We start from the raw sequence: 72,089 nt of genomic DNA, 5'->3' as shown, positions 1-72,089 counted from the left end.
AATTGCATCATGGCCTCTCCGTGTTCTTGGTAATTCCGATACAAAATTCATGGTGATATTCTCCCATTTCCACTCAGGTATTTCTAGAGGTTGCAAAAGTCCTGATGGTTTCTGATGTTCGGCTTTAACCTGTTGACAAATTAAGCATGTTTGGACAAATTTAGCAATCTCCTTTTTCATTTTCTCCCACCAGTACAGACTCTTTAAGTTCTGGTACATTTTATTCCCTCCTGGATGTACCGTAAATTTTGATCGGTGTACCGCTTGTAAAATTTTCTTTTTAAGCTCTTCATCCTTTGGCACAACTACCAGATTCCGAAATCTCAATACACCATTCGATCCCAAGTTAAAGTCCGACTTGTCTCCCTTTTTAACTTTTTCCAACCACTTCTGCACTTCAGTGTCCTTTCCTTGAGATTCCTTGATACGTTCCATCAAAGTGAAATTCAATACAATATTCCCCAAAATTACTTTCCTCGGTTCCAGTCGAGAATTCCAGTAACTAACTTCTTTCAACAATTCAAATTCCTTAATCATCAATCCAGTCATCTGTACTTGACGACTCAAAGCATCAGCCACTACATTAGCTTTCCCTGGATGGTACTTAATCGTATAGTCATAGTCTTCCAGAAATTCCATCCATCTACGTTGCCTCAAATTCAGCTCCTTTGGAGAAAATAAGTACTTTAAGGCTTTTGTGGTCTGTAAAAACCTCAAATGTCACCCCGTACAGATAATGTCTCCATTTCTTCAAAACAAAGACCACAGCTGCTAATTCCAAATCATGAGTTAGGTAATTCCCTTCATGCGGTTTCAATTTCCTAGAGGCATACGCTATCACTCTGTCATTTTGCATTAAAACACATCCCAATCCTTCTTTAGATGCATCTGTGTAAACTACAAAACTGTCCTTTCCGTTTGGCAAAGCTAACACAGGCGCTCTTGTCAACCGTCTTTTCAACTCCTGAAAACTTTCTTCACACTTAAAACTCCATAGAAACTTCCCATTCTTCTTGGTCAATTCAGACATGGGTCCAGCAATTTTCGAAAAATCCTGGATGAATCTCAGGTAATACCTTGCTAATCCTATAAAACTTTGAACTTCCGTTGGATTTTCCAGTCTTTTCCATTTTGAAACAGCTTCAACTTTAGCTGGATCCACTTTAATCCCATCCTTAAAAATTATGTGTCCCAAGAAAGTCACTTTTTTTAACCAGAACTCACACTTGCTAAACTTAGCATATAATTGATGTTCCCTCAAAATTTGCAAAACGATTCTCATATGCTTCTCATGATCCTTCACATTCTTAGAATACACCAATATGTCATCAATAAAGACCACCACAAATTGATCTAGATAAGATTTAAAGACCCTATGCATTAAATCCATAAAAGCAGCAGGTGCATTCGTTAACCCAAACGGCATCACGGCAAATTCAAAATGTCCATATCTCAAGTTAAAAGCAGTCTTGGGTATGTCCTTTACCAAAATTCTCAACTGATAATAACCCTGTCTCAAATCCAACTTCGAGAATACTACAGCCCCTTGCAATTGATCAAATAATTCATCAATGTGGGGCAAAGGGTACTTATTCTTAATTGTAACATCATTCAAGCCTCAGTAGTCTATACACAGTCTCAGACTCCCGTCCTTCTTCTTAACAAACAAAACTAGGGCTCGCCACGGTGAATCACTTTCCCGTATAAAATCCCGTGCTAACAAGTCTTGTAGTTGCAATTTCAACTCCTTCAATTCGGCTGGGGCCATTCGATATGGCGTCCTAGAAATAAGGGCTACTCCCGGAGTTACATCGATTTTAAAGGCTATTTCCCGTTCCGAGGGTAGGGACTCCAATTCTTCAGGAAAAATATCAGGAAAGTCTCTCACTACAGGCATGTCTTCCAAATTCACCTTATCACTAGGGGTGTTGATAAGGAAAGCCAAATATCCTTGACCTCCTTTACTTAACAACTTTCTAGCCCGAATTCCTGATATAAGTGCATACGAAACTAATTTACCCCTTACATCCAGTTTCAAGGTTGTTTCTCCTGGAAGACGCAAGTCTACAATCTTCGTCCTACAGTTTAACTGAGCATTATAACAGGCTAACCAATCCATCCCCAAGATTACATCGTATCCCTTAATCGTCAATCCCATCAAATCAGCCAATAATTTTCGTTCCCCAATCCAGACTTCATAATCTTGATACACCAAGTTAGCAATTAGACTTTGATCCCTAGTAGGCGTTTTAACCTCTAGATCATATGGTAACTTAATTGACTCAAGTCTATCCCACTTATGAAGTTAGGGTTTACAAAAGAATGTGTAGCACCTGGATCAATTAAAACCCTAGCTAAACGGTGAAAGATTGGGATTGTACCTTCTACCACCTCAGTTGCCTTAGGAGCTTGTTGATAATCCAGTGTATAAACCCTGGCCGGTACTTTCGGTCGGCTCCCTCCAGCACTGGTTTGTTTAAAGGCTGACTTTTTTGGTCTTTGGGTATCATCTCCCGTCTTCATTTTGTTTGGACAGTTCGCGAGCTAATGCTCGGTACTACCGCAGGCCAAGCACTTCCCAGACTTCCCCCAATAGTCATTTTCAGAATGGTTGGGTTTTTCGCAGTACCCACACGTAACTTGAGGGGCACCGCTGAACCACTAGAAGACGCTCTCCTAGCTTGTGTCAGTTCACTATGGCCTTCTCTAGATAAAGCACCTCTCGAAGCTCCAGTAGTCCTTGGTTCTCTCGCTCCTCTTCCCATTTTGGAAGGCTGTGCACTTTTACTAGCTGGTCCAGAGGTATGGCTAGAAAAGCTTCTTTTTCTATTGTGAAAGTCTCTCACTTGCAATCTTGCACTCTCAACCCTTTGTGCCTTCTCTAAAACTTCAGCAAATGTAGAGATTTGGGCTGCTGCCAAGCCCTCTTGTATCTCCACATTAAGTCCCTGAACAAACCGTCTAATTATTTTCCGCTCATTGGTCACCAGTTCGGGAGCGTAGTTTGAAAGCTTAGTAAATTTTCCTTCATACTCAGCTACACTAAGAGTTCCTTGTTTCAGCTTGATAAATTCATTCTCCCTCTTCTCTTGGATTAAGGGCGGAAGAAACTTTTCATTAAATTCCCTTGTGAAATTCTCCCAAGTCCAAGGGGTTTGAGTTCTCTCCCATTTTCCTTTTATCAAATCCCACCAATCACGGGCTACTCCCTCAAATTGAAAAGCAGCGAAATTCACTCGCCTATCTTTAGTGTAGTCTAAAGCAATGAATATGTTGGTCATCCTTTTTAACCAATTCTCCGCTACCTCAAGATCAGGTTCGCCAAGGAACTTAGGCGGGTTAAATTTCAAGAACCTCTCTAAGGCTCTATCCTCTCCTCTTTCTTAACCCCCAAGTTGGTTGAACGGTTCAGATCCTTGTCTATCAGCTAAGCGCTCTAGGATATCAGTCATCCTATTAATGGCAGTAGCCACTTGATTAACGTCAATATTTTCCTGACCTTGGGTCGGTCCAGTTGCCGATCCCTGGTCGTCTCTTTGAGATTGGGTCTGTCTAGTTTCTCGCCCACGACCTCGACCACTTCTTAGTCCTTCCATAATCTAGGCGTGCCTAGCGCAAGAAATAAATAATAAATTATGCGGTGCAAAGTAGAGAGCAGGAACCAATCAAGAAAACATCGGAAATAACAATAATTTACATTCATTAGCATATCAATTCCATACAATTAGCAAGTCATGGGGTAGTTACAAAAATATAGCACACAGGTACCACAAGAGTACTTTTAGTCACAGAAGACTAAAATAAGAGCAAATGCTTCAAAAACAAGCCACACAGTCATGCAAAATACAATGGCCTCAGCACTTAGCGTCACCCTAACTAATACTAGCTGTACTAGTCAAAAGAGTCAAAAGAGAGGTCAAACTGCCTAGACCTAATCCACAGTAGGACTATCAGGAGGAACCTCCTCCTCAGAGTCCTGGGCTACACCCATTGCCTCATCCACTAGCCCAGTGGCATCAGTTAGGATCCCAGAAGCCCTATCACGGACCTCCTCCCTCAACCTAGTAAACTGAGCCCTAGTGTTCCGAAACTCCTCATTAACAATAGCAGATGTAGCTACCTCGCCCTCAATCACCTCCTCGAGCTCGGCGATCCTCTCGCCCTGAGCGCTAACCATCTGTCTAAACTCGTCCACCTCAACCTGTAAGCCCAAGTTGGCATTCACCAACTGACGACGCTCATCGTCCAAGGCCAGTACAACATGGTTTGGGTAAACAAATGTCACCCTACAAGCACATCGGGGATATCTGTCAGGTGGGGAATAGCGTACTCGAGCTCCTCCAACTAGAGCTCGGTAATAGATAGGTTTAGGGGGCACTATATGACCATTCGCATGGCCATTCCCGTCAGCTGCCGGAACTCCATTTTCGTTTTCCAACCCTGCAAAATAATAGCACTTTTCGGGTTAGAAATTTAAATCACTATCTAGTTCGGATATCGTTTATGCATGCCTAACCCAATCACTAGTATGCACCAAATACTTCTTAAGGTATAACTTAATTATCCGGTCTCAAGTCTTAAGGGTAGAGTATCTAATATGTCTCCCATATAGATCTCTAACCTAGCGCTAACCTAGCGCTCTGATACCAACTGTGACGCCCCCACTTCTCCCTAAGGTGAACCAAAGAGTATCCGCGGGACGGCTGCCTAACTCTCGCCAGGACTCAAGCAATTCTATTCAAGCTTATTATCGAACTACACAACACAAGTAAATAACTTAAGTACAGTAAATGCGGAAGCGTTCAAGCTTAACAATAGTTATCCATTATCCAACACGCACGTCGAGTGTTCAATGTACATCATGAATTCTAAATATACATCACGCCCCAAAAGTTACATTTCAATTCCAAAAGTACAATCCAAAAATCAAGGCATAGCCAAAATATAATAGAAATCCTAAACAAAAGCACATCAGGAGAGTTTCTGTAGTACACCTCCGAGTTCAAATCTGTTAAGGAAAACAAATCTACAGGGTGAGCAAAACGCTCGTGAGGCCAAGAACACACATGCAGGCACATAGTTCAGGTAACAAACCCAAGTAACAGTTCAAATGATAACTTGCAAGTAATTAATAATGCCAACAAAATGTAAACAGAAACAATTCAAGGATATGGTAGCTCTCAGGAGCTAAGTTCCACTTGCTTTGCCAGTTCATTCGTATATCTTCCCGCGATGACTCTCCTTCAACCGGGTTGATATTTCCAAACCGTAGATCACCACTTACTTCTCATCCGTCCACCTTACACCACTTCGGGCCCACACGACATTTATAAGGCGATACTCCACGAGTATGTCAAGCAAGATCTCTCAATAGATCAAACTTATCTTGTGAATCTCATGGTTCACCGAGGTTCCCAGCCAAGCCCATGCCGGCTCGAGTTCCAAGGTCGGCCTATGAGTTTGGGCATCCCCCATGTATCATGTAAGTGTCGAGGAGATCCACTCCAACGACGTATGCAGCCATAGCATACCATGTCATGTATTCAAGCATTTGACAGGTTTAAGCATGTATTTCAGGTCATGTAAACCAGGCAAACCATGTTAAGCATGAGTCATTTGTTTCAAATGAGAACGAGTGCGATAAAGTACACACTCGACTCCATTTTTAAAAACCAAGTAGGCTAAGCATGTAATCAGGTAAGCCAAGCATGAATCAAGTCCATAGAGTTCAAGTAGTCATACACTTGACACTCACCGAGCAAATCAAGAAGAAATATTTTCTGGAAGTTCAAGTGTTCACTGTAGGATCCTCTTGAAGGTTCTCGTGTGCGCCTGAGCAAATAATAATGTATTATCATTCACGTGCCCCAATTATCAAGGAACATTGTATGTTAGTATAATCTAAGAAAATTTCACGAAAACGAAACTCAATTACTCGTAAATCGAGGTTCAACTACAGTTTCTTAAAGTACAAGAGCGATCAAGTTTTTCATTTTGGAAAATCAAGTATAAAACGTTCAAGTAATATCGAAGGAAGAAGGAGTGCTTGAAAACTCCCTTCCTTTGGAATTCGAAAAATTTTCAGTTTTGATACGATATTTTGAAAAATCGTATCTCACATTCTACATGTCAAAAATTGGAAAACTTGGTACCGTTGGAAACCTCTTTGAAAGTACTAAAAGTTATTAGAAGACACTTTTCCATGATTCTAAATGGAAAATATTCAAAAATGGGCTCAAATTTACTGTTTCAGAGTACTTAAGGTTGTGTTGGGGTTGATTTTTCGCTAACTTTGAAAATTCGGAAAACTTCACACGTTGCGAGTTAGCCTTTGAAATTTGTAACACAATTAGAGTTGCAAGTAAGATTTATAATAGAAAAATTGGATCAAGAATCGGAGTTTTGAGCACCGAGATACGGTAGCTCAAAGTTTGGAAAAAATTCAAAACTGGTGAACAAATTTCCAGATTTGAGCTTCCAACTTTGGAACTTTAGTTAGGTATCGAAATGAACTTGGATTGGTACAAAATTTGTCAGTATAATACTCCTATATAAAGAGTATCCCTCTGTCAAATTTCATGGAAAAATACCTTCGGGAAGGTAGTCAATCAAACAACCAAAGTTTCAAAAATTCCAAGACAAAACTGCCTTGAGCCTTTTGTTTTCCATTCCAAACATTTGGTCAAGGAAAAATTCCTCAAACATGGCCCATTAGTGCAGGCAAAGCCTAAGGAACATTCATGGTACATTTTGTAAGTGTTTAGCACCAAAATATTCAGTTAGCAAGTCTACACCAAGCCTTGCATCAAATCTGTCCAAAAGTTAGGGTTTTTAAGAGCAGGGCAGGTTCCGTATTTTAATCACAAATCACTCAACTTAACTCAGAATTGGGCATAGTTTATGGCGTTGGATAACACATTCATATAGCTATAATTTCACAGAAAAAATCATTTTGAAATTCGGCACACAACTAGCTCGAATTCGAGCCAAAAGTTGCAGCCTCAGCATTTCATTCCAGGTAAACAGAGAAACAGAGCAGCCGACTTTAAATGGTTGGTTCGGCTCACATACATAGAACCAGAACGTACATTTTATACCGTCGGAAAGGTGGGAATATCTAGTTTCAAATGCCACTGACAGCACTTGATTTCGACATCGGAGTACAGAGTTATGGTCCAAACACGAAAACTGGTCAGAGCATTACGGGAACAGTTCCAGATTTACTAGCTTTGTGAAATCAATTCATTTGACCCACCAAACCTCAATATTTTTCAATGAAATTTTATACACCACCTATACAACATATAAACATCATATATAAGTCATTACAACCCCAAAATTCCGCAGATATAGGTACGTTCAAAGCAAGGGCAAAATTGGAACTTTTTCCCTCATGCATTTCTTGAAGTTCATACTACTAATACACCATTAATCTACCATTTTGAGCACTAAACCAACATTAAACCCATCATTAATTATCACATCAGCCATCATCCAAGAGTGGGAGTTCATAGAGCCCACATTCAAAATTTTCCAACAATAACAACCACCCATATGAATATCCAAGCTTAGAAGTGTAAATCAACTCACATAAACCAAGTTTCCAAAGGTGGATCGTTACTTACTCTAGTTGAAGACCAAGGCAGTGATTTTCGATCCCCTTTGCTCCAGAAAAATCATGAGTTTTAGCTCCTTTTTGCAGCTCAAAGTAGTGTCCAAGAGTAGATCTAAGTGTGTATGAAATTTGGTAGGATTTGGGTGATGATTGTGAGGTTTTTGTGAGAAGAAATTTTGAAACTTGGAGGTTGAGGGAGAGAGAGGGCTGGCCAGCTATCTTTAGAGAGGAGAGAGAGTGTGGGTTGATCTAATTTGGCTTCCAAGAGAAGCTTCATTTGTGTGGCCCATAATTGTGCAAAAGTCAACTCTCACTAGTGCGCGTACGCGCGCGGTTTGGGCTCGATTCCTTTCGAGTTTATTTTACTAGTGCACTAAACCTCTAATACACTTATATTCATATAAATATTATTCACTCTTAATTGTCCCAAAATAATGGTCTAAAGTCCCTCAATTAAGCGCACGCATGAAACGCGTATTTCCAATTTAGGCGCGATAAAATGAAACCTTCAAGAAATTCTTATAACGATCGTACCACTAACTATCACTTGAGTACTTAAAACTAAAATTACCTATTTTAGGACCATTGTACATGTCACCAAATTTTCGAGCTTATTGTACTCCAAATTGGCTAAAGTTTTCAGACACGTTTTCACTATTTACATTAATCGAGCTTCCAAAAAATTAATTTTTATAACGAGTAACTTTAAAAATATAATGAAGTCATAACTCCATGTATTTAAGTTGAATAAGGCTAGAAAATAATAATTGAAGCAAATATTTGAATAAATAATTAAATATGCAAAAATAGGAGTCGAAAATAATAATTTTTACGAGTCCTCACATTCATCCTTAAAGCTGGAAATTTGGAGCTAAGGCTAGAAATTTCTTTAGGCAAGTCCATCTAGCACATAATACACTAATTTATCATATAATTAATGGCTAATCATTAAGCTTCATATGAGGGCAGAATATTCACCAATAAACTGAAAATTTCCATAAGACCGCTTCAAACCATCATGTGTCTCACAAAACTGCATATTCAACAACCTTAAATCACTAATATGCAATTATTGGAAGTAAAGATGGATTTCTAGGAAAAATTACCTTGTAACCTCAAGAAAAATGGTGGCTTAGTATTTCTTCCTCCAAAATAACTCCACTAAGGCCTTTAATATCCCTTAGAGAGCAACTTCTATGGAGTAGTTTAAAATTCTAACGGTTGAAACTCAAGATTTGGACAAGAAAAGATAGTGCAAGATGAAGTTCTCTTCCTCTCTTTTTTTTTTGTTCTAAACAGCCGGCCAAGAGAGGAAAAATAAAGAAAATTATGGTCAAAATTAGTTTTAGTAAAGTCAAGAAAATTGGGTCAAAGTCCAAGTACGAATCGAATCGCGACACTTGGCACTTAAAGGGTTTGATCTAATCCTTTTGGCTTCCAATGGTTAATCTATCCAGTTAACCTCTAATTATTTCCTAGCACCTTGTAAAATAATATCCTTTAGTACAAAACTCCAATGAGTTGTCAAAAATATATCGCATTTACTGCACTAGCGAGTCCCACGTCCATAATACGTTCCAAATTAAACTTGACATGAACTAATTTATACTAGGAATAAAAATATCTAGAAAATTAATATAATAAAGTAAAGTAAAGAAAATGCACGCAAAGACAGGGAATAAATATAACCTAGTTTTCTAGGTTCTCACCATTTATAAGGTTGACTCTTTCTTTTCAAGTGTCAGGTTTGTTGAAATTGATGTGGATGAGATAAAACTGGCTAAAACAAAACTAAGTGTTCACCATTTTTAATCTTGTAATGAGTTATAGTATAAGGATGGGAATTATCTATTTGACATAAAAAAAAAAATTTTAGTCTCATTTGTTTTGTTGATGTTGAATAATATAAATTAATATATTATAACTTCAACTTTGGATGTTTTCTTATTATGTTATTCAATTAGCCTTTTTTGATATTTCCTTTTATGTTCTTGATTAACATATGTAGAGAAACACTATGTGCACGTAAAAATTAACTTTATTTTTTGTGGGGTGTGAAAAGATTTGTTTTTGGGTAATTCTATTTTAACTGATATGATACTTACTTTATATACATGTTTTTTTTAAATAACTTATATCTGTAATACTTTTTGCTTTCTCAATTTTATTGTTTTTTTCGTAAAAATTATGTAAAAAATTTTAAATAGAGGCACCCAACACGCGCGAGCTTTCATCCCCTTGTATACGGATATAAACCACCGAGTTTGAAAATCACCGAAATTGAACAATAGCTTATCATTTGCAATATCAAAGTGTATATACACCTATAAACCTAAACTTTTTGGGTCAAAGTTTTTTTTGTTTTTTTTTTTGGAAAGTTAGGTCCAAGTTCAAAATATATCCATGCTATGATTGAAAACCACCGAGTTTGAACATTTAGATAATATTTAAGATAATTAAACCAAATTCCAAATTTAATAATTTAGAGCTGAACAATGTCTTAAGTTGGATGTTGGTAAAATCTTGATCAAGTATTGCTTGATTGATAATTAATCTTAATCCATATATAATATTTTGTTTTTTTTTAAGTAATGCAACTAAACTTGTTGGCATTGATTAAGCTTATATATATATATATATATATAGACCAGCGCATACACAGTAGTAGTTATTGCCGAAAGGTGTAGAGAGACTGCAAGCAAATTCCTATTCTTTATTTCTTTTTTTTTTATCAAGAGAAAGGAAGAAAGAAGGTGGATATATGTAATGTTTTCAATTTGAAAAGTTTCTTCTACTCGAAATACAAATTTAGTTGTCTCTTCATTTTTGTTTTTGCAATATCCTCATCAAGCCTAATGTAGTAGAAAAGCCAAGTAACTTCAAATGACAACAATACAACGGTTATTACCATATTAGATTTAGTAAAGGCAATAATATGACAAGGAGGTTATTACCATGTGAAGTAAAGGCAATAATATGACAAGGAGTGTAGACACCAAATTTTTGGTGTAATTTCTTTTACTTTTTATTCTTATTTGTCATGGTTGCTTTTTAGATTTTTTTAGTTTCTAGTTTTTATTTTATTTTTAAGTTTTAGCGTAGAAAAATCATGAAAAAGAAAAAAAAGAAGAAGAAAAATCATGAAAAAGAAAAAAAAGGAAAAAATCATGAAAAAAGAGAAAAAAAAAGAAGAAGGAAAATTGTTCACAAAAATACGTTCAAATTCAATCTTTTGGCATTTTGGTTTATTTTTGTTAATTTATTTTGAAAAAAAAAAGGAAAAGGAAGGAAAAAAGAAAAATGATGAAAAATGGAAAAATGAAAGAAAAAGATTGAAAATGGTAACTTTGTTATTTTTTAGTTTGTTTATTTTGATTAAAATTGTTGTTTTATTATTATTTAGTTTTACTATTATTTTTGTTAAATTATTAAGTTGAAAAAAAAAAGAAAAAAAAACAAACAAAAAAAAAGAAACTAAAAAAAAACTACAACAGTCGCGGCATGCAAGCTGCATTTTTTGCAGCTTTGCAAGGAAGGACTCGGGGAGCCCTTAGCTGCAATATGGAGAGGATGGCTGAGTTGTTTTAGGGCTAGAGGGCTAATATAAATAGCAAAAAGAAGGGCAGCCGCAGGGGAGGAAGGGATAGTCGACTGAAAAAAAAAGGGAGAGAGGTTGACAGCTAGAATCTGGGGTTGAGGGTTTGGAAAAGAAAAAACCGACAGAAGAAAAATCTGAGAAAAGTCTGTGACTTGAGAGGAGAGGAACGGCTGAGAAGAGGAGAGATAGAGAGAGAGGGCGACGGAAAAAGAAATAAAAAACACAGAGAGAGGGAGGACGGCTGAGTGAGAGCAGGGGAGAGCCGAGAGTTTTTGGAGAGGTTCTGGGGGGTAGTCGGCGGCTAGGTTCTGAAAAGAAAAGAGGAAACAGAGAGAAACTAAGGGCAATGGCGGCTGATGGGCCAGAAAACTGAAGGGAAAGGAGTGAACGAGAGGGAATAGAGTGATTGTCGACTGAGGAGGCAAAACGGAGAGAGGAAGGCACCAAAAAAAAGAGAGAGGCTGAGTGACAAGACAAACCGAGTAACCAGAAAAATAAGAAGAAGGAGAATGCTAATGGCAAAAAAGGCTAGGCAAGATCAGAGATTCGAGAAAGAGTAAGCGGAAAAGGAGATCCAAGGCGGAAAACCCAGAGTCAGGTTTGGTCGTTGATATCTTCATCGAGCCTAGGCAATGAACAGGATAAATGAGCCATTTTTCTTTCATTTGGGCACCATTCCAAGGGAGGTACACTCTACCCTTTTATTTGCACTTCATTTGACCCTACGTGCTCCTACGTGTTATGTGAATATGCATGTCTATTTCGCTTTCCTTGCTGTTCCTTAATTCCTTGCATTTATTTCATTTATTTTTACTTTTTATTTAAGTTATTCATTATGGGGTATGTGTACACCTCTTGGCTTGTAATAGTTAGGGATTTAATTATTTTATTTCCTTTCCCCCTTTTAGATTGTAGTAGGGTCTCCCTAATGTAATAGATAGGGCTTGGAGGAGCATTCGATGAAGACCTATTGAAGACGTGTGCCTAGCTAGCAAATGTAATAGGTCCATTAGTTTAGGTTGCTTGCTATGTGATTATGTGTTACTTGCTTTATTAGGTTCTTGCATCTAGTCGAGCATGCTAAGTGTTATGTGCTATGTGTTTATGAGTGTTTGGCATATCTAGTTGCTTTCCATAGCCATGAATGAATGTGATGGATGAATGTACGTTTCCACTAGTCCAACACTAGTAGAAATTTATAGAATGGGCTAGTCCAATGCTAGACCCTTAGGGATTTCCCCCGAGAATCTATACTTGCATGTGCCACTTCATTTCATGCATTTTTTCTTAGTTTTTATCATATTGGCATGCTCCTCTAACCCTTTCCCTCGCATTTTAGGCTTTGCATCTCATGCTAGTTATAGGGACATTAGCTTGACGAGTCCCCTTCCGATAAGGGAAACGAGCGAGTGTGGCTTCAAAATAGCCTTAGCACGCTAGTTCTCCCTTCTAATCAAAGGGAAAATTGAGTCACGATGTAGGTCTCCCCGTGCCCAATATGCATACACTCCCTAGGTTCATGCATTCCAAATCCACTCTACCATTTTATACCCTCATCACACTTTCATTTGTTCCTCCATTTTGCACACGTGCACCTTTATGTTTCTTCACTTGCACACGAACACTCTTATCATCACTTGCACACATGCACTTCATATTATCATTTCACATACCGTACCTTGCCCACTCACGTGCACATTTTCACTTACATATTATTGTCTTTTATTACTTTTTTTCAAACTCATGTCCTCACATTGCATACATGCATTCCATTCATTTACATCCCACTCGCATTATTCGTGACTTCTTCAAAGGATCGTTATTGGGCTTCACAATTAATGTGATTGGTACCACTCAACCTTTGAAGAGAAATTTCCCCCAATACCCCTAGGTCTAGGGTTTGCATTCATGTAGTGCATCCAAATGTAATAAATTCTTTGATTAAAACAAGAAAATCTTTGATTAAATCATGCAACTAGCCTTGGTTAGGTCAAAGGGGTGCCTTGGATTTTATCCTTGCCTTCCCCTTTGTCAAATGTGACTCCCGAACCTTTTTCTTTGGTTTACGTGGACTAGGAGTCGTTTAAAAGGGGTTTCTTACTACTTTTTCCTATTTTTTAAAATTCATTTTTTGGTGACTTGGTTCACCTTAACTCATTACCAAGTGGCGACTCCAATTTTCATCTCAAAAAACCCTTTTTAAACTATAATTTTGGGTCAAATCGTCGCATTCTCAACCCCCCATTTAGACCCATTTTTCTTTTAAATCACAATTCATTTTTCAATCACAAAAATACACATTTTAAACCATTTATTTATTTATTCAAAAAATGGGGCGCGACAGTTGGCGACTCCACTGGGGAAGTTCGAGAGTCCGAGCAAATTTGATTTAATCAATCTTTTTCTTCTTTTAATCTTTTCATATATCACATTTGGGTGTTTAGGATTGCATTTTTCCTTTTATTAGGATTTTTGCATTTCACGCGTATCCAACTACTCCCTCGCTCACGAATGTATGATTGGTTGATTGGATGTATGTTTACTTGCTTACCTCACGCTCGCATTGCATTTGGGGGGAGTGTGTCACCTTAGAGCCTCGCGTTGGTTCTTGATCCCTCCCCTCCAAACGAGCACTAGCATACGCGCATACGCTTTAATTATTTTTACCCCTCATTTATTTTTCTTTTAGTGGCTTGTCACGCCACTCCACCCTATTAGGATTTTAGGCGACCCACTTGGATATGTGATCGTATCACGACGTGCGCATAGCATGATCCGAGGGGTCACTCGATCTTCCGCTTTAAACTTTAGGTTGATGACCTATTAGTTTTTAGTCGAAGGTTGAGGATTTTTTTTAGATTCGCCCAGACGGGTAGCCGTAACACGACGTGTGCGTAGCAACGTTTGGGGAATCGCTCGAGCCACCGACAAGGAACCTTGGGAGTGATGACCCTTGGTTTCCAAGTCTGAAGGCTCGGGGACCTATGACTTATCGAGTCTAGATGCATTAGTGAACCCTAACCTCATGCATCCATTTTAGCTTGCCTAGGGTAGAGTCGACCTTACCCTATTAGGGACACAATTCACGAGGGGAGGGGTCCAACCCCTTTCTTCTTTTTATTGCTTTATTTCCTTGTGTTGATTTCGTTGCTACAATGTGTTATGTGTATTTATCGGACTGAGCTAACTTTTCTTGGTTTTGTGTCCCAATTGCATTCACAAACCCTAGCAAATAAGAGGTCTGGCATGACTTTTTTTTTTAGAAACCTACCCTTGTAGATAGGCTATTGCACGTGTGAAAATTGTGGTATATTGTGTTCATAAATTAATAATGCCATACCATTTTAGGCCTACCCTGGCAAATAAAGGGTTCCTTAGGTCACGTTTCATTTCGAATTGCATATTTACATCGCTTTAATAAATGGCATCATGCATTAAACCTTAGAAAGGGAATGCCATTTAGGGGATCCTGTGTTAGGAATAAAACCACCTTGTGTCTCGGATACTTAATCCAAGGAGACTTGCACGTTTACATTTTTGTACCATCCAAAAGGGTTAGTGCACAAGGTAAGGTAGGATCCGATCGTCTTTGTGACAGCCCCACGTTCCCCTAAGGCGAACCAAAGGGGTTAGCGGACTGCCTGCCCAGCTCTCGCCAGGACTAACGGTACGGTTTACGTCAATCTAAAACGTTCCGGAACATAACATCGCGCGCAAACAAGTCAAAACACAAAATAAAATAAAATAAAATAAAATAAAACGAAAACCGAAGCCGAAATTTATCTAAACCATAGCCAAGCATATATGTACAACGAAAATCAACATTTACAACCATAATGGCATGCCAAAACTATTCATTAAGGAGTACACATTCGATTTGCCTATCAAAAGGAAATGAACCCGTTATACATTAGGGTTTCACTTCAAGAGCTATACAAAAGACATTTACAAGCTCAGTATGGCAATTGACTATCCAGTCCATTTTCAAAAGCAATTATATCCCTGTAAGGAAAACAAATAACACGGAATGAGCCAAAGCCCAGTGGTATACCACCCAATAAGCAATCAAAGTCATATAAGAATGAACCTTCATTTAAAGTGCACAATTAAGCAATGAAGCAAAACGGTAAAAGGATACGGTCGGCTCTCAAGAGCCCATTTCCACGCTTGCAATCTTGAACCAACCTCATTGACTCTCCGTCAATGTTAAAATACCAAACCGTAGACAACTCTTTACTTCCATTCCTTCCACCTATCATACCCCAACCGGGCCCGCACTCTATTCAGTAATATTTTTGGTAATACTCGAGTTTACCGGAACCAAGGGTCTCATTACCACAAGGTTCCCCAGTACAGTCCCCGTGGCATGATAATTTTCACGACCAAGCCCTCGCCGGCTCGATCCAATTAACTACCATACGGGGTTGAGCTCATAAATGCAGTAAAGCCATTGGATACTCGTCCAACGACACCAAATCAGTTTCCATGAATGGAATGCAGTATTTCATATATCCAGTGCAGTATTTCAGTAAAACAATCAATAGCCACGAATAAAGTCATGAGGGGTGAGGGCGATCAAGGACACCCTCACCTCAATCATTTCCAATAACCAAATAAGCCTTCAAGGCATCAAATACACATAGCACAAAGCCACATTATAACAAGTAAGTGAGTAGTATACTCACCAAGCAAGTAAGTGGTATTTCATGTACCACGATCACCAAGCCGTCGTGCACTACCTTCAAGCCCTAGAACATATAACACATACAATGAGACTCGATAACGAGTCATATAGCAATGCTAAACACAACCCCAATAGGGTTTCATATGCATAAATGAGCATAATAGCAAACCAGAAATTAGAAAATGGCCTTAGTCTTGGCCCCAAATAGAAAACTGTTTTACACTCATTATGCGGTAATGGTACAACTCTCACTACAAATATCGGTTGGGGGTGTAAGACCCACTGTTTCGAAGCTATGGAACAGGGCTACAATAATGTAGAAGACCACTCAATCCAGTTCCTAGCTTAACTAGGTCGAAAATGCCAAATACTAACCCAGAATTCCTAAAACAGGTTCGCAAAACACAAAAAACTGTAATCAGTATATCTCAGTCCTTACAAGTCCAAATGCCGAAATTCCAAAGGCATATGTTAGCTAAGTCATCCAAATACATTTCATCAGAAGACACCAACTTCAAAATCCAAACCAATTCCAGTCAAAATGGCCAATTACTATCGCAGTTTTCGCATTCTACTCAAAGCAGAACAGCTACGGTAATTTCGTCATAACTCATTCTACATTAATCCAAATGACCTGAAATTTTACAGGCACATCAACCTCATCAATACCTACAACTTTCATGTTTTGAGCAAAGTCAAATTCGGCCTCTAACACAGTGATCTAAAACCGGACAGAATTGGGGATTCAAGAACCCTAACTTTTCAAATTTCACACCAAATCCAAAATTGATTGCATTTAACCATAATTCACACTCACTAGAGTCATTTCCAACCATTACAATTCATCATACAAGCCCCCAACATCAAGATCATATTAAACCAGAAAAAATCCCAATAAAATAAAAACTTCACCATAATAAGCCAAATCAAGAAACAAATCACATATTACTCCTCTCATGCCTCCATTAAGCACCAAATAAGCATCATTAGAGATAGTAGGGTGTTTCAAGCTTCACTTACCAAGAACCAAGAGAGAGGATGATGTGGAGCACCTTAGGCCTTCAAACAAATCTCACCAAACTACTTACTAACACTAGAAGGAAAGTTTTTATGGAGTGAAATCAACTCTAGGCTTTGGTTTGTGGTAGATTGGACCAAGTGGAAGCTTGAAAAATGGAGAAGTTCCCTTCCTTCTTGAGCTAAGGAGAGCCGGCCAACAAGAGAAGAAAAATGATGATTTTTGGTGAATTTTTGGATATTTACTTAGTTGGGTCAAAAGTCAAAAAAAATGTCAAAAGGTGAATAGTGATTCATAAAAGGTATCCAATAAGAAAGTGACATGTGTCACTCTATTAAATGCAATCTTATCATTCTTTTCTCTCTCACATCAATCACTTCACACACACTACTTATCACTTAACACCCGATAAATTTTACACAGTATCCGAAACTTAACCTTATTGGCCGAATTTTTCCGAACTTATCGCACCAGTGGGTCCCACCACGTCCATTATTTATCCTTAATTTTCTAAAAACTCTCCAATACTAGAAAAATCATCTTAAAACTATAATTGCTCATAAAATCCACTAAGAAAATATTTTTAAGCCAGAAAATGCAAAAAATTACGCAATTAAAGGGGAAATAAACCCTAGGAAAATATTAGGGTTTTTACGGGTTCTCACAGTCTTCATAAGAGCGATCTTTGGAATATGAGCATCTAATAATCACTTTTTGGCCATTTTATCAAAATTGGTAAAATTTCCTTGCGTAAAAGGACATTAATTTGAAGAAAATTTCCAAATGATTCCTTCTACTGAGACGATAAATAAATTGGGGCCAAAATTTGATTTTAGAAGGCTCATAGGCTAATGCATCGCAATAAAAATTAGAAACTACCAATGGGTAGACAATTCAACCCATATTTGAATAAACCATCAATTCCATTCAATTCATTTGATCAAGTTATTTATCAATTTCATCCAACCTGTTCTGTCATTTTTTAATCATCAATTTCATTCAATTCATTTGACCAATTTACCCTTTTTAGGGTCATCCGGTCGATTTTTGAATAAATCATCAATTCATTTGACCAATTTACCCCTTTTAGGGTCATTCGGTCGATTTTTGAATAAATCTTCATTTCATTTGGCTAATTCACCCATTTTTAGGGCAACCTAGTCGATTTTGAATTCATTTGACTAGTTTATCCATTTTAGGGCAATCTAGTCGATTTTTTAAATAAATCACCGATTTCATTCAATTCATTTGATTAGTTAGGGTAATTTTGTCGATTTTCGATAAATCATCAATTTCGTCCGATTCATTTGACCAATTTACCCTTTTAGGGCGATCCGGTCCATTTTGCATAAAATTCTCAATTTCATTCAATCAAATTCCTTTTTTAGGATGATTCGGTCATTTTAAGTAAATTTTTAAATTTCACTCAAATCATTTGACCCGTTTCCCTTTTTAGGGTAATTCGGTCGATTTTAAATAAATTGTTAATTTCATTCAACCCATTTGCCCAATTAGGGTTTTCAATGACGAATTTCAAATTGGGAAATCTAGTCGATTTTTGAGAAAACCATCCATTGCATCCAGCCATTTGATCAGTTGGGATTTTGACCCGTGCTTCATTGACAAAATTTGTTAACGAATTCCAGTCTCTTCGATAGGAAGTTCGTCAAGGTCAAACCCATGCGTCTTGCAAATCAAAAGTGATCAATCTATTCGGGCGTTGTCCTCATTTTGACAAATCTCTCGTCACTCCAATTGACCAAATTTTTCAAAATTATTTTTCCACTCAATGAGTTGATCAGATCCATCAGGTATGGTATAGTGCCTACCTCAGAGGATTGCATTTTCATGCTAGGCCTACCCTTGGCACAAAAAGGGTTCCCCCATAAGACATGCATCTGAATTTTCTGGATATCTACTAACTCTTGCCTTTTTCTTTTTCTTTTCTTTTCATTATTTTTATTATAACTAAGCGAGGGTTAAATCTAAAGGTAATCTTTCAAAAATTCTCAGGTAATATTTAAACATAGCTTCTCGTCGAAGCCCCATCATAACGCGATCCCGTAGTAAAGCCCAAAAGAATCGTGTAGACATGAGTACTAGGCCAGGATCGTCTGATAAGACCGCTGCAACTACCCAGCCGGAAGCCACAAGTCCCGGGGTTCAGTTGACTGAATTACTCGCCAAATTTGGGGAAATGTCATCTGAAATGGCAACCCAAAGGAAGTTGATTGATGAGTTAATCAGCAGCGGAGTTCAACCTGAACCTGTACCTGACAGGCAGCCAGAGCCAGAGCCATTTGTCATCCCTTCAACTCAAGTCACTGATACTCCATCTTTCTCTATTCCACCCGAAGGAACTTTCACATATCCCACCATACATTTGCCATACACTTACCCTCCTGGTCCTTCATTTTTCCCTGCTCACATGCAAGGCCCACAACCCTAAGTTACTTTAAACATACCACCTGAGCCACATACCTTTTATCACACTACTGCTGAGCCATTCCTACCAGACCATACTATTCAAACCAAGCCAGAAATTGGGGAATCTTCCGCTCCCGTTGATATAAAGCTTCTCAAACGCCTGGACCGTTTCGATGAGTTTATAAAGAAAAGTCAGGGGTTGAACAAACAAAGAGTCTTGGATTACGATGAGCTTTGCCTTTTCCCGAATGTGCAATTGCCTGAGGGGTTCAAAACTCCGAAGTTTAACAAGTATGATGGGACGGGCAATCCCAAGACACACCTCAGATTGTTCGCCAACAAGTTGGGTAGGCCAACAGATGATGAAAATCTGCCTTTGAGGCTATTCCCAGAAAGTCTGGAGGGGGATGTACTCGACTGGTATTCCAAGCTGAAACCCGAAGAAGCGAAGACCTGGCTTGACTTGTCCAACGCTTTTGTAAGGCAGTACGAGTATAATTGCGAGCTGGCTCCGACGCGAACCACGTTGGAAGGAACAAAAAGAAAACCCTCTGAGGACCACAAGACATATGTCAAAAGGTGGAGGAAAATAGCTGCAAAAGTCGAGCCACCAATGACTGAGGACGAAATCATACGCGCTTTCATTAAGGCACATGATCCACCGTACTTTGAAGAAATTTTCCGCATGACTGGATGCTCATTTACCGCAATTGTTAATAAGCTTGAGGAATTTGATGATTTCGTGAAGGCTGGGAAGATTGTTAATGTCTCTGCCCTCAAATCCCAGTTGGATGCCTTGCAAAGCCAAGGTAGTAATTGGAAGAAGCAACAATTCCAAAAGAAAGAGGGGGAAATCGCTTTTGCCTGGGATCGAAACCCTGTCTCAAAGCCCAGATCTCGACAATACCCTACCTATTCCAACCCTTACCCTTACTATCCAAACCTTCATCCTGTTTGTCACACCAACACCAATCATCCTCGACCTCGCCCTAACTACACCAACTCGCCTTTAGCCCCTTTTCAAATTTCTCAACCAAATCCTCACCAAAATTGGCATCGGCCTCCATTCAATCCAAGAATGCCTCCGCCAAGCAGACCCGTTTACAGCTATCCTCAACCCCCTAAAAGCAACAATCCGGGATGTAACCGTACATTCACCAATCTCGACAGGCCTTTGGATCAATTATATGATCAATTGAAGGCTGCCGGGAAAATAGGTGTCATTCCCCCTCCAACCTATCCGTATGGCATACTGGTTGGGTACAACCCACAAGCTGTCTGTGCTTATCATTCAGGGGCACCCGGCCATCCGGTTGCTGAGTGTAAAGCACTCAAGCATAAAATTCAAGATATGATTGAAGCTGGAGAGATTGTAATTAGAAGAAAAGAGGCACAAGCGCCAAATGTGGATAAAAACCCCCTGCCAGAGTACGATAACACCATTGGGGTTATTATGGACAATACGGAATTTAAGGAGCCTGTTAAAAACTCGTCAAGTGAGGCTGAGGTGTTTGTAAATTGGACAGCCAAATTTCTACCCATTCAGAAGGAGTTCCGGTAAACCAAGGGGTTTGTCATTTATGCGAATTCATGAAAAATACTTTTGCATCTGTAATTAGCTAATGAAGGCATCTTTACTTTTGACTAAAATTTGCGCATGTAAATATTTTATTTCATTTCCATTTACTTTCAGTCAAAGGTTTTATGAAAATGCACAAGTCATTCTTGTCAGGTTATTTTGTTTATTCATTTGTTTATATTTCGGTCATATTGCTTGTTTGTTGTATACTTGTTTGCTTATTATTCCAAATTCGTTAATTCTTTCAAATGGCCAAAGATGAAATTATTTGACCCTTTGAATATTATTTTTCTGGAATTCAATAATGGCAATCTCTATCTCACTCACAACTTGAGAATTTTGGAACCCAGATTTCAAAGCGAGAGTGATAAAGAGAAAGTATTTGATTCTTTTTCAAAAATCTTAAACAAAATGAGGAGAAATTCGAACCAAACCTAGAAGCCATAACAATTGTTCACATTGGCACTGAGAATGAGGTCAAAAGGCCATAAATCAGCATTCACGTTTGGACAAAAGCAGAAAAGGAGATGATTAAGAGTTTGACTATGTGTCAAGGTGTACAGATGGTTGGAGGCAGTCTCGTTTGCAGTAGCAGAAATTCAATCTTTGCACACTCTAATGGGAGTGCAGCCAAGAATGCCGTTTGTCATGAAATGTTACAAACATGCCTGGCCTGAGCCTATGACAAGAAGTTTCATCAGCATAGAGTTTGAGGAAGGCGACAAAGCACTCAAGCGAACTTTGCTAATACAAGACGAAGGCAGAGACAAATTCGCTCAAAATCAGAAAGGGCCGTTCGTTGTCCAAAAGGTATTACCTGGCGGAACACTCATTTTGACGGAAATGGATGGTCAAACATTCCCTCGACCTATCAAATCAGACATGCGCAAGAAGATTTTCATTTGATCATGCAAATTTTCCTTAGAAATTCATGCAAATGACAAAATGCAAGTCAGGCCCTCTTCTTTTACATTTAAAGCATTTTATCCCTACTTGTCCCCTTTGAGCCATCAGAATTGACAAATTTTCGTTTGGCAGCCCCTGAGAATTGTAAACCCCACACTGGGGCAAATTCATTTTAAAAAAAGATGATCGGAAAGAAAAGGAAAACCTCACACTGGGGCAAATTTATCTTTGAAAGAAAGATGGAAAAAGAAAGAACCCCACACTGGGGCAAATTTAGTTTTTGAAGGAAAATGCAAAAGTGAGGAAATGCAATGAAAAATGCAAAGAGAAGAATTCAATCAAACTGGGGCAAATCTTCCTCGGTTTCGTTCAAAAATTGGAGATAGTCTCAAGATGATGCAATCTCAGGTTATTTCACACCTTTCAGAAATTTTGCTTTCAAGCCTCAACTTTCTTTGAAAAGCACCCCACCTGACCTCATTACAAGAGCCCAAAGTCCTAGCTTTCGTCACTTGTTGTATTTTTGTTGGGATTTTTGCTAATCAACTGGCAAGTGATGTCCATAATGCCCTCGCCTAATCTTACAAAGGAAGTGCATTTTGCTGATGCCAGCAATCTTCAACTTACATTTCTGAGTCGATTATGGTCGAGCTCTTCCATTGCTTACTTAGGTGAAAACCCGAAAGGGCATTTCAAAAGAAAAGCAAAAAAAAAAACAAAACAAAAAAAAACAAAAACAAAAACACAACAAAAACAAAAACAAAAACAAACAAAACAAACAAAACAAAAACAAAAAGGGTGGGGGCAACCTTGGTGAAAACCAGAAAGGGCGCCAAGGCAGGTTTTTGCAACGAGCAAGCACGAGGAGGAACAGCTGGTGACTTGGTTCATTTGGATTTCTTCTCATTTTTGTCATACTTCTGCCAATATTAAATTCCAGAACAAAGATATCCAGAGATTTGAATATGACATCTGTTGGTCAAAACTGTGTTGCTTTGTAAAAATATTCTTTTCCAAATACATCTTTTCTCATGTGCTTGTATTCATGGCATTTTATAGGATTAAGCATAGTTGGATGTGTTTTACATTCTTTGACATATTCATTCCATGCAGAACATAGGAAATCATCTTGCATATATTTTGATTTTTCATGCATCATTCTTTTACCATTGGATTTGGATGAATGATAAACCCTAAGGTTTGTGCAAGAATATGGGATTCAATCATCTATTAAAGTGAGTAAAATGCAACCAAGCTGCTACATGGATTTGGTGACATGGTAAATGCGCACTTTATTGGTCTCCGGAATCGAAAGGTTTCAAAATTACAAATTCAACCAAGGCAGATGCCGCAGCAAAAGTTGGCAAAGGCATCAAAAGACTCATGTTTACACGATTCTCAAGGCAAGCCAGATCGAATGATGGTGGCAAGTCCATTATTTCTTCTTTTCTTGCAGGAACGTTGCATTTACAAACACAAACAACCACACTTCTTTTCGCACCCAAATCGACGTCAGAAAAAGCTTCCCAGTAAGCAAAGACGAAATGATAATTTGGCAAAGGTTGGGTCATAAGGAACAACATCAGCTATCGTTCTAGCCATAAAGATCCAAATGTCCCTCTTGGTACAAAAGTTTGAACTACTCTCAGGTAAGAACTCAATTCATTGTTTAAAAATTCCCCAGCGAAATCCCATTTACATTTCTGTGTGGGTCTATCCCATTTACGTTTCTATTCGGGTCTATCCCATTTATATTTTCTGTTCGGGTCTATCCCGTGGGTCTATCCCATTTACATTTCTGTCTGGGTCTATCCCATTTACATTTCTGTTTGGGTCTATCCCATTTACATTTCTGTCCGGGTCTATCCCGTGGGTCTATCCCATTTAATTTTCTGTTCGGGTCTATCCCATTTATATTTCTGTCCGGGTCTATCCCGTGGGTCTATCCCATTTACATTTCTGTCCGGGTCTATCCCGTGGGTCTATCCCATTTAATTTTCTGTTCGGGTCTATCCCGTTTAAATTTCTGTCCGGGTCTATCCCATTTAATTTTCTGTTCGGGTCTATCCCGTGGGTCTATCCCATTTAAATTTCTGTCCGGATCTATCCCGTGGGTCTATCCCATTTACATTTCTGTCCGAGTCTCTCCCGTTTATATTTCTGTTCGAGTCTATCCCGTGGGTCTATCCCGTTTAAATTTCTGTCCGGATCTATCCCGTGGGTCTATCCCATTTACATTTCTGTCCGAGTCTATCCCGTTTATATTTCTGTTCGAGTCTATCCCGTGGGTCTATCCCGTTTAAATTTCTGTCCGGATCTATCCCGTGGGTCTATCCCATTTAAATTCCTCTTCGGGTCAGTCCCGTTTTAAATTCCTATTTGGGTCAATCCCATTTCAACATTTTGATAAAGAGGTCAGTCCTCATTTCAGAAGCGTCCATTGCAGCCGAATAACACAGGTAAGTATTTGGTGTCTAGTTCTTTGTCTCAAGTTTTTTCAAAACTCAGACAAAGAGGGGCAAACTGTAGATACCAAATTTTTGGTGTAATTTCTTTTACTTTTTATTCTCATTTGTCGTGGTTGCTTTTTAGTTTTTTTTAGTTTCTAGTTTTTATTTTATTTTTAAGTTTTAGCGTAGAAAAATCATGAAAAAGAAAAAGAAGAAGAAGAAGAAAATTCATGAAAAAGAAAAAAAAAGGAAAAAATCATGAAAAAAGAGAAAAAAAAAGAGAAGAAGGAAAATTGTTCACAAAAATACGTTCAAATTCAATCTTTTGGCATTTTGGTTTATTTTTGTTAATTTATTTTGAAAAAAAGGGAAAAGGAAGGAAAAAAGAAAAATGATGAAAAATGGAAAAATGAAAGAAAAAGATTGAAAATGGTAACTTTGGTATTTTTTAGTTTGTTTATTTTGATTAAAATTGTTGTTTTATTATTATTTAGTTTTACTATTATTTTTGTTAAATTATTAAGTTGAAAAAAAAAAAGAAAAAAAACAAACAAAAAACAAACGAAAAAAAAAGAAAAAAAAAGAAACTAAAAAAAAACTACAACAGTCGCGGCATGCAAGCTGCATTTTTTGCAGCTTTGCAAGGAAGGACTCGGGGAGCCCTTAGCTGCAATATGGAGAGGATGGCTGAGTTGTTTTAGGGCTAGAGGACTAATATAAATAGCAAAAAGAAGGGCAGCCGCAGGGGAGGAAGGGATAGTCGACTGAAAAAAAAAAGGGAGAGAGGTTGACATCTAGAATCTGGGGTTGAGGGTTTGGAAAAGAAAAAACCGACAGAAGAAAAATCTGAGAAAAGTCTGTGACTTGAGAGGAGAGGAACGGCTGAGAAGAGGAGAGATAGAGAGAGAGGGCGACGGAAAAAGAAATAAAAAACACAGAGAGAGGGAGGACGGCTGAGTGAGAGCAGGGAAGAGCCGAGAGTTTTTGGAGAGGTTCTGGGGGGTAGTCGGCGGCTAGGTTCTGAAAAGAAAAGAGGAAACAGAGAGAAACTAAGGGCAATGGCAGCTGACGGGCCAGAAAACTGAAGGGAAAGGAGTGAACGAGAGGGAATAGAGTGATTGTCGACTGAGGAGGCAAAACGGAGAGAGGAAGGCACAAAAAAAAAAGAGAGAGGCTGAGTGACGAGACAGACCGAGTAACCAGAAAAATAAGAAGAAGGAGAATGCTAATGGCAAAAAAGGCTGGGCAAGATCAGAGATTCGAGAAAGAGTAAGCGGAAAAGGAGATCCAAGGCGGAAAACCCAGAGTCAGGTTTGGTCGTTGATATCTTCATCGAGCCCAGGCAGTGAACAGGATAAATGAGCCATTTTTCTTTCATTTGGGCACCATTCCAAGGGAGGTACACTCTACCCTTTTATTTGCACTTCATTTGACCCTACGTGCTCCTACGTGTTATGTGAATATGCATGTCTATTTCGCTTTCCTTGCTGTTCCTTAATTCCTTGCATTTATTTCATTTATTTTTACTTTTTATTTAAGTTATTCATTATGGGGTATGTGTACACCTCTTGGCTTGTAATAGTTAGGGATTTAATTATTTTATTTCCTTTCCCCCTTTTAGATTGTAGTAGGGTCTCCCTAATGTAATAGATAGGGCTTGGAGGAGCATTCGATGAAAACCTATTGAAGACGTGTGCCTAGCTAGCAAATGTAATAGGTCCATTAGTTTAGGTTGCTTGCTATGTGATTATGTGTTACTTGCTTTATTAGGTTCTTGCATCTAGTCGAGCATGCTAAGTGTTATGTGCTATGTGTTTATGAGTGTTTGGCATATCTAGTTGCTTTCCATAGCCATGAATGAATGTGATGGATGAATGTACGTTTCCACTAGTCCAACGCTAGTAGAAATTTATAGAATGGGCTAGTCCAACGCTAGACCCTTAGGGATTTCCCCCGAGAATCCATACTTGCATGTGTCACTTCATTTCATGCATTTTTTCTTAGTTTTTATCATATTGGCATGCTCATCTAACCCTTTCCCTCGCATTTTAGGCTTTGCATCTCATGCTAGTTATAGGGACATTTGCTTGACGAGTCCCCTTCCGATAAGGGAAACGAGCGAGTGTGGCTTCAAAATAGCCTTAGCACGCTAGTTCTCCCTTCTAATCAAATGGAAAATTGAGTCACGATGTAGGTCTCCCCGTGCCCAATATGCATACACTCCCTAGGTTCATGCATTCCAAATCCACTCTACCATTTTATACCCTCATCACACTTTCATTTGTTCCTCCATTTTGCACACGTGCACCTTTATGTTTCTTCACTTGCACACGAACACTCTTATCATCACTTGCACACATGCACTTCATATTATCATTTCACATGCCGTACCTTGCCCACTCACGTGCACATTTTCACTTACATATTATTGTCTTTTATTACTTTTTTTCAAACTCATGTCCTCACATTGCATACATGCATTCCATTCATTTACATCCCACTCGCATTATTCGTGACTTCTTCAAAGGATCGTTATTGGGCTTCACAATTAATGTGATTGGTACCACTCAACCTTTGAAGAGAAATTTCCCCCAATACCCCTAGGTCTAGGGTTTGCATTCATGTAGTGCATCCAAATGTAATAAATTCTTTGATTAAAACAAGAAAATCTTTGATTAAATCATGCAACTAGCCTTGGTTAGGTCAAAGGGGTGCCTTGGATTTTATCCTTGCCTTCCCCTTTGTCAAATGTGACTCTCGAACCTTTTTCTTTGGTTTACGTGGACTAGGAGTCGTTTAAAAGGGGTTTCTTACTACTTTTTCCTATTTTTTAAAATTCATTTTTTGGTGACTTGGTACACCTTAACTCATTACCAAGTGGCGACTCCAATTTTCATCTCAAAAAACCCTTTTTAAACTATAATTTTGGGTCAAATCGTCGCATTCTCAACCCCCCATTTAGACCCATTTTTCTTTTAAATCACAATTCATTTTTCAATCACAATGTTCAAGAAACTCAACTATCACTTTTCAAATCAATTCTCACACAATTCTCTTCAGTTTCTTACACTATAAGAAACCCTAGTGTGTAAACCCACTTAAAAACAAACACTTCAATATTACTCAATCAATCATCAAGTATTAAGATCACATTCCACTTACTAAACAATCAAACTCCACAGTCCGGCATCTTATGCTTAAAGCCTAAGATACACTACAAAGATCTAGAGCCTAAGCTCTGATACCACCTGTGGCGACTCCACTTCCCCCTAAGGCGAACCAGAAGGTTGGCGGGCCGTCTGCCTAGCTCTCGCCAGGACTCACGCAAGCAAGCTAGCAAAAAAAAAACCCTACCGAAGTATAACCTAAGCTATTACAACATCGATTATCCCAAAATAGATCAATTTCTAAAATCACATTACTTCAGAGATAACAGTACTATAAGATAGCCAAACGTCGAATCTTAAAATACCTTCCCGATTACAACCCAAGAAACAAGACATACAATTCAAATACGTTCGTACAAGCCACATACAAACCCAGGGTTTACACCTTTCCAGCTTCAAGTGGCAACCCGAAACAAAAGCTACATTGTTTAATTCAAACTACATGCTTAAAGTACAAGTAGATCTCAAGTCTTCCTCAGTTGTCAGAACCTGTAAAAGAAAACCTGTGACGGCCCCACCTCCCCCTAAGGCGAACCAGAGGGTTCGGCGGGCCGCCTGTCCAGCTCTCGCCGGGACTCAGTCGTTCACTACAATCCTCAAATATATTACAATATAACTCTCAAAATTACATCAAATTCTCCAATAATTACATATCACAAATGCAGCGGAAACTAATTCCAATCGTGGGATGTATACTTACATCCATATCAATTTCAAATATTTATACAAGACCAACTCGTACATAAAATAGATCCAAACTTAAACTGTACACGATATAAGCCATCCAGTCACGTGAATAAGCACTCCAAGCTTTTCTTCGCCTTGAGCCCTGTGGGGGGGAAATAAAACATTTTTGGGGTGAGCTAGAAGCTCAGCGAGTAACCATTAAAATCAGTAATCAATTCAGTTTCACAGTCGTTCATTTCAGTGATGTCATGATTTCAAGATCAAAGGTACATTTATTGCTCTCGTGAGCCAGCGAAATCGTTGTACTTAAACACCCAACGCTCCAAACAAACATTAAACAGTAAACAGTCAGTGGGGGAGCCATTTGCTCCAGATGAACAGTACACAGAGGTGGAGACGTTGGTGTTCAGCACACGAATTCCAAGCACTCATTTAAGCCAAAACATGTCATGGGCCACATGCAAGCACTCATGATATGCAATCAAGTAAATAGTGCAATAAACGGTTCATAAGTAATTTTGGAAACAGTTTAGGGTCACTCACCTCCACGGCTCAGAAACCATCCATCATGTATCATTGCCTTGCTCAACTCCAAGCCTTAGATCACAAACCCAATGCAAACAAGTCCCTTCAAAGTTCGGACAGCACTTCCCCTACATTTGCTAACTTTTCCAGCCATCATGGCTTCATTATTACTCCAGCTAGTCCCAAAGTCACACAAATAAGTTCATCTAATATCCATTCAGCAAGCTCCAAGTAGTACAAAGACAAGTCAAGCTAGGGAAAAGTCCGGAAATGAAGGTTAAGCTCAAAACCAGAAAAATAGTTTTGACGTCATAATGCGGTAATGGCACAACTCTCACTACAATTATCGGTTGGGGGTGTAAGACCCACCGTTTCGAAGCTATGAAATAGGGCTACAACAATGTAGAAGGTCACTCAATCCAGTTCCTAGCCCAACTAGGTCAAAAATGCCAAACACTAAACCAGAATCACCAAAACAGGTTTGCAAAACACAGAAAACTGTAATCGGTATATCTCAGTCCATACAAGTCCAAATGCCGAAAATCCAAAGGAATAAGTTAGCTAAGACATCCAGCTACATTTCATCAGAAGACACCAACTCCAAAATCCAAACCAATTCCAGTCAAAATGGCCAATTACTATCGCAGTTTTCGCATTCTGATCAAAGCAGAACAGCTACAGTAATTTCGGCATAACTCACTCTACACTAATCCAAATGACCTAAACTTTTACAGGCACCTCAAACACATCAATACCTACAACTTTCATGTTTTGAGCAAAGTCCAATTCGGCCTCTAACCTTATGATATAAAACCGGACAGAATTAGGGGTTTATGAACCCTAACTTTCCAAAATTTATTCCAAATCCAAAATTGGTTGCAAATATCAATCATTTCCATCCACTAGAGTCATAACCCCTCATTATCAATCATCATAAACAACCACAACACCATAATCCAATTAAACCAGAAAAATCATCATAAAATTGAAAACTTCACCAAATCACTTCAAACCAAGATAAAAACCAGAAATTTCATCACTCTAATCACTACTAATCATATCTTAAGCATCAATAGGTGTAGGTGGAAGTTTAAGCTTCACTTACCAAGAAACAAGAGAGAGAGAGATGTTGGCCACCTTAGACCTTCAAACAAACTTCACTACAACACTTACTAGCACTAGAAGAAAGGTTTTTATGGAGTAGAATCTAATCTAGGCTTTTGTTTGTGGGAGATTGAAGCAAATGGAGCTTGAAAGTTGAAGAAATGCACTTCCTTCTTGAGCTAGGGAGATCCGGCCACCAAGAGAAGAAAATGGTGATTTTTGTGCATTTTTTTGATATTTAATCCTTTGGTCAAAAAAAGTCAAGAAAGTGAATAGTAATTCTTAAAGTCCAACCAATGAGAATGTGACACTTGTCACCTCATTAAATGCATTCCTATCCTTTCTTTCTTCTCTCACATCAATCAAATCACCTCCTCTATTTATCTCTTAACACCCGATAAATTTAACACAGTATCCGGAATTTAACCTAATTGGCCGAATTTTTCCGAACTTTTCGCACTAGTGGGTCCCACGTCCGATATACGTTCTTAATTTTTAAAAAACTCACTAATGCTAGAAAAATCATCTAAAAACTTTAGTTGCTCATAAAATCCACCCAGATAATATTTCTAAGCCAGAAGTGCAAAAATTATGCAATTAAAGGAACTAAAACCCTAGGAAAATATTAAAGTTTTTACGGGTTCTCACACTCTTTTTTTTCGGGGCGTCACAAAACCACAACGTGGGATGAGCTACACAGCCCAGTGAGGTTCCAAGACGCTCTAACAGTTCAAATAGGTCAGGTAAGTTGTGCATATCATATGCATGATTCGGGGTTACACAATGGCATGTTACCATGAGGTGATAATCATTACACGGATAATTGCTACTTTGAAAACACATGTAGAACTAGTACTTTTGGAATGAATGGCCATATAAATATATTTTCATAAATTTTCAGTCAAACAAATAGTGGCTCGTCCGACTAGAAGAACATTACAAGGATTGCTTCATCTCAGAGGTTAATGCTCATGAGGAGTCTTACCCGAGAATGCCAACTAGGAGAGCAATAATATTATTAATAGTAAAGCAAGCACGTAAGGATACGGTGTTCCAGTGGAACTTTGTCGGTCATCTGCACCTTATAACTCCCGGATCCCCACGGTTGACTGGCCATCACCTTATCCCTCCAGTGGTAGTACTCGAGTATACCGAAACGGTTGTCCAGGGTTCTAACCTACCCGACCGAGCCCAGTCCTGGCTCGAGTAGGTCAGTAACCGAGGCAGGGCCCAAGTTCAGCTTATAGCTTACAACATGCACAGGTAACCAAGTAATTCGACAAAAAGTAAAATTCATCATTTGAATAGGTCGAGTGAGGTAAAAGTATACACTCGCCTAACAATGATGGAAAACTTCATATAACATGTGATTCCTGATAATCAAGTAATCAATTGGATACTTAGCACGTAAGCACGTAAGCAATACAAGTTGATTTCATGGAAGCATGTAATTCATGGATATCGAATAATCATATAGATTAGAAATCATGTGAACAAATAGTCAAGTAATCAGGTAGTCATGTGGGTTGGTAAACGGTTCACGGTTAACGGTTAACGGTTGACGGTTAACGGTGGAGTATTGACGGTTACTTGACAGGTATTTGCCATATTAATAGGCCATCATCGGCCGCTATCCCTTTTTAATCATGTGAGAGTCGAGGAGATTCACTCCAGTGACGTTACTACATTTAGATTCACGAGAAAATGTTTCACGCAATTCACCACTCGAACGGCTAGTGTGATAAAGTACACACTGCGCACTTCGATGGATCGGAAATCATTTACCAAATTGTCACATAACGAGTCACAAGAGCACTTGAACCAAATAAGCATAAAACAAGCAGGCCAAGCACATATTGAGTTTACACGGTCATTTGATAGGGTTAATCATTTAACCAATTCATGTCGATATGCAATGCAAGTATATATTTCTTAAATAGGCACGAGTATGGTAAAACACTTAACGATCATGAAATGAGCATGTCCTAGACTTACTCAATTACGTATTCTTATATGGAACACTCACCTAGCAACAAGGGCAATAGGTTCAATTTGAAGTTCAAGCGTCCTCTGTCGGATCCACTTAAAGGTCCTCGTGTGCGCCTGAACGAATAATAATAGTCTATCATTTACAATCCCTACTATTGCTGAAAATCGTGTCATAGTACAAACTTAGGAAAAATCTCGTGAACAAGTCTTAATTATCCTAAATCTAGATTCTCAAGCGGGGTTTCAAGGTACAAGAGAAATTAAGTCTACATCATGAAATTCAAGGATAAGACATTTGAATATTATCGAAGGAATAAGGAGTACTTGAAAAACTCCATTTCCTTGGAATTCGGAAAATTTCAGTTTTGATGCAATACTTTGAAAAATCGTAGCTCACCTTTTACATGTCAAAGATTGGAAAACTTGGTACCGTTGGAAACTTCCTTCAAAATGCTAAAAGTTCCTAGAATACACTTTTTCATGATTATAAATGGAAGATAGTCAAAATGGGCTCAAAGTTACTGTTTTGGTTCATAAGGCAGATTTAAGTTGGTTTTTCGCCAACTTTGGAAATTCGGCAAAATTCACTTGTTTGGAAATAGCTTTTGAAATTTACAACTCTATTATTGTTGTAATTCAAGAGTATAACAAAACAAACGGAATGAGGAACGGAGTTTTGAGCACGAAGATACGGTAGCTCAAAGTTACTAAAATTTTCTTGTTAAACAAGGGTTTTCCAAAATCAAGTCTCGAACTTTGGTAATTTATTTGACCCATGAATCGGTCTTGGAATAACACCATAATTAGCAGTATAATACTACCATATAAGGGTTGTCCCTCTACCAAATTTTGTAGAAAAATATGCACGGGAAGTTGGTGAACTAATTCACCAAAGTTTCAAAGTTTCCAAGGCAATTTGCCTTGTGAGCTTCGTTTTGCCGTTTTCAAAACGTTCAACCCAAAGGTTACCTCAACCATGGTCCATTTACATAGAAAAGGTTTAAGGGTCATCCCAGAACAACATTTGTGGTGATTAACACGAAGAGATTCAATTTGCAAATCTACACCGAGCCTTGCATCAAATCTGTCCTCAAAATGAGGGTTTTCAAGAACAGGGCAGGCTCCCTATTTTGATCACAACTCACTCAATATCGCTCAGAATTGAGCATGGTTTATAGTGTTGGAAAATAAATTCATAGGGCTAAAATTTTACAGAAGAAATCATTTTAAGATTCAGCATGTAACTGGCTCGAAATTAAGCCTAAAGTTGCAGCATCATCAAGTCGTTCCAGCAGGACAGAGAAACGAGGCAGCCTTCTTAAAAAACGATTGGTTTAGCTCACACACTTGGAACCAAAATGTGTATTTTATACTGTTGGAAAGGTGTGGATGTCTAGTTTCGAATGCCACCAACGGCACTCGATTTCGACGTCGGAGGACAGAGTTATACGAGAACAGTTTTCCAGTTTGACTGGTTTCACAAAGAAATTCATTTGCCCAACCAAATCTCAATATTTTCCAATGAAAATTTTTACACAACTAAAACAACATATAAACATCATAGTCATGCCATTAGATCATCAAAAATTGGCCTTAAGATAACCGAACAAGGCAGGGGCAAAAATCAGAATTTCTATCCCATGAGTTCCTTGAAGTTTCTACTAATTATACACCATTAATCCACCATTTCAAACACTAATCCAACATTATAATTATCATCAACCACAAAATCAGCAGCAACCCAAGAGTGGGAGTTCAAAGAGCCCACTTTCCAATTTTTCCAAGAATTTAAAGCTGCCCAAATGCAATTACTACCTGAAACATGTAAGATGATCTTCATAAAGCAAGATTTAAGTGTTGGATTAACATCTACTTGATTAGATGATGAAGCCAGAAATTTCGGTCATTAGATGCTCAAGACAACCGTGGATAGCAACCCTCTTTCCTAGCATAATTCTCACAAAGAAAATTCTAATAACAAGCTACAATTCCAGCTCTGCTCTCTCGGCCATCACACAGTTTTTTTTTCCCAGCTTTTAGTCAGTCCTAAACAGAATTTTCCTTCGGTTAAAACCTTGTATTTGGCACTTAAATCTCACATGCACAACTACTGAACTGATTAGCTAGCATTTCCAGTCCAAATTCAGTTCGGTTATTACCAAGAATTCGTCAATCAACCAGCAATTTGTTCAGCTTCTCTCGGATGAGCTTGCATGCAAGCCGATTTTGTTTCATCTCTTCTTTTCTAGCTTAATCTGAGCTAACTAACTTCATGCAAGACTTAATCACCCAGTTCTTAGTTAGTTAATAACATTTAAAAGCTCAGATTACTCCAAGAAACAAGATTAACGCTGCATTATCCAAATCAGTTCTCGGCCAACTCATTTCTTTTGCAAAACAGATTTTCTCAGGTTGTAATTTCATGATCCAGTCACACCATCCAACATGCAGACTCTTAATCTCTATCATCTACCATTAATTAGCTTAAATTTGGTTCAGAAATTACCTCAGTAACAACTCAGCTCACACACAAAAAAAATCTGAAAATTTTTCTTTCCTTCCTCTCGGCTTCACGCACCGGTTTGGTTCGCGGTTGGTGTTGCAGCTGCGGTTGTTGAAGTGGGTGGATGATCGCAGTTGGTTGAGGGTGAAGGGTGCAGAAATGGGAGGAACTCACGCAGTGTCTTCCTTTCCGTTGCTCTAGCTCGCGGTCTGGACAGAAGGGAGAAGAAGAAAGATTGCAGCTCGCTGTTTTCTTTCCTCTCGCGGTGCTTACCAGGTAAGTCTCTCTCTCTCTCTTTTGGTCTTGGTCCGAAGCTAAATAGAATGTGGAGTGGAACTGGAATGTTGTTTGTGGTTTGGGGTGCGAAGGGAAATGGCTTGCGGGTAGAAGAGGTTGAGTGTGCAAGAGAGTTGAGTGTGAGAATGGAGAAAAGGGTATTGGCCGAATGAGAGGTGAGTGATCATGATGCTGTCCGGAAATGGTTTTAGGATTGCATGGTGATTTTGTGATATTGTGAAGGGTAGTTTAGACATTTCACATCGCCCTACTAATCCTCACTTAAATCCTTAATTTTAACTTAACACCAAAAATTTATTCCGGATATAAATTAAGCTCCTAATCTTATTTCTATCTCCTTAACCTCACAAATTCTTACACATTCAAATTTTTAGGAAATTGGTTAAACGAGTAACGTAGCACTAAAATATGTTTAGTTAATCTATGAATTGGTATGTAATAATTTCCAACGGCGGAAAGGGAGATAATACGTGCGTGGTAAATTTTGAAATGAAGGAGGGCTAGTTTAGTCTTTTAGCATCTTATTCGACCTTCCACTTAAGTCCCCATTTGTATGCTAATTCCAAAATTTTACTTCAAATGCAATTTGTTAGCCTACTAGTATTTTAATCTCGCTAAAGTTCAATTATCGAGATTTTAACGTCCTAAATCTAATTGTAAAGGGTTTCCATTGACACTTAATATTATTAACACTTAAAGTTGGCTATCAAAATTCAAAGAATTAATATTAAGGAAATAAAATAGTTTGCATCCAGAAATATTAGTCTAACTTGGCGAGAATCAAATAGCTCAATATTTTGCACAATTAAATTATTTGTAACGTAAAACTATTTTTACGTACTTATTTAAGAATAAGTGAAAGTAATGCTAGAATTTATTAGAGAATTAAAATTTGAAATGAAATATGAAATATGTATTGATATATATCTATTAATTTCAAGGTTCTCACATCCTCCTAGGTATCTCCATATACTTGATTTACAAGAGATTAATTAAATGTTTAATTTCCTTGATTGTATGGTATATGAAATATTTTTTTTTTTTTTTATATACATATATTTTTTTATAACACAAGAAAATAAAATAAATTCAGAATATATGTAATTCCTCGAATCGATTGTTAACTGCAGTCACGTATTTACTATTTTCACTTAACGAGCCTTCAGAAATTAAATTTCGAAACGAATCGTTTTAAAAATATAACTAAGCTATGGATATATTTAATTAAACCTAAAAATGTTAGAAAATAATAATCGGAGAGATCGGGTGAGTAAATACTTATTTGAGCCAGTAAAATAAATAAAGTAAGCAAAATTTTCTGGTTCTCACAATTGCCGCCTTCGTGAATGGGTTCAGGGTAGAGGAGCTCTTCTACAAGCTGGCCGAGAAGCCACCTAAAAATCTAGAGGAGCTCCTGACCAGGGCGCACGCGGCCGCTAATGCGGAGGAGGCAGGCCGTTTGAAGAAAGAGTCAGATCGGGAGCTCGGAGATCGGAAGGGACGGACAAACCCCCTAGAGGGCAAGGATGTTCCGGCCAAGAAAAACGTCTTTGACCGGCTCTCGAGGGAGAAAGCCCCTGCTCCGCCGCCACTCCCGGAGAAAGGCTACACCCCCCTGACACGGCCTAGAGCCCAGATCTTGGCTGTTATGGAGGCGGAAGGGCTGGGAGATCTGTGACGGCCCCACCTCCCCCTAAGGCGAACCAGAGGGTTCGGCGGGCCGCCTGCCCAGCTCTCGCCGGGACTCAGTCGATCACTACAATCCTCAAATGAATTACAATATAAATCTCAAATATACATCACATGGTCCACAAACATACATCCAAGTCTCCAATAATTACATGTCACAAATGCAGCGGAAACTAATTCCCAACTATACATCAAATGATTCCAAATTCAAAACTGTACAAGATATAGGCCATCCATTCACGTGAATAAGCACAACAAGTCCTACCTTCGCCTTGAGCCCTGTGGAGGGGAATAAAATATTTTTGGGGTGAGCTAAAAGCCCAGTGAGTAACCAGTAAAATCAGTAATCAAATAGTTTTCACAAAAATTCATTTCATTGATGTCATGGTTCAGAAATCAGATGTACGTATTTTTGCTCTCGTGAGCCAGTGAAATCATTGTAATGTTTTAGAAGTTCAATAAGTAACCGGGGGTAAAAATGTAATTTTGTTACAGGTCAACATTTGCACAGTGAGAGTAAAACAAAAGCAGAAAATGACACCACATGGTAATTCCACAAAGCTCAATGAGCTAAAATCTCAATAAGGTTCCGAACATGAAATTTCATAACAAAGCCAACACATTAACCATCAATAATCAATAATTCAAGAAACAATTACAATGGAAAGCGATAGTAACATATTCATTAAAAGGATACCGCTCACATGGAGCTATTCATTTGTTCGTTCCCCTGACATTTCCCCTTATTCCTCCAATTATTTGAAAATTTCATTTTTATAAATAAACCCTCGTTCATCTTTTTATTCGTTCATCCCCTTTTCCGGACGTTGACCGGACTCCACCCATCCGACGTTGGCCGGACTCCACCCATCCGGACGTAGCCGGACTACAAGGTAATACTCGAGTATACCAAATTCACCCAGGGTCACCATATCGCCCGACCGAGTCCGCTTCTGGCTCGAGTCGATCGGTAACGAAGGGCAGTGGCCAGTTCAGCCAAAAGGCTTACATCATGCGCAACTAGCATTTAATCATTAATCATTGAAAATTCATATTTATTTAGGTCGAGTACGATAAAGTACACACTCGCCTAGAAAACTCGTTTTAACAATCATCGAAAGTACTTAACACATTTTCAATCAATAATGACAAGCCAATAAGTCAAGAATTACAGCAACCAAGGGACACTCATATGCAAGTACGCATGATATGCAAGAAAACAGTTCAAAAGTAACTTTTGGAAACAGTTTAAAAGTAAATAATGCAGGAAACGGTTCATAAAGAACTTCAGAAATAGTTTGAGGTCACTCACCTCAATGGCTCAGAAATCATCCATCATGTATCATTGCCTTGCTCAAACCCAAGTCTTAGATCACAAACTCAATGCAAACAAATCCTTTAAAAGTTCGGACAGCACTTCCCCTATATTTGCTAACTTTTCCAGCCATCATGGCTTCATTATTTCCTCAGCCAGTCCCAAAGGTACACACACAACAACAAGTTCATCCATAGCCATTCAGCAAGCTCCAAGTAATACTAGTACAAGTCAAGCTAGGGGGAAAAAAATCCGGAAATGAAACTTAAGCTTAAAACCAGAAAAATAGTTTTGACGTCATTTTGCGGTAATGGTACCAAAGGCACTACAATTATCGGATGAAGGTGCAAGACCCACCGTTTTGAAGCACAGAGACAGGGCTACAATATTACAGAAGGTCACTCAACCCAGTTTTGAGTGTAACAAGGTCAAAAATGCAAGAAACAACACCAGAACCGGAAAAACAGATTCACAGAACGCATTCTAGCGGAAACATCATAAATCAGGCTATCCAAGTCCAAATCCAGAAATTCCAAAACCAGCTGCAAGCTAAGAAACAGGGCTAAATTTCATCAGAAGGCCTCAACAACCAATTCGGAAGCAATTCCAGCCAAAACAACCAATTACAGGCGCAATTCTAGCATTCGGGTAAAACCAGGACAGCAATAGTAATTTCGACTTTTCTCATTCTACACTACTCCGATTGACCTGAAATTTTGTAGGCACCTCTAAAATGTAATTTCCTACAACTTTCATGTTTTAAGCCAAGGCCAATTCGGCCTCTAACATGGTGCAATAAATATTCGAACAGAATGCTCCCTCAAGAACCCTAATTTTCTGAAATTTCTTCCAAAACAGAAATTGATTGCAATTGACCACTTTTTCCACCTCATAGAGTCCTTAAACATCATTTCCAATCATCATATATCACCACACAACCATGTTCATATTAAAACAGAAAAATCCCCAATAATTATAAAACTTCACCAATTCAACCAAAATCAAGATATAATCCATCAAACCATCTCTTTAACTCACATAAGCCACTAATTAAACATGATTGAGAAGAAAAGAGAAGTTCCTTAGCTACTCACCTTACCAACTCAAGAAAGGAAGCAACTTAGCACCTTGGTCTTCCAAACCACTTCACAACCAACCTTAATACCACTAAACTAAGAGGTTTTATGGAGGAAATCCAAGTTTAATCGGTTAAATTGTTTGATTGGAGCAAGAAATGAAGAAGTAAGATGAAAGCTTTCCTTTCTTTTCTCCTTGTGAAGCTCAGCCAAGATGATGAAGAATGAAGGTAATTTTGGATCAATTTGGTACTTATTTGGTAAAGGTAGTAAGATAGTCAAATGTCAAAGTCCAACCTTCAATAACAAGGTGACACTTGTCACCCTTTAAGCTTGAGATTATCTTCTTGTCTCTCCAAGACAAATATCTTAACACCTTGTAAAATAATATCACTTAATACAAAATTCCAACAAGTTGTCAAAAATATAATGCATTTACCGCACTTGCGGGTCCCACGTTCAAAATACGCTCTTAATTTTCTAAAAACTCTCCAATACTAGGAAAATCATTTTAAAACTATTTTTGCTCATAAACTTTATCTGGGGAATTTTTCTAATCAAGAAAATGTAGAAAAACGGGCGATTAAAAAAATAAACCCTAGAAAATTACAAAATTTCCGGGTTCTCAAACTCATTTTTTTTTCGGGGCGTCACAAGATCGGCCGCCCAAGATGGGGACACCTCGGAACAAAAGGAACCAGGACCGGTACTGCGCCTTTCACCGCGACGTGGGACACAACACGGAGGGATGCTGGGCCCTGTGGAAGGAGGTCGAAAATCTGATCCAACGCGGTTTCCTGGGACGGTTCGTGCGGCACAGTCATTCCGGCCAGGAGCCCGGACGCACCTACCGCGGAGATCGGGGTGAAGGCCAGCGGCGCGATCGCGCTGAGCGGCGTGACAAGCGTCGGGGTCCCTCCCCCGACCAGAACGCCCAGAACCTGGCTGGAGTGATAAACACCATCGCCGGAGGCCCCATCGGGGGGGACAGTCACACAGCTCGGAAGAACAGGCGACCTCCCCCCGAGGAGGATGACTCCCTGAAGCGGCTGCGCATGGACAAGGAGATCACTTTCGGACCAAGGGATGCAGTTCCCCTAGCGTCCGGGAACCATGAAGCCATCGTGATAGACATTGTCACCAACAACTACCGGGTGAAAAAGGTGTATGTCGACCAAGGGAGCGCGGTTGACATTATGTTATATCGGGTGTTCAAGGAGCTTGGCTTGGAGGACGGGCAGTTGACCCTAGTTTGGACACCACTGATGGGCTTCATCGGGCCCCCCTTCAACCCGGAGGGAATGATCACCCTGATGGTCACGATAGAGCAGGCTCCAAAATGTCGGACCATCCCTGTCAACTTCGTCGTGGTGAAGCAACATTCTCCGTACAATGTGTTCCTGGGTCGGCCTGCCTTGAACGCTCTCCGAGCTATCCCCTCAACGCTCCACCTCAGCGTCAAATTCCCCACTCTGGGAGGAATAGCCTGTAGACACCAAATTTTTGGTGTTTTATTATTTATTTATTTACTATTCGTTTTTTATTTGTTCTATTTTTATTTGTCACAATTAGTTTTATTTACTTTTAGTTTTAGTTATTTTAGCCATTTTAGCGTAGAATTTCTCAAAGGGAAAAGAAAAGTGTTCAAAAAAATATGTTTTAGTTGTTTTGGATTTAGTTTCATTATTTAAAAATGAAAAGAAAAAATGAAAAATTGAAAAATAGAAAAAAAAAGGAAAAAGAAGAAAAGAAAAAGAGGAAAATCTTAGCTTTTTATTTCATCTTTTGGTTATTAATTTTGTACATTTTATTTAAGTTTAAGTTTGTTTGAATTATTATTATTGTTATTGTGATTTAAGTTTAAGTTTGTTTAAAAAAAAAAAAAAAGAAAGGTGTCACATGCATGCTGCATTTTTTTTGCAGCTTTGCAAGGAAGGACTAGGCGGCTCCTTGGTTGCAAATATAGCAGGAACGGCTGGGTTTAGGTTTTGTTTTGGCTCCCATATAAATAGAAAAAGAAGGGCAGCCGCAAGGGAGAGTTTTGGGGGAGAGAGAGAGGTTAGCAGCCGCAAAGGTGGAGGAACGGTAGAAAACCAGAAAAGCTACGGAGAAAGCTTGAGGGAGAGGATAAGGAAGTGACGGCTGCAAACCTGCTTAAAGAGTAAAACGAAAACAGAAACCAAGGAGGCTGAGATAGATAGAGAGGGACAGCCGAAAATCTGAAAAGGAAAAGCTGCGGCAAGGAAGAGTCTTATGAGAGATGGGGTTGACGGGCTTGAGGAGAAAAATGGAGAGAGTAAGGCACAAAGAAGGGTGACGGCTGAGGGAGACAACTGCGAGGGTAGATGAGAAAAATCAGAAGGGAGGAAGACTTAGAAGGAGAGAGATGACGGCGGAAAATCTAAAAGGGAGGAGAGCATACGGCTATGGTAGGGATAGAGTCTGAGAAAGAGTAGAGCCGGGAGCATATAGAGAGAAAAAGATTGACGGCTGAAAATCTTAGAGGGAAGAGGTTTTTGTAACAACGGCAAAAGAGAGCGATCAAGAGAGAGGCTTGGGACGGCTGGAAAATCAGAAGACTGGCGGCTGAAGGAAACGGAGCAGCGAACTTCGGGCAGTGGTAGAGAAAGGAGCTGGACATTCCGTCGTATCAGCTTCGAGTTGGACATCTATCCTCCAATCTCTGGTGGTTGTTCAACCTTGTAAGCGACCAGGCTTAAAGGTAATCCCTTTTTGCCTTATCTCTTTCAAACAAATCCAGATTTGTTTCAAGCATGTAAAAAAGTGTTGCTGCGTTTTCTTCATCGTTATTTTTTCCTCTTTTCTTCCCGAAAACAAACAGCCTATCGGTTGGAATTTGTTGCATGATGTGTGTCTGAGGTTTGTCCTTGAAAACAAAGTCTGATGTTAATTAGGAAGTATAGCTTGTTTTCGAATGAGATGTGTTGTCTTATTCTTAGAACAGACATTTGAAATCATAAATTCCTGTTCTTGTGCGCCGTTGGTCTTCCATGGTCTAGATTAGTTATATTTTTATGTTCAATTGCTTCGATGAGTTTTGATGACCGTGTTTGAATGTTAAGGGATTGTATCATGGGTTGTTATTTCAATCTTTGGCCAGCACTGGAATGATGAAAAATTGCAGAAAATAATATGAAGTTCCGGCAAAGCTTATATCATGTTGTGTGTCAGGTCTGACCAAACTAGCATTGTTAGGAGTTCATTTTTTATTCAAGTTGAAGTGGCATGTTTTTGGTCTGCGATCTTGACTCTTTTATCAATCTCATCAGGGTGATTTAATGCTGTGTGTAAATTACTTGCTCATGAAAAATGGATAGTGCTGATAAGAGACCGACAAAGTTGCAGCAGTTTTTGTTCTTCAAATGCTAGCATGTTTTCTAGCTCATCTTGTCGCGTTTTGTGTCCTAAAGCCTGTTTGATTGTTTCTCTAGTTTTGTTGTAAATCTCTGCGCTTAGTGTTTGAATGAGTGAAGATAATCATGAGTCTTTAGGCATGGATGTTTGTCTCAGTCGAATGAGTAAAAGTTGGGGAAACAAAAGGCAACGTAATTCATTTCAATGTTGCAGAAACTAGCTGCATTTTTCCGTGTCTTTCATGTTTTGTTCCTGTTGCTTGGGTTCTCAATGGCTGCTTCACGTTCGGATCTTCCTTGCTTGTTGATGAGTTGGTTATTAATGGATCTTAATTGATGAGCTTGTTGTTTTGGTTTGAGGATTAATATAAAAATCTGGCCGCCAAAGGATTGCCGAATGCTCAAAGCAACGGAAGTTGCAGAAACTAGAATGCATGATGGCTTTTGCATGAAAGTTTTCTTGATTTTGCATCATTTCGTTCTGTGTTTTATTGATTTGAATGTCAAAGTTGTGTGTTGTGTTCAAAGTTTGGACATTGGTTTAAGAGAGTTTGATCAAAGTTTGTGTTAGTTTCTGAAATCTATAGTCAAAGATGAAAATGCAGCATCCATTCATTTCGTTGTAGAAAGCTTCAGCTACAGAAATTGTTCTACTACGTAAGTTTGCATGTAAACAAAAGATGAAAAATTGCCCTTTAACCCCTAAAGTTTTCCCTTATGCCACTATGACCCAACCAATTGAATAATGTCCTCAATTTGGTCCTTGGCAGCTTTAGTTTTTGCAATTTCATTGTTTGTTTTGCTTCAATTAACTACCATGTTTTGTCAATTGCACTTAAGCCATGACTTTAGAGGTTTTACGATCAAATGAGCTTTGTTTTGCACATTTTCTTTAATTTTCCCAAATAAATTGGTACCTTGACCATTTCTTTTATTTTGGAGGATAAATAAGTGACTTCACCCCGTTAGAGCTCCAACTCAAGGGAGGTATAACTTCTTTTATTTTCTTTTGTCTCTCCTATGTGATCCAACGTGTTACGTGAAAATTGCATGTCTACTTGCTTCCCTTATTTTTCTTTAATTCCTTTCATTTATTTCATTTTACTTTTGCTTTTTATTTAAGTTATTTTTTATGGGGTATGTGTACACCTCTTGGCTTGTAATAGATAGGGCTTGGAGAGCACTTGATGAAGACCTATTGAAGACGTGTGCCTAGCTAGCAAATGTAATAGGTTCATTAGCTTGATTGCTTGCTTTTGTTGCTATGTGTTAATTTGCTTTATTAGGCTCTTGCATCTAGTCGAGCATGTTAAGTGTTATGTGCTATGTGTTTATGAGTGTCTGGCATGTCTACTCGCTTTCCATAGCCATGAATGAATGTGATGGATGAATGTACGTTTCCACTAGTCCAACGCTAGTAAGAATTCATAGAATGGGCTAGTCCAACGCTAGACCCTTAGGGATTTCTCTCGTGAGTCCATACTTGCATGTTTCACTTCATTTCATGCATTTTTCTTAGTTTTTAGCATTTGGCATGTTCCTCCGATCCTTTCCCCTTCATTTTCGGTTTTTGCATCTCATGCTAGTGATAGGGTACATTTTCTTGAGAGTCCCCTTTCGATAAGGGAAACGAGTGAGTGTGGCTAATCAATAGCCTTAGCACGCTAGTTCTCCTTTCTAATCAAAGGGAAAATTGAAGTCACAAAGTTAGGACTCCCGTTCCCGTCTTGATGCATTCCTCTAGGGTTCATGCATTTCATTTATTCACTATCCTATACACTTCTACTTTATATTCTATCCCTTTTTCCACATTCTCACTTCACACTGCTTTTGGACGTTTTCACTTAACTACTCACACTTCATACCATATCACTCGCACACATGCACTTTATGTTATTTTCACATCATCATTCTTTACTCACCTTACCTTGTAAATACATTTGCACACCTCCACTTACATCCTATTATTTTTATTACTTTTCTCACTTCACACAAACTCACATTTTCACATGGCATGCATTCCACTCATTTTTACGTCATTTAGGATTATGTGTGACCTCTCCAAAGGACCATTATTGGGCTTCACAATTAATGTGATTGGCACCACTCAACCTTTGAAGAGAAATTTCCCCCATGTCCCCCTAGGTCTAGGTTTTAGCATTCATATAGTCATATCCAACGCGCGATACATACCTTGGGTAGAAAAAAAAATTAGGAAAAGTTGGGACTAAGTCACGCAACTAGCTTTGGCTAGGGTAAGGGAGTGCCTTAGGCGTTGCCTTTGCCTTCTCCCTTATCAAATGTGACCCCCGATCCCTTTCTTTGGTTACGAAGACCTAAAAGTTCTTAAAAAAGGTTTATTTACTTTTTTCATTCAAAAAATCATTTTTTGGGTGACTTGGTACACCCTAACTCTATACCAAGTGGCGACTCCATTTTTCATACAAAAAACCCTTTTGAACTTTATTTGACCAAACCGTCGCATTTCACAATCCTACGGTCTTTTCTTTTCACTTTCACACACGTTCACACACACTACACACACTACTTACACACACACACCACATTTCAAAAAGTGGGGCGCGACAACTTGGCGACTCCACTGGGGACTTCCTAAGTGGGTCCAAGCATTTGATTTAGTCATTCTTTTCCTTTTTCTACCCTTTTTATGCATGGCATGTGGATATTAGGGTTGCATCTTTCATTTTTGGGACCCTTTGTCTCACATATGCATCAAACTACCTCCTCGCTCACGAATGTATGATTGGTTGTTTGGATGTATGTTTTACTTACTTATCTCGCGCTTGCATTGCATTTGGGGGGGTGTGTCACCCTAGAGCCTCGCGTGGGTTCTCAACCCTTTCCCTCAAAATAGGGAACACTTCATACGTGCACGTTTACTTATTGTTATCCCATTTTATTTTTATTTTTTGTGGGCTCTTTCCCACACCGCCTTGTAGGACTAGGAATGGTTTCTCTAGGTATGTGGATGGTGTGCGTTGCGCCCATAGCAATACCTAGGGGACCGCTCGAGCCACCGACCGAGGGTCTTGGGATTGATGACCCATTCCCTTAGGTCTGAAGGCTTGGAGATCTTTTAAGCCTTATCGAGTCTAGTCGCATTAGTGAACCCCAGCCTCATGCATCCATATTAGCGTTTTCCTAGGTTAGAGTCAGCCTCACCCTCTTTTAAGCACATTAGGCACGAGGGAAGGGGTTCCACCCCTTTTACTTGTTTTTATTATATTTCCTTTCTTATTTGCTCCCAATATGTTATGTGTACTATCAATTGTACTAACCATTTCGTTGTTTTCTTGGCTTGCAATCATGTGCCTTAGCAATAAGAGGCCTCTTCGGCATTCTTTTAGTGACCTACCCACTAGATAACTCACATGTTTAAATTTCAGTCATTACACTTATTTTTCAACAAGTACATTTCATTTTTAGACCTTTTTCCCCTCGATGCATTATTTATGTCCCTTAGGTCATATTTGTCACATATTTACATCGCTTTAATAAACTGGCATCATGCATTAAACCCTAGAAAGGGAATGCCATTTAGGGGATCCCGTGTCAGGAATAAATCACCTTGTGTCTCGGATATTTAATCCAAAGAGACTTGCACGTTTACATTTTGTACCATCCAAAGGGGTAGTGCACAAGGTAAGGTAGGATCCGATCGTCTTCATAAGAGCGATTTTTGGAATATGAGCGTCTAATAATCACTTTTTGGCCATTTTATCAAAGTTGGTAAAAACCCCTTGCAAAAAGGACATTAATTGGAACATTCACCAATATTTCCTCACTGATGAGACGATAAATAAACTGAGGCCAAAATTTGATTTTAGAAGGCTCATAGACTAATGCATCAAGCCATTCAGTCCATTGGATCATTTGATTCCTCAATTTCATCCAGTCCATTTTATCAATTTGTTCATTTTTAGGGCAACCTAGTCGATTTTTGAATTCATTTGACTAGTTTATCCATTTTAGGGTAATCTAGTCGATTTTTGAATAAAACACCAATTTCATTCAATTCATTTGATTAGTTAGGGCAATTTTGTCGATTTTTGATAAATCATCAATTTCGTCCGATTCATTTGACCAATTTACCCTTTTAGGGCGATCTGGTCGATTTTGAATAAACTTCTCAATTTCATTCAATTCATTTGATCAAGTTCCTTTTTAGGATGATTCGGTCAATTTTGAGTAAGTTATTAAACTTCACTCAATTCATTCGACCTGTTTCCCTTTTTTAGGGTAATCTGGTCGATTTCAAATAAATGGTTAATTTCATTCAACCCATTTGACCAATTAGGGTCTCAATGTCGAATTCCAAATTGGGAAACCTAGTCGATTTTGAGAAAACCATTCATTGCATCCGGCCATCTGATCGGTTGGGGTTTTGACCCGTGCTTCACTAAGAAATTTTGTCAACGAATTCCAATCTCTTCGATAGGAAGTTTGTCAAGGTCAAACCCGTGCGTTTTTGCAAATTCTTGTATCAATCAAAAGTGATCAATCCATTCGGACGTCGACCTCCTTTTGACAAGTGTCTCTCGTCAATCCAATTGACCAAATTTTCAAAATTATTTTTCACTCAATGAGTTGATCAGATCCATCAGGTATGGTATAGTGCCTATCTCAGAGGATTGCATTTTCATGCTAGACCTACCCTTGGCACAAAAAGGGTTCCCCCATAGGACATGCATACCGATTTTATGTTCTTACTTACTAACTCATGGTTTTTCTTTCTTTTGTTTTCCCCCCTCCCTTGCATTCATAAAAGTGTTTCAATAAGGCGAAAATATTTTTCTATATCTGATGACAATTCTGATCTAATAAAGTGTCAAGATTACAAGTATTATTTGATTTTTGGGCAAATCCTACAATGAAAACATAAATGATTTATCTGGAAGCTCTACGCTAAAGCCTTTAAGAGATTTTGTAATTGTTTTTCAAAGGAAAACTCTGTTTGTTTGATTTGTTAATACATTTTGTTTCAAAAGAAAAGGAGACGACAGTGTGTATGTGGAGCTCTTTAGAAGTTTCTCTCTCCTCATTTGTATCGTAATTGAATGAAAATTTTTGTTTCAAACTTTTTCAGCAATAAAATTTTTGGACAATTATTGTTTTGTGTATATTTATGTACATTTCATTCTTTATTCTTACTCATTGGAGATTCCATGATGAATTTTGAGAAATAAGACCAAATTAAGATTTTTCAACCTCTAGCTCGAATTTCACAAGTGTATACTTTCTAAAATCCCCATGTACATCAGATTGGTGATCCAAGCTATACAATAAGAGTGCTCAGGAAAAAGGGTAAAAGCGATCACTCAGAAGGCCCATGAGATACCTTTCTCCTTCACTTAACCCCAGAGTAAAATCAGTCACATTGATTGATAAATTGCAAATTGGGGCCATCTTTGCTTGAAAATGTCCATTGTGTTTAACCGATTCAACTCACATCTAAGTGAAAGCAAAAATGTGCATTATTCTTGTTTGTTTTGAAAATTTGGAATGATACTTCAAGCATTCTTTTCTCTACCTATACACATTTTATCATTTGCTCTCCCATTTGAGCCTTTGAAAGAATAATTTCATTTCAAACAAGAGCCCTAATGATCACTACCCTTCATTGGAAAATTTTCAAATATCAAAAAGGGGAATGGATTTTCAATGACTGTTTCGTTACTTTGGTTGTCATGAGGTGTAAGAATAATACTTTGGCCATCGTTTCTACAACCTAAACACTATTTATCCCTTGCATCCTCATTTGAGCCAAAAGAAATTGGTAGGTTCTTTTTGAGTGCACATATGATCGCACCCCACATTGGGGAAGGAGATTGGGAAATTTTGAAAAAGAAAAAGGGGAAAGGGAACCGCAGATTGGGAAAATTTGATTCCACTTGGGTTCTAATTTTGAAAAAAAGAAAAGGAAGAGATTTGTCCGCACGGACCGCCTATGTTTCACAAATATGGATGAACAAGGGTCTTCCTTAGTCAGTAATTCAGATACATGCAAAAAATTTCGCATTAACGAAAGTTTCCTTGCAGAGTTATTGTAAGGGACGGAACAAAAGTCAGGCCCTCTTCTTTTCCGATCAAGCATTCTATCCCTAGTTATCCCTTTTTGAGCCTTCAGAATAAAATATTCGTTTGGCAACCCCTGAGAATCGCAAACCCCACACTGGGGTAAGTTTGAGTTGGAAAAGGAAAATTTCAAGAAGTGAAAAAATGAAAGGCCACAAAATCAAAAACAAAAGAAGAAAAGAGGACCTCAGTTCAAAAAAATAACTGAGGCAAATTTTGTGAAATTTCAAAAGAATGGCAGAAGGCCGGAAAATGAAAAAAGAAAGAAAGAAAATGAAAGTGAAAAAGCCTCAATTGAGCATAAACTGGGGCAAAGTCTTGATTTAACCCTAAAATAGGGTTGGCACAACAATGCGATCTCAGATTACTTAAACCACTCTTGAAATCTGCCTTCAAGCCTTAACTTTTCTAAACACCCCACCTGACCCCCATTACAAAAGATGAAAGTCCTGACTTCTGTTCTTTGCAATGGCCCTGTCAAGAAAATTTCTGATGCCGGAAAATTTTAGCTGTATTTCTGAATTGCTTGGATATGGGGTTGACTCTACTCATCTTGTGAAAACCCACCAAATTGAGGGAAAGGGAAAAGAAGCAAAAGGCAAAGCAAGAAAAGTAAATGCAGGAAAAATTCAACGCTGAAGTCCCTGGTGAGTGATGAGAAAAATGCAAACAAAGTCTGAGATCTTTGAGTTCAAAATATGGGCAATTTTGAAAACTGCGATCTTCGGTGCAATGTCCTTGAAAGTTTTATTCTTTAACTATCGTTTTCAAGCTACATCACAAGCTAACAAGGTCCATCGTTGACTTATTCCTTCATGACAATCCAAAGTGGGGATTATGCTCGTAAGAAATCCATCAATCATTTGTGATCATGGAAGTATAACCAGTTTTCACAGGTTTAGCTATCGCTTCTACCCATGTTGTTGCAAGCCTATAAAGCTTATACGTTGACTAAGTTTTCTTAAGAAATAAGGGTGACAAACTCTTTGCTTTCACTAAGATGTGATATTGAATAGAGTACCTACAATTGGGCCACAAAATAAGACAAGTCTTGGCCTCCCATTTCCTTTAGTCACTTCCAAGTCAGAAATAATGCCCATTTGATTAGTCTTGAAAGATGGGCCAACCAGAAAGTGGTGACCTGTTATCCTAAGCACCGATGCTAAAAGTGAGGAAGAAATCTTCTTGAATTTGGTGTTATTCTAAGGGATTCACCATGAAATTTTTGCATGAGTTCAAACTCGACGTTAAGTGTCTTCACATTGTATATATGACTATTTTCTAAATTTTAGAATGATGTTTCTCTTTGTTCAAATAAATAGGAAATCATCTGAACAAATTTTTGCAATCAAGGGAGCCCAAACTGGGGCAAAAATTTTATTTGTGAGATTTCATGAAATAAGACCATACTGGGGTAAATTTTTTGTAATACATTTGAGATTTTTGTCCAAAAATCAAATAATAACATTTTTCGAATCAATCCCGCTGCTCTTTTCATGGAATTTAAGTGCATGTCATGCTTTGTTAAGCCCCCCTGTGCAGGTATTCATGGTTCAAAATGACGAAAAGCATCCAGTGAGGCGGAAGGCCGATACTGCAAAGAGAAGCAAGAAGAAGGAGGGAAAAATGGACCCGACACTGGGGCAATTATTTTGAAAAAATTCTCTCGGAAAAATCCGAAAGGAAGGAAAAAATCATTAGGAAAAAAATGAAGGAAAAAGAAAAAAAAAATCATCATCAGAAATGTCAAAAATCAAAAAGCTCAAGTTTAACTTCTTGGTTCTTGACAAATCAAATTCAATTTCTTGTTCACAAGATCACGTTGGGCCTGGATTTCGTGCCGCCAACTTCACAAGATCCCGTTGGGCCTAGATTTCGTGCCGCCAACTTCACAAGATCACGTTAGGCCTGGACTTCGTGCCGCCAACTTCACAACATCCCGTTGGGCCTGGATTTCGTGCCGCCAACATTTCATTGGGCAGGCTCGGGTTTAATCCCACTGACCAATTTATCACACTGGGGCAAATTATTTCGACAAGTCTCTCCCAGTCAGAAAAAATCAAAAAATCAAAAAATCAAAGTCAAAAATCAAATCAAATTCATCACGGCAGGCTCGGGTTTGATCCCACTGTCCGATTGTCAAAGCATTTTATTTTTATTGCTATTGGAGCTGGGTTTGTCCCGCCAGTAAGCATTTCATTTTCATTGCTATTGGAGCTGGGTTTCTCCCGCCAGTAAGCATTTTATTTTCATTGCTATTGGAGCTGGGTTTCTCCCGCCAGTAAGCATTTATTTTCATTGCTATTGGAGCAGGGTTTGTCCCGCCAGTAAGCATTTTATTTTCATTGCTATTGGAGCTGGGTTTGTCCCGCCAGTAAGCATTTCATTTACATTGCTATTGGAGCTGGATTTGTCCCGCCAGTAAGCATTTTATTCTCATTGCTATTGGAGTTGGGTTTGTCCCGCCAGTAAGCATTTTATTCTCACTGGAGCTGGATTTGTCCCGCCAGTAAGCATTTTATTTACCCCGCCGCTAGCCGTGGGTCAGTCCCACTAGCGTGCGTCCCATGATTTTCATTTTATTCGGGCCAGTCCCATGATTTTCGTTTAATTCGGGTCAGTCCCATGATTTTAAAGTTTATTCGGGTCAATCCCATGATTAAAAACTTGTTCGGTCAGTCCCATGATTTTCATTTAATTCGGGCCAGTCCCATGATTTTAAAACTTATTCGGGTCAGTCCCATGATTAAAAGTTTGTTCGGGTCAGTCCCATGATTTTCATTTTATTCGGGCCAGTCCCATGATTTTCGTTTAATTCGGGTCAGTCCCATGATTTTAAAGTTTATTCGAGTCAGTCCCATGATTAAAAACTTGTTCGGGTCAGTCCCATGATTTTCATTTAATTCGGGTCAGTCCCATGATTTTAAAACTTATTCGGGTCAGTCCCATGATTAAAAGCTTGTTCGGGTCAGTCCCATGATTTTCATTTTATTCGGGTCAGTCCCATAATTTTCGTTTTATTCGGGCCAGTCCCATGATTTTTAAATTTCTTGTTTGGGTCTATCCCGTTTTAAATTTCCTGTTCGGGTCTATTCCGTTTTAAATTTTCTGTCTGGGTCTATCCCATTTACATTTCTGTCCAGGTCTATCCCGTTTTAAATTTCCTGTTCGGGTCAGTCCCGTTTTAAATTTCTGTTCGGGTCAGTCCCGTTTTAAATTCCTGTTCGAGCCAGTCCCGTTTAAATTCCTGTCTCGGGTCAGTCCCGATTAAAATTTTCTGTTTAATTTTCTTGTCTGGGTCAGTCCCATTTCAAAATTTTTTGTCAAAAGGGGTAAATCCTCGTTTCTAGAGTGTCAGTCGTTCAAGTTTATTGCAGCCAAATAACACAGGTAATTATTTGGTGTCTACTTCTTTGTCTCAAGTTTTTTCAAAACTCAGACAAAGAGGGGCAAACTGTAAACACCAAATTTTTGGTGTTTTATTATTTATTTATTTACTGTTCGTTTTTTATTTGTTCTATTTTTATTTGTCACAATTAGTTTTATTTACTTTTAGTTTTAGTTATTTTAGCCATTTTAGCATAGAATTTCTCAAAGGGAAAAGAAAAGTGTTCAAAAAAAATATGTTTTAGTTGTTTTGGATTTAGTTTCATTATTTAAAAAAAATAAAAATTGAAAAATTGAAAAATAGAAAAAAAAGGAAAAAGAAGAAAAGAAAAAGAGGAAAATCTTAGCTTTTTATTTTATCTTTTGGTTATTAATTTTGTACATTTTATTTAAGTTTACGTTTGTTTGAATTATTATTATTGTTATTGTGATTTAAGTTTAAGTTTGTTTAAAAAAAAAAAAAAAAAAAGGTGTCGCATGCATGCTGTATTTTTTTTTTGCAGCTTTGCAAGGAAGGACTAGGCGGCTCCTTGGTTGCAAATATAGCAGGAACGGCTGGGTTTAGGTTTTGTTTTGGCTCCCATATAAATAGAAAAAGAAGGGCAGCCGCAAGGGAGAGTTTTGGGGGGGAGAGAGAGGTTAGCAGCCGCAAAGGTGGAGGAACGGTAGAAAACCAGAAAAGCTACGGAGAAAGCTTGAGGGAGAGGATAAGGAAGTGACGGCTGCAAACCTGCTTAAAGAGTAAAACGAAAACAGAAACCAAGGAGGCTGAGATAGATAGAGAGGGACGGCCGAAAATCTGAAAAGGAAAAGCTGCGGCAAGGAAGAGTCTTATGAGAGATGGGGTTGACGGGCTTGAGGAGAAAAATGGAGAGAGTAAGGCACAAAGAAGGGTGACGGCTGAGGGAGACAACTGCAAGGGTAGATGAGAAAAATCAGAAGGGAGGAAGACTTAGAAGGAGAGAGATGACGGCGGAAAATCTAAAAGGGAGGAGAGCATACGGCTAGGGTAGGGATAGAGTCTGAGAAAGAGTAGAGCCGGGAGCATACAGAGAGAAAAAGATTGACGGCTCAAAATCTTAGAGGGAAGAGGTTTTGGTAACAACGGCAAAAGAGAGCGATCAAGAGAGAGGCTTGGGACGGCTGGAAAATCAGAAGACTGGCGGCTGAAGGAAACGGAGCAGCGAACTTCGGGCAGTGGTAGAGAAAGGAGCTGGACATTCCATCGTATCAGCTTCGAGTTGGACATCTATCCTCCGATCTTTGGTGGTTGTTCAACCTTGTAAGCGACCAAGGTTAAAGGTAATCCCTTTTTGCCTTATATCTTTCAAACAAATCCAGATTTGTTTCAAGCATGTAAAAAAGTGTTGCTGCGTTTTCTTCATCGTTATTTTTTCCTCTTTTCTTCCCGAAAACAAACAGCCTATCGGTTGGATTTTGTTGCATGATGTGTGTCTGAGGTTTGTCCTTGAAAACAAAGTCTGATGTTAATTAGGAAGTATAGCTTGTTTTCGAATGAGATGTGTTGTCTTATTCTTAGAACAGACATTTGAAATCATAAATTCCTGTTCTTGTGCGCCGTTGGTCTTCCATGGTCTAGATTAGTTATATTTTTATGTTCAATTGCTTCGATGAGTTTTGATGACCGTGTTTGAATGTTAAGGGATTGTATCATGGGTTGTTATTTCAATCTTTGGCCAGCACTGGAATGATGAAAATTGCAGAAAATAATATGAAGTTCCGGCAAAGCTTATTTCATGTTGTGTGTCAGGTCTGACCAAACTAGCATTGTTAGGAGTTCATTTTTTATTCAAGTTGAAGTGGCATGTTTTTGGTCTGCGATCTTGACTCTTTTATCAATCTCATCAGGGTGATTTAATGCTGTGTGTAAATTACTTGCTCATGAAAAATGGATAGTGCTGATAAGAGACCGACAAAGTTGCAGCAGTTTTTGTTCTTCAAATGCTAGCATGTTTTCTAGCTCATCTTGTCGCGTTTTGTGTCCTGAAGCCTGTTTGATTGTTTCTCTAGTTTTGTTGTAAATCTCTGCGCTTAGTGTTTGAATGAGTGAAGATAATCATGAGTCTTTAGGCATGGATGTTTGTCTCAGTCGAATGAGTAAAAGTTGAGGAAACAAAAGGCAACGTAATTCATTTCAATGTTGCAGAAATTAGCTGCATTTTTCCGTGTCTTTCATGTTTTGTTCCTGTTGCTTGGGTTCTCAATGGCTGCTTCACGTTCGGATCTCCCTTGCTTGTTGATGAGTTGGTTATTAATGGATCTTAATTGATGAGCTTGTTGTTTTGGTTTGTGGATTAATATAAAAATCTGGCCGCCAAAGGATTGCCGAATGCTCAAAGCAACGGAAGTTGCAGAAACTAGAATGCATGATGGTTTTTGCATGAAAGTTTTCTTGATTTTGCATCATTTCGTTCTGTGTTTTATTGATTTGAATGTCAAAGTTGTGTGTTGTGTTCAAAGTTTGGACATTGGTTTAAGAGAGTTTGATCAAAGTTTGTGTTAGTTTCTGAAATCTATAGTCAAAGATGAAAATGCAGCATCCATTCATTTCGTTGTAGAAAGCTTCAGCTGCAGAAATTGTTCTACTACGTAAGTTTGCATGTAAACAAAAGATGAAAAATTGCCCTTTAACCCCTCAAGTTTTCCCTTATGCCACTATGACCCAACCAATTGAATAATGTCCTCAATTTGGTCCTTGGCAGCTTTAGTTTTTGCAATTTCATTGTTTGTTTTGCTTCAATTAACTACCATGTTTTGTCAATTGCACTTAAGCCATGACTTTAGAGGTTTTACGATCAAATGAGCTTTGTTTTGCACATTTTCTTTAATTTTTCCAAATAAATTGGTACCTTGACCATTTCTTTTATTTTGGAGGATAAATAAGTGACTTCACCCCGTTAGAGCTCCAACTCAAGGGAGGTATAACTTCTTTTATTTTTTTTTGTCTCTCCTATGTGATCCAACGTGCTACGTGAAAATTGCATGTCTACTTGCTTCCCTTATTTTTCTTTAATTCCTTTCATTTATTTCATTTTACTTTTGCTTTTTATTTAAGTTATTTTTTATGGGGTATGTGTACACCTCTTGGCTTGTAATAGATAGGGCTTGGAGAGCACTTGATGAAGACCTATTGAAGACGTGTGCCTAGCTAGCAAATGTAATAGGTTCATTAGCTTGATTGCTTGCTTTTGTTGCTATGTGTTAATTTGCTTTATTAGGCTCTTGCATCTAGTCGAGCATGCTAAGTGTTATGTGCTATGTGTTTATGAGTGTCTGGCATGTCTACTCGCTTTCCATAGCCATGAATGAATGTGATGGATGAATGTACGTTTCCACTAGTCCAACGCTAGTAGGAATTCATAGAATGGGCTAGTCCAATGCTAGACCCTTAGGGATTTCTCTCGTGAGTCCATACTTGCATGTTTCACTTCATTTCATGCATTTTTCTTAGTTTTTAGCATTTGGCATGTTCCTCCGATCCTTTCCCCTTCATTTTAGGTTTTTGCATCTCATGCTAGTGATAGGGTACATTTGCTTGAGAATCCCCTTTCGATAAGGGAAACGAGTGAGTGTGGCTACTCAATAGCCTTAGCACTCTAGTTCTCCTTTCTAATCAAAGGGAAAATTGAAGTCACAAAGTTAGGACTTCCGTTCCCGTCTTGATGCATTCCTCTAGGGTTCATGCATTTCATTTATTCACTATCCTATACACTTCTACTTTATATTCTATCCCTTTTTCCACATTCTCACTTCACACTGCTTTTGGACGTTTTCACTTAACTACTCACACTTCATACCATATCACTCGCACACATGCACTTTATGTTATTTTCACATCATCATTCTTTACTCACCTTACCTTGTAAATACATTTGCACACCTCCACTTACATCCTATTATTTTTATTACTTTTCTCACTTCACACAAACTCACATTTTCACATGGCATGCATTCCACTCATTTTTACGTTATTTAGGATTATGTGTGACCTCTCCAAAGGACCATTATTGGGCTTCACAATTAATGCGATTGGCACCACTCAACCTTTGAAGAGAAATTTCCCCCATGTCCCCCTAGGTCTAGGTTTTAGCATTCATATAGTCATATCCAACACGCGATACATACCTTGGGTAGAAAAAAAAATTAGGAAAAGTTGGGGCTAAGTCACGCAACTAGCTTTGGCTAGGGTAAGGGAGTGCCTTAGGCGTTGCCTTTGCCTTCTCCCTTATCAAATGTGACCCCCGATCCCTTTCTTTGGTTACGAAGACCTAAAAATTCTTAAAAAGGGTTTATTTACTTTTTTCATTCAAAAAATCATTTTTTGGGTGACTTGGTACACCCTAACTCTATACCAAGTGGCGACTCCATTTTTCATACAAAAAACCCTTTTGAACTTTATTTGACCAAACCGTCGCATTTCACAATCCCACGATCTTTTCTTTTCACTTTCACACACGTTCACACACACTACACACACTACTTACACACACACCACATTTCAAAAAGTGGGGCGCGACATAGCCGAGGTACGCGGTGATCCAGAGGTGGCCCGAGCTTGCTACCTGGCCATGCTTCAAGGACGGGAGAATGTGGTCGCCCAGACGACCTGTCTGGAACCCTACATTCCAAGGGAGGAAGCTCGGCAGCTGGGCACCCAGGACGAGATAGAGGAGTTCCCCTTGAGGGAGGACCGGCCCGACCAGGTAATCCGCATTGGCAAGCTGCTGCCCCCTGAGGAGAAGAAGGATTTGAAGGCCCTATTGAGGGAATACTCCCAAGTCTTCGCCTGATCTGTTGATGACATGCCCGGAATCCCGACCGACCTGGCAGTCCACCACCTCAACGTGGATCCCCGCTTCAAGACAGTGAAGCCGAAAAAGAGGAGCTTCGCCCCGGAAAGAAATAAGGTGATCAAGAAGGAGGTAGGGAAACTGCTGGAGTCCCAGATCATCCTAGAGGTCTACTACCCGACCTGGTTAGCCAACCCGGTGCTGGTAAAGAAGGAGGACCAGACTTGGAGGATGTGCGTGGATTTCACGGATCTCAACAAAGCTTGCCCAAAGGACTACATTCCTCTCCCGAGAATCGACAGGTTAGTAGATTCTACTGTGGGATTTGATGTTTTGTGCTTTCTGGATGCCTTTAAGGGGTACCACCAGATAAAGATGGCTGAGGAGGACCGGAAAAAGACCTCCTTCATCACAGAGGAAGGAACCTGCTTCTACCGGACTATGCCGTTTGGCTTGAAGAACGCGGGAGCTACCTACCAGCGCTTGGTCAACAAACTGTTCCAGAATCAGATCGGCAGAAGCATGGAGGTCTACGTGGATGACATGATCGTCAAGAGCTGAACTGATCAGCAGCTCATCCCAGACCTGAGGGACATCTTGGGCATCCTGCGGGAGTGCCGGATGCGGCTGAATCCGAAGAAATGTACTTTCGAGATTAGGTCGGGAAGGTTCCTGGGATTCCTGGTGTCTCGGGACAGGATCCGGGCCAACCCGGATAAGCTCCAAGCTATCACGGACATGGCCCCCCCAAGGAGTGTGAAAGAGGTCCAGCGGCTCACAGGAAGGATGGCCGCCCTAAACAGATTCCTCTCGCGCTCCGCGGTCCGGGGGCTGCCCTTCTTCCGCATCCTAAAAGCGCCTAAACACTTCCAATGGACGGAGGAGTGCTAGAAAGCCTTCGCCGACCTCAAGGCATACTTAGCAGAGCTACCCACTCTGACCGCCCCGGAGCAGGGGGAGACCCTGTTCCTATACCTGTCTGCTTGCAACGAAACCGTTAGTGTGGTCTTGGTGCGGGAGGACAGGGGGGTTCAAAGGCCGATATATTATGTCAGTCGTGCTCTACAAGAGCCGGAGACGCGGTACACGCCGGCTGAAAAACTGGTCCTGGCTTTGGTGCACTCTGCCCGAAAACTCCGACCTTATTTCCAGGCCCACAGCATTGTCGTCATGACCGACCAGCCCCTACGGCAGATACTCACCAAACCCGAAGTCTCGGGCAGGATGACCAAATGGGCCGTCGAGCTGGCCGAGCATGACATCTGCTATCAGCCTCGCACAGCCATCAAGGCCCAGGCCTTGGCAGACTTCCTTGCTGAGGGGGCCAGCTTGACCCTAACCGAGCTAAGCCCTCTGCGCGAGGATGTACGGCTGAAGGAGCCATGGGTACTGTTCGTAGACGGGGGCCTCCAGCAAGGAGGGAAGCGAAGCAGGTCTGCTGCTCATCTCGCCAACCGGGGAAGAGCTGACTTATGCTCTCCGGTTCGACTTCCCCGCGTCTAATAATGAGGCTGAGTATGAGGCCCTATTGATGGGGTTGCGGATAGCCCACCAGATGGGTGTAACTGCGATTAAAGTCCGGAGCGACTCTCAGCTCATTGTCCTCCAAGTTCGCGGGGAATACGAGGCCAAGGAGGAGGTCATGAAGAAATATCTGGCCAAGGTGCAGGAGGCAATAACCCTGTTTAATACATTTGAAATCGAGCGGGTGCCAAGATCGCAAAACAAGCGTGCAGATGCCCTGTCAAAGCTGGCATCCTCCTCGTTTGCGCACCTGAACAAGGAAGTTTTGGTAGAGGTGGTAAAGCAGAAAAGTATCGACCAGGTCCAGGTCCTGGCTATAGACAACTCGGCCACCTGGATGACCCCCCTCGTAAACTTCCTCAGCTCGGGTGCCCTCCCTGAGAATAAAATCGAGGCTCGCTGGATCCAGCTCAGAGCTGCCAAGTACGCCTACGCTGGGAGAACCCTCTACAGGAGGTCATACTTATCTCCCTGGCTAAAGTGCGTGACTCCCGAGGAAGGTGACTACGTCCTTCACGAAATCCATGAAGGGATATGTGCGGCACATGTGGGGTCCCGGGGTATTGGCCAAAAAGTGCCTTCTCTTGGGCTACTATTGGCCCTCCGTCTTCCAAGATGCCGCAGAACTGGTACAGAAATGCCGAGCTTGCCAGGTGCACGCCCCACTGCGCCACCAGCCAGCTCGGGAAATGATCCCTGTCGCGCCCCACTTTTTGAAATGGTGTGAAAGTAGTGTATGAGATATATATGTGAACGTGTGTGAAAGTGAAAATAAAAGGCCGTGGGATTGTGAAATGCGACAGTTTGGTCAAATAAAGTTCAAAAAGGATTTTTTGGATGAAAAATGGAGTCGCCACTTGGTATAGAGTTAGGGTGTACCAAGTCACCCAAAAAAATGATTTTTTGTTTTTGAACGGAAAAGTAAACAAACCCTTTTAAAGAACTTTTAGGTTTTCGTAACCAAAGAAAGGGATCGGGGGTCACATTTGATAAGGAAGAAGGCAAAGGCAAAGCCTAAGGCACTTCCTTACCCTAGCCAAAGCTAGTTGCGCGACTTAGCCCCACTTTTCCTAATTCTTCTACCCAAAATATGCGTTGCATGTTGGATATGACTAATGAATATGAAAAAAGAAATACAATCCTAAATCTAAAATGTCTCTTACGAGACTTTTTGGTCCCAACCACATGAGTTGTGGTGGCCAATAAGGAAAGTCCTCATAGAGGTCGCGAATGATGCAAATGGAGACTCAAGTATGAGTGCAAGTGTGAAAATGTAAGAAAAACATGCATATGTGCAAATGTAAGTCAAATGCATGTGTGCAGATTGAGAAAATAAAGGTGCTTATTTGCAAATGGATGAAAATATGATAGTAGATACATGTAAGTGCAATTGGATGCAATTCGTGAGATAGAAAATAAATGATAAAGAAGAAAGATATGCAAACATGGCATGTGGATTGAGAAAAATATATGTAATATGATAAAAATGTGGATAAAGAAAGTGAGAAAAGTGATATGATAAAAATGAGAATATATGAACCTAGAGGAATGCATCAAGTCGGGTACGGGAATGACTCCTAATTTCATGACTTTGATTTTTCCTTTGATTAGAAGGGGGAACTAGCGTGCTAAGGCTATTTTGTAGCCACACTCGCTCGTTTCCCTTATCGAAAGGGGACTCTCAAGCAAATGTACCCTATAACTAGCATGAGGAGGCAAAAACCTAAAATGAAGGGGAAAGGATTGGAGGAGCATGCCAAATGCTAGAAAACTAAGAAAAATGCATGAAATGTAGTGAAACATGCAAATATGTACAAACAAGAGAAGATGGCCTATTGGGTCTAGCATTGGACTAACCCTTTTCTAGCGCTCTCTCACAAGCATTGGACTTGTAAGAGCTCGAGGAGACAGCCATGACTAGCATTGGACTGGCCACGGTTACTTGCATTTGCATCCATCATACACGTATATAAGTAATATGCATAATTAAAGCAAGTAGACATGTAAGCACATAATTCACATAACACATAGGCATGCATATCTAGATGCCAAAACCTAAGAAAGCGATTAAACACATAGCACATAGACATGCAAAACACATAAGGCAATCAAGACCCTAACTATTACAGTTTTAGGGGGAAGCCTACTACAATCTAAAAGGGGGAAATAAAATAAACAGTTGCAAGAAATACCTAACTATTACAAATTGGCATTCAAGTGCCTTTTAAATGATCAAAGTTGAACTAAATTTAAAGCAAAAACTAAGCAACTAGAGCAATAAATAAAATGGAAAGGAAATAAACACTTAAAGTCATGCAATTGCACACATAAGACACATATACGCACATAGGATCAAATAAAGTCAAAAATAAGGGATAATGTGTACCTCCCTTGAGTTGGAGCTCTAATGGGGTGAAATGACTTATTTACCCTCCAAAAATAAAGGAAAAAGGTCAAGGCATCACTTTATTAACAAACAATCGCAAAAATAGAAATAAGCATAAATTAAATTAGTCAAAGGCACTTGAAAGAAAGCAGACAACTCATGTTTAAGAAATTAAGACAAAGTAGAGACTTGATTGCAAAAAAAAATTAAAGAAATTTAAGGGATTAAATTGATCAATTTTCAATTATTTGAGCCATAGTGAGACAAAGGAAAACTTGGGGGCCAAAGTATAATTTTAGAAAAAATGCATGCATGCAAACGGATGCTTTCTTCTTCATTCACAGATTTGTTTTTTCTGAAAAATTCAGCTGCAACCTTCCATCCATTTCATCATGCAAATGAATTCACCAAAACTCCAAGGTCTTGACTACCAAACACCAACTAAAACAAACATAAAGATTTGGTTGCGGGATTCAAGCAAAGAACTTGAATTGACCGAAAGGAAACGGAAGAGTGCAGCAAAATTCTCTGCAATTTTCTCATGCTAAGCTTCTACTACTTCGCCTTGACAGATTCACAACCTCTCAAGCCAAAACCCAACCTCATGTTCTTATCTAGCTTATCATGCATGTAAGGAAATGGCGGAACCAGAATGAGGAAAATCTTCATGCAAATGGTTTCATGCAAAAAACAACGAACAAAGCTTTCTGCCAAAAGTTCCAGCAGCTGATGAAGGTTTCTGCAATTCTAAGCTAGCTGCAATGCGAAGCTAGCTGCAACTTTCCTCATTCCAACCGGGACAGATTGATGAAACAACTCAAACCAGACCAAACACAAATGCAATGACCCCAAGCCCATGTTGTTAATCTCACCCCAAACACAATCAAAACCACCGAGCATAAAATGCAGAAAAGCAACGTGAGGATTTGCAGCAACTTCGCTCACCTCGCTCTGGTTTCATGAATGAAAGTGAGCTGATGGTTTTTGTTCGTGCATAAAGAAGATTATCACAAGAGAATTTCTGTATGGACTAGTACTATCTTGGCACAAAATTGGGAGGAACTAAATGCATGAACCGCCATCGTCATGCCATGAAACAAAGAACAACTGAAACATTTTCTTTTGAAACCAAAACCCATGCAAACATTCAGCCTGCATTCTCACAGCAACAAACACCCAACGTAGAACAGATTTTCATTTTTTTTGACCCAAGCTTATTAACCAAAACTTGCTAAAACTTCATCACAGCATTATTGGCAACACACATGATGCACCTACCTATTCCTAATAGGTTCAATAATGCTATTAGATATGAAAATGCAGCACAGATGTAAAGCAAGGGATTCACGACAAGCATGCACATGGCACTCTGTCAAATAACCAGCAATCCAAACACTTCAAACGACTAACGAATTCCAGCAACCAAAGAGAGACAAGACTGTCCATGCTGCTGCAATAAACCGAGAACCTCAAGCTTGTTGCAGCAGCGGATTCTTATACACGAACTTCAGCCTAAGATAATCTGATTCCAGGATACAAGATCATCAAACAAAGTCATACAAAAAGTAAACCAGTAAACTACGAAAAGGGAACACCTTTAGCCTATGAAATGCACGGCAACGTAAGGAAATAGCAAAAACAAACCATCTCTCTCGACCTTTGGCTATTCTCCTGGACTCACCTATGGTAGCAAACATGACAGGTCATGCGAATCTAATAACAGGAAGAAAAGATTTACGTTTTGCTGGGCTTGTTTATCTTAATCATCAGCTATACACACCCCACACAAGCATCTTAAGTTCATGATAAAACCATCACCGAGGAAACCAAACTACTGCCGCTAACAATCCCAGGTCAAAACCCCATGCGTTCCTCAATCATAAACCAAATAATAACAGCAGAAAAATCCAAACTTGGCATGAATCCATGACTGAAATACCTTCGGTGAAGATCTGCTGGTGGCGATGGAGGGCTGAAATGGTGGCAGTAGTGAATCTCGACTTCAATGGCTACTGCAGCTTTCCTTCCTTCGCCGCCTCTCCTATTTACTCTCTCAAAGTCTTCTTTTCTTCCTTCAGATCCCTACTGTCCAGCCCAAGCTCTCCCTCTAGCCCTCTCGGTTTCTTTCTTTCTGCCGTCACTCTCTCTCGGCCTCTCCCTTCCAATTTTCCAGCCGTCAGTCGATGCTTTCTTTTCTCAACCCCCCAAACTCTCTCTGCTCTCTCTAGTTTTAGCCGTCAAAACCTCCCCGTCTCCTCTATAGCTCTCTCTCTTGCTTTTTTTGTTTTCTGCTAAACTTCACCCATTCTGTACCCTCTCAACCTCTCTCACTCTTATCTCTGTCCGCCGCCCCCCTCTGGCTCTCATCCTTTTCTTTTTATATGGGAGAAAAACCAACCCTAAACCCTTAACCATCCTTTCTATATTTGCAGCCAAGGGCTGCCCGAACCTTTCTTTGCAAGCTACGAAAAAACGCAGCTTGCTGTCGTGTATTCCCTTTTTTTTTAGATTAATTAAAACAAATTTGATAATAAAAATAAATAACAAAAATAATTTAATTAACATTGGATAAAAATAAATAAACTAGAAACAACAAAGTGCAAACTCCATTTTCTTTTCTTTTGTCTTTTCCTTTTTCATCGTTTTTCTTCTTTTCCTTTTTTTCAAAATAACTTAACAAAAATAAATAAAAATGTCAAAAGATTGAATTAAAAAAAATAAATAAACATATTTTGTGAACAATTTGTCTTTTTTTCTTTTTCTTTTCTTCTTTTTCTTTTTGAATTAGTAGATAAAATAAATGTTCGTAAACTAATTAAAATAAGAGACACGAAACAGGAATTAACTAAAATAAACCTAAAATTGAAACAAATAAATCTCAAATTAAACTAATTAAATAAATAAAATTCAAAACCAAAATTTTGGTGTCTACAGTTTGCCCCTCTTTGTCTGAGTTTTGGAAAAACTTGAGACAAAGAAGTAGACACCAAATACTTACCTGTGTTATTTGGCTGCAAAATGATTCCAACGAACAGGAATTCTAAAACGGGACTGACCCGAACATGAATTTAAAACGGGACTGACCCGAACAGAAATTTAAAACGGGACTGACCTGAACAAGAATTTAAAAACGTGATAGACCCGGACAAAAATGTAAACGGGATAGACCCGGACAGAAATGTAAATGAAGTGCTCACTGGTAGGACTGACCCATGTTCAGTGGCAGGAATAAAAAGAAAATGCGCACTAGTGGGACTGACCTACGGCTAGTGGCGGAATAAAAGGAAATGCTCACTAGTGGGACTGACCCACGGCTAGTCGCTGTGTAACTGTATCAAATTTATTTGAAAATTTATCCCAAAATTTGCCCCAGTGATGAATTGGTCAGTGGGATAATACCTGAGTCTGACGGGGTGTGGACGATCAGCGAGATAAAACCCGGTCCTGCCGAAGTTGGCGGGATAAAAACCCGGTCCCCACATGATATAAGCAGTCAACGGGATAGAACCCGGTCCTGCCGAAGTTGGCGGGATAAAACCCGGTCCCAACGTGATACGAACGGTCAGCGGGATAAAATCCGGTCCTGCCGAGATTGGCGGGATAGAACCCGGTTCCAACGTGATATGAACGGTCAGCGGGATAAAACCCGGTCCTGCCGAGGTTAGCGGGATGAAACCCGGTCCCAACGAAATATGAACGGTCAGCGGGATAAAATCCGGTCCTGCCGAGGTTGACCCGGTCCTGCCGAGGTTGGCGGCAAGCTATTCACATCAAGCCACCTGGAGGCTTCTAATTTCTGACATTTCATTGAAACAAACTTCCTTGTCTGGAATCAAGATCGTCAACTGTTCGTTGTTCCATTGTGCTTTCTCAGGGATGAACAGCTCAAAAGATTGTCACTTGCCCAAATCCCATGATTATGATCATATACTGTGAAAAACCTTTAGCATGAAACGTCATCCTTGACCCTTTCAAATATCTCTGCTCTGGAGTCTGATGTTGGCTGAAACACTTAGTGCCCTTTCAGATTTTCACAAAGGTCGCCTCCACCCCTTTTGTTCTATCTTGTGCTTCTTTCTTTCTTTTCTTCTTTTTCGCTTTTGGTTTTTGATTGATTTTTTTATTATTTTTTATTTTTTTGATGATTTTTTTTTAAAAAGATCTTCTCAAAATAATTTGCCCCCATTTCAATTATCGTCACCGATCTCTCGATCTGCTTTATGGTATTATTGTTTTTCCTCAAAACTTTGATTCAATCCCTTTCCTCTGTTCGAACCATGAATATTCAATTCTTGGACGACATCTCACAGTTCAAAAATTTGCCCCAGTTCCGTTATTTGAAACCGAACATGTACCTGCAAAAGAAATAAAACAAACGATACCACCACCATCCGATCAATTCCTCCCTCAAGAAATGTGTAAACATGAGTACTTTGATGTGTTCCCTTGATACTTCGAAAACTCAACTTTGCTCTGTGATCTAATCAAATTCCATTGACTTCCAATGCTTATAAGGCCTTTGATATCCAAGGATTTTCAATAAACCAAGAGGATTGTTATTCACCACAATTCAATGATAAAGAATGATGTATGCAAGAAAAATCACATGTCATGTAAAAATGAATATGCACAAGAATGCACACATAACCATTTGTGCTTACATTCTACAAAAATGCCATGAATGCAAGTAATTTAAAAAAATGAGCTTTTTAAGAATGTATATGCAAAAGAATGTTTTACAAAATGACACAGTTTTGGCCAACGGATGTCATATTCGAATCTCTGGATATCCTTGTTCTGGGATTCAGCATTGGCAAAAATATTACAAAAATGAGGAGAAATCTAAGTGAACTAAGTCAGCAGCTGTTCCTCCTCGTGCTTGCTTGCTGCAAAACCCTACCTCGACACCCTTTCGGATTTTCACCAAGGTTGGCCCCACCCTTTTCTGTTTTTTTTTCTTTTTTCTTTCTTTTCCTCCTTTTCTTTTGAGGTGTCCTTTCGGGTTTTCACCTAAGGAAGCAATGGAAGAGCTCAACCATAATCGCCTCAGAAATGTAAGTTGAAAAATTGCTGACATCAGTAAAATGCGCTTCCCTTATAGACTTAAGCGAAGGCACCATGGACATCACTTGTCAGTTGATTAGCAAACTTCCTAATAGAAATACAACAAGTGACGATAGCCAGGACTTTGGGCTTTTGTAATGAGATCAGGTGGAGGTGTTTTCAAGAAAAGTTGAGGTTTGAAAGCAAATTTTAATGAGAGGTGTGAAATAACCTGAGATTGCATCATTTTGAAATTATCTCCAATTTTGAACGAAACCGAGGAAATTTGCCCCAGTTTGATTGGATATTTCTTTCTTTGTATTTTCTTCATTGCATTCTTCTCACTTTTTGCATTTTTCTTTCAAAAACTAAATTTGCTCCAGTGTGGGGTTCTCTTTTCCTTTTCATCTCTCTTTCAAAATAAATTTGCCCCAGTATAGGGTTTTCTTTTCCTTTCTGATCGTCTTTTTCAAAATGAATTTGCCCCAGTGTGGGGTTTGCAATTCTCAGGGGTTGCCAAACGAAAATTATTGTTCTGATAGCTCAAAGGGGATGACTAGGGATGAAATGTTTTGATCGAAAAGGAAGATGGCCTGACTTTTGCCTCGTCTCTTGCACGATTTCCTAGAAGAAATTTGCATAATCAAATAAAGAATTTCTTACACGTGTCTGAGTTGATAAGTTGAGGGAATGTCTGTCCATCCATCTCTGCCAAAATGCGTGCTCCGCCAGACAATACCTTTTGAACAATGAATGGCCCTTGCCAATTTGAAACAAATTCGCCTTTGACTTCATCTTTCAATAGCAAAATCACTTTAGCATTTGATTCCTTTCTTCAAAGAATCGGTGGCGGATCTTTTTGTTATGAACACAGGCCATGCATTTTGGCAACATTGGCTATGGCACATAGCATTCGACTGCTTTACATCAATCAGAATCAATCGTTGATGACGCTGCTTTAACCAATCAGCTTCCATCCTGGCAGGAAAGGGATTTTCTCAATGAAAGAATTTCTCAATGAAGGGTTTTCTCAATGAAGGCTTTCTCAAAGAAGGGTCTCCTCAATGAAGGCTTTCTCAAGGGAAGAATTTTCAACGAAGGGATTTTTAATGAAGGGATTTCCAATGGCTTTCTCAATGAAGGCTTTCTCGAGGAAGGGATTTTCAACGAAGGGATTTTTAATGAAGGGATTTCCAATGAAGGGCTTCATCAAATTCCAGAACAATAATATTCAAAGGGTCAAACAACTTCACCTTTGGCCATCTCAAAGAATTAACAAAAATTCAGGACAATAATCAAATAAACAAATAAAACAAATTGTGCATTTCATGAAAACTCCAAATCAAAGCAGAAACAAGACAAAACTCAATTGCAAAAGATGCTTTCGTTAAGCTATTCACATATGCAAGAAAAAATTTTCGTGAATTTTAGTAAATGACAACCCCTAGATTTATCGAAATTCCCTTCGAGAGGGAGGATAGTCAGCCATCCAAAATGTGCAGAGCTCTTTCAGGATTTTCAAATTTCGTCATTGGAGGTGGATGCCTCAAAGGTGTCCTTGTGTCTGGGAAAGAGGTTTATACTTATACTTGGTCCTTGTTCTTCTCTCCCTTTCAAAATTATGTCTCCGACCTCAATCATGTCCTGAATTTTGTGTTTAAGTACCCAACAATTGGTAGTAGAATGTCCAGGAGCTCCAGAATGATAGGCACAAAAAGATTGAGGATTATAACCAGGGGGAACTCCTTTAGCATAGACTTTAGGAGGTATTGTACCAATTTTCCCTGCGGCCTTGAGCTGCTCATATAGTTGATCCAAGAGCCGACCTAAATTGGTAAAAGTTCTATATCGGGCCGGGTCTTGGGTGCCAGCGGTCTGTTGATAATTGTAGTTATGGTTGACAGGTAAGGTGGGTCTTGGATGATAAGGAGAGCGAGGTCTAGTTTGAAAGTTATGTGGAGAAATATGAAATGGTGTTGTAGGTGTGTTTGGGTAATTTGGTCGAGGTCGAGGGTGGTTACTAGTGGTATGGTGCACAGGTTGAAGGTGTGATTGATACGGGTAACGGGGTGAATAGGTGGGGTCCTGTCGGTATCTCGGTTGGGGAGCAGGGCTTCGATTCGAGACAAATGAAGCCTCCTCTTCTCTCTTTTTGAATGGGGATTTCTTGTTACTGCTGCCTTGATTTTGCATCGCTTCCAATTGCGATTTTAGAGCTGACACGTTAATAATCTTTCCTGCCCTCATAAACTCATCATATTCTTCCAATTTATTGACAATCTCGGCAAAGGAACACCCAGTCATTCGAAAAATTTCTTCAAAGTACGGCGGATCATGTGCCTTAATGAAGCTGCGTATGATTTCGTCCTCAGTCATTGGTGGCTTGACTTTTGCGGCTATTTTCCTCCATCTCTTAGCATAAGTCTTATGGTTCTTAGAGGGTTTTCTCTTTTTTCCTTCCAACGTGGTCCGTGTCGGAGCCAACTTGCAGTTATACTCGTACTGTCTCACAAAAGCATTGGATAAATCAATCCAGGTTTTCACTTTTTCGGGCTTCAGGTTGGAGTACCAGTCGAGTGCATCTCCCTCCAGACTTTCGGGGAATAACCTTAAAGGCAGATTTTCATCATCTGTTGGCCTACCCAACTTGTTGGCGAACAATCGGAGGTGTGTTTTGGGATTGCCCGTCCCATCATACTTGTTGAATTTCGGGGTTTTGAACCCCTCAAGCAACTGCACATTCGGGAAAAGGCAAAGCTCATTGCAATCCAGGACTCCTTGTTTGTTCAACCCCTGACTTTTCCTTATGAATTCATCAAAACGATCGAGGCGCTTAAGCAACCTCATATCAACAGGAGCAGAAGATTCTCCTACTTCTGGTTTAGCTTGGACAGTGTGGTCTGGTAGGAAAAGCTCTGCAGTAGTCTGGTAAAAAGCTTGTAGATTCTGAAGCATGTCTGGACCACCTTGAGGTTGAAGTCCTTGCCCATAGGGAGGATAGAACGGAGGATTTTGAGTATAGGTATACTGCGGGTTAAAAATTCCCTCAAAAGTGGTTTGAATTGGAGGAATGACAAATGGTTCGGATTTTGGTTGTTTGATGGGCGCAAGCTCGGGCTGCACTCCACTACTAACAAGCTCGTCGATCAACTTCTTTTGCGCGGCCATTTCAGATGTCATTTCCCCAAATTTGGTGAGTAATTCAGTCAACTGAACCCCGGGACTTGTGGCTTCCAGTTGGGTAGTTGCAGCGGTCTTATCAGACGATTCTGGCCGAGTACTCATGTCTACACGATTCCTTTGGGCTTTACTACGGGATCGAGTTATGATGGGGCTTCGACGAGAAGCTATGTTTGAACATTACCTGAGAATTTTTGAAAGATTGCCTTTAGATTTAACCCTCGCTTAGTTATTCCAATAAAATAAAGAAAAGGAAAAGAAAAAAAAACAAGAGTTAGTAAATATCCAAAAAATTCGGATGCATGTCTTATGGGGGAGCCCTTTTGTGCCAAGGGTAGGCCTAGCATGAAAATATAATCCTCTGAGGTAGGCACTATACCCTACCTGATGGATCTGATCAACTCGTTGAGTGAAAAATAATTTTGAAAAATTTGGTCAATTGGAGTGACGAGAGACACTTGTCTTAATGAGGACAACATGCGAATGGATTGATCACTTTTGATCGATACAAGAATTTGCAAAAACGCACGAGTTTGACCTTGATGAACTTCCTATTGGAGAGATTGGAATTCGTTAACAAATTTTCTTAGTGAAGCACGGGTCAAAACCCCAACCGATCAGATGGCCGGATGCAATGAAGGGTTTTCTCAAAATCGACTAGGTTTCCAAATTTGAATTTCGTCATTGAAACCCTAATTGGTCAAATGGGTTGAATGAAATTGATCATTTATTTAAAATCGACCGAATTACCCTAAAAAGGGAAACGGGTCAAATGAATTGAGTGAAATTTAAAACTTACTCAAAATTGACCGAATCATCCTAAAAAAGGAACTTGATCGAACGAAATTGAAAATTTTATTCAAAATGGACCGGATCATCCTAAGAAATGAAATTGGTCAAATGAATTGAATGAAATCAAAAATTTATTCAAAATTGACCAGATTGCCCTAAAAGGGTAAACTGGTCAAATGAATCGGACGAACTTGATGATTTATCGAAAATCGACAAAATTGCCCTAACTAATCAAATGAATTGAATGAAATTGGTGATTTATTCAAAAATCAACTAGATTGAACAAACTGATAAAATGGACTGGATGAAATTGATGAATGAAATGGTCCAATGGATTGAATGGAATTGGGAACCTATTAAAAAATCAAGTCATCCACTGCTAGTTTCAAAAAAAATTTATTACAATGCATTATCCTATGAGCCTTCTAAAATCAAATTTTGGTCTCAGTTTATTTATTGTCTCAATAGGAGGAATCATTTGTGAATTTTTTCAAATTAATGTCCTTTGCGCAAGGGATTTTTACCAATTTTTGATAAAATGGCCAAAAAGTGATTATTAGATGCTCATATTCCAAAGATCGCTCTATGCAAATGATCGGATCCTAACTTACCTTGTACACTACCCCTTTGGATGGTACAAAATGTAAACGTGCAAGTCTCGTTGGATTAAGTATCCGAGACACAAGGTGGCTTAACCCTAACACGGGATCCCCTAAATGGCATTCCCTTTCTAGGGTTTATGCATGATGCCATTTTATCAAAACAGGAAAACATGCAATTCGAAATGAAACGTGACCTAAGGAACCCTTTATTTGCCAGGGTAGGCCTAAAATGGTATGGCATTATGAATTTATGAATACCACAATTTTCAAACGTGCAATAGCCTATCTACAAGGGTAGGTCCTAAAAGGAGGTCATGTCAGACCTTTTATCTCTTAATGTTTGTGAATGCAAAAGACAAAAGACAAGGAAACGTGAGTTCAATACATAATCACATAACACATTTGGACAATTAGATAATAAAAAACAACAAAGACAGATAAGGAAATAGGGGTGGGACCCCTCCCCTCGTGAATAGTGTTTCTTAATTTAGGGTAAGCTCGACTCTACCCTAGGCAATTCTAATATGGATGCATGAAGTATTGGCTCACTAATGCATCTAGACTCGATAAGGTTTCGGCTCCCAAGCCTTCAGACTTGGAAACCAAGGGTCACCAATCCCAAGGTTCCTTGTCGGTGGCTCGAGCGATTCCCCAAACACCGCTACGCACACATCGTGTCACGGCTACGTGTTTGAGTGAATCTATCAAAAATCCTCAACCTTTGACTAAAAGCTAAAGGCTATCAACCTAAAGCTTAAAGCGGAAGATTGAGTGACCCATCGGATCATGCTACACACACATCGTGTCGTGATCACACGTCCAAGTGGGTTGCCTAATCCTAATAGGGTGGAGTGGCGTGACAAGCCACTAAAAGAAAAATAAATGAGGGGTAAAGAATAATAAAAAGCGTATGCACGTATGCAATTGCTCGTTTGGAGGGGAGGGATCAAGAACCAACGCGAGGCTCTAAGGTAATGTCCCCACCCAAATGCAATGCAAAGCACGAGATAAAACAAGTACAACATACATCCAATCAACCAATCATACATACGTGAGTGAGGGAATAGTTTGATACGCGCGCGAGGCAAAAAGTCCTAAAAATGGAAAATGCAACCCTAATATCCAAATGCTATGCATAAAAAGGGTAGAAAACGGAAAAGAATGGCTAGATCAAATGCTCGGACCCACTTAGGAAATCCCCAGTGGAGTCGCCAACTGTCGCGCCCCACTTTTTGAAATGGTGTGAAAGTAGTGTATGAGATATGTATGTGAACGTGTGTGAAAGTGAAAATAAAAGGCCGTGGGATTGTGAAATGCGACGGTTTAGCCAAATAAAGTTTAAAAAGGATTTTTTGGATGAAAAATGGAGTCGCCACTTGGTATAGAGTTAGGGTGTACCAAATCACCCAAAAAAATGATTTTTTATTTTTGAACGGAAAATTAAACAAACCCTTTCAAAGAACTTTTAGGTCTTCGTAACCAAAGAAAGGGATCGGGGGTCACATTTGATAAGGAAGAAGGCAAAGGCAAAGCCTAAGGCACTTCCTTACCCTAGCCAAAGCTAGTTGCACGATTTAGCCCCACTTTTCCTAATTCTTCTACCCAAATATGCGTTGCATGTTGGATATGACTAATGAATATGAAAAAAGAAATGCAATCCTAAATCTAAAATGTCTCTTACGAGGCTTTTTGGTCCCAACCACATGAGTTGTGGTAGCCAATAAGGAAAGTCCTCATAGAGGTCGCGAATGATGCAAATGGAGACTCAAGTATAAGTGCAAGTGTGAAAATGTAAGAAAAACATGCATGTGCAAATGTAAGTCAAATTCATGTGTGCAGATTGAGAAAATAAAGGTGCTTATTTGCAAATGGATGAAAATATGATAGTAGATACATGTAAGTGCAATTGGGTGCAATTCGTGAGGTAGAAAATAAATGATAAAGAAGAAAGATATGCAAACATGGCATGTGGATTGAGAAAAATATAAGTAATATGATAAAAATGTGGATAAAGAAAGTGAGAAAAGTGATATGATAAAAATGAGAATGTATGAACCTAGAGAAATGCATCAAGTCGGGTACGGGAATGACTCCTAAGTTCATGACTTTGATTTTTCCTTTGATTAGAAGGGAGAACTAGCGTGCTAAGGCTATTTTGTAGCCACACTCGCTCGTTTTCCTTATCGAAAGAGGACTCTCAAGCAAATGTACCCTATAACTAGCATGAGGAGGTAAAAACCTAAAATGAAGGAGAAAAAATTGGAG

At 39.3% G+C, this 72,089-nt stretch overlaps 2 protein-coding genes across 2 annotated transcripts; both read left to right on the top strand.

The window, feature by feature from the left end:
- Positions 1 to 39,300: 39,300 nt before the first annotated feature.
- On the top strand, positions 39,301 to 56,297 carry LOC140004760 (uncharacterized). Its single transcript, XM_072044904.1, has 2 exons — positions 39,301 to 40,117; positions 56,014 to 56,297. The coding sequence occupies exons 1-2, from the start codon at positions 39,301 to 39,303 to the stop codon at positions 56,295 to 56,297; spliced, it is 1,101 nt and encodes a 366-aa protein (XP_071901005.1).
- A 1,531-nt stretch (positions 56,298 to 57,828) lies between these two features.
- Positions 57,829 to 58,548, top strand: LOC140004759 (uncharacterized). The gene has a single exon (XM_072044903.1). It carries the CDS (start codon positions 57,829 to 57,831, stop codon positions 58,546 to 58,548), a length of 720 nt encoding a protein of 239 aa, XP_071901004.1.
- Positions 58,549 to 72,089: the final 13,541 nt, after the last annotated feature.

This window comes from Coffea arabica, chromosome 4c (genome assembly GCF_036785885.1).
Source record: "Coffea arabica cultivar ET-39 chromosome 4c, Coffea Arabica ET-39 HiFi, whole genome shotgun sequence".
NCBI classification, from domain to species: Eukaryota; Viridiplantae; Streptophyta; class Magnoliopsida; order Gentianales; family Rubiaceae; genus Coffea; species Coffea arabica.
This window is presented reverse-complemented; position numbering and strand designations above follow the sequence as displayed.

What these genes read in the sequence shown, in the direction of transcription:
- LOC140004760 (XM_072044904.1), top strand. Translation starts at nt 39,301, where the DNA reads ATGGGGACACCTCGGAACAAAAGGAACCAGGACCGGTACTGCGCCTTT. An exon ending in CACTCTGGGAGGAATAGCCT is followed by an intron (nt 40,118 to 56,013) that starts GTAGACACCAAA and finishes CATTTCAAAAAG; the next exon opens with TGGGGCGCGACATAGCCGAG.
- LOC140004759 (XM_072044903.1), top strand. Translation starts at nt 57,829, where the DNA reads ATGGGGTTGCGGATAGCCCACCAGATGGGTGTAACTGCGATTAAAGTC.